This window comes from Taudactylus pleione, unplaced genomic scaffold, assembly GCF_031769625.1.
Source record: "Taudactylus pleione unplaced genomic scaffold, aTauple2 ptg000770l, whole genome shotgun sequence".
Lineage (NCBI taxonomy): Eukaryota > Metazoa > Chordata > Amphibia > Anura > Myobatrachidae > Taudactylus > Taudactylus pleione.
This window is the reverse complement of record NW_028285172.1, coordinates 5,084-77,172: the sequence shown is the minus strand read 5'-3', so window position 1 is coordinate 77,172 and position 72,089 is coordinate 5,084. Positions and strand designations below refer to the sequence as shown.

Genomic DNA, 72,089 nt, shown 5'->3' with positions numbered 1-72,089 from the left:
GTTATTTGGTAGCTAAGGTTTAATACATAAGTCAGTCATGTTTAATATTATACTGATCTGCACTCTTTCACACCGATGATACCGGAATGCTGTTGAAAATCACAACATGCATTCTCAACTTATGGACCGAAGAGATTTAAAGCAGCAAAATGTATTTCTGTGAATGTTTGCATGAGGCAGGAAACCAGAGACCACCAGTTGTTAGACACAGTCCAGCCTCTATTTGAATCAACCTGTTAGATGCCTTGTAACAGATGCATCCTCCTTGAGGACCAATGGTATTAGCAACAAACTTCTCTATTGTGTTGTCTGTTTCTGTGAGAGTATAAACGTGTGTGTTGTGACCCCAATCTGGAGTCTTCTTGCTGAATGCTGATAGACGGGGGTTTCTTGCTGATGCCGGTATCTGGTCCAGAGCGCTGTGTATGTATAACTGTACTTGGGTCTGTATAATTCTTTGTGCTAAACTGTACTTTGATCATAGCGTGTAACTGACTGTACTTTTACTTGAATAATACTTTGTTCTTTGAAAACACATGTTCTAGGTCTAAGGTTTTTATTTACTGTCCAAGATTGACGCTTATTTGCGTACGCAGTCAGAGGTTTATAGGCAGGCTTTAGAAGGTATAGGTAGGAGCGTATAGAGGTTCAAATTCAGTATAGTTAAGGTATATACTGTATATCCCCCCTATAACTGACTGGACAGCCATAGGGAGGTATATATGGAATATTGCCCCAATACCTGACTGGCAGCTGTACCAGGGACCATTGGAGATCGGTGTAGAACAAATAGTGACCAGAGTAAGTAAAGAAGGACTCGGATGATGTAGAGGAGTAATGTATAAAGTGTTTCCTTATCACTGACCTCCTGTGTCCAATGTTCCTCGACTGACTTCTTCAACCAAGACAAAGTGACGCGTTTCTCTCCCTGCAGTAATAATACTGGTCCTACGCACACCGTGCTGTAAGTACCCCTCGCTATACTAGTAGGAATCCATGTACTATACATACACAGGAACCATAAAGCCTTTATTTGTAGACGGTGCAGGATTTAGGTGCGGAGATCCTCCGGCTCAATGGTAACGCTGCTATTGGTCACTCTGACCCCATACCAGCCAGCCCAGAACTGTGTGTCTTTTCCTCCATGTTGAAAATAAATATAGCGCACTCCTGGGCCGTAGTTCCGAAAGGTGTGCGTCATCTGAGGAAAGAAAGGGAACAGATACAGTTACACAAGTGTCAGAACTATAGCTGATAGGATAAGGGGTCTGTTCATCATGCGCTGCAGAGCGGCAGTGCTAAATTAGTATCCTACGTGCTGCAGAGCGGCAGTGCTAAATTAGTATCCTACGTGCTGCAGAGCGGCAGTGCTAAATTAGTATCCTACGTGCTGCAGTGCTAAATTAGTATCCTACGTGCTGCAGAGCGGCAGAGCTAAATTAGTATCCTAAGTGCTGCAGAGCGGCAGTGCTAAATTAGTATCCTACGTGCTGCGAGATGAGGCAGAGGATATTAAAATATCAAAGCAATTGTACATTGTTCCAGCACGAGGTGAAGTAATCTGAGAACCAGCTGTCCCTGCGATCCCTATCACCGCTACTTCTGTAACTGGGGATACCTGACGGGTGCTGTCCCCGCGATTCCCATCATCGCTACATCGGTTGATACGTTACATTGCTGGGTGTAACAGTGCGAATGTGTAAACTGAGCTAACGCACGTAATGCAGAGACACTAGATGGGCTGTGGAGGGATCTGAGCCCAGAAGGAAGGAGATGGGTCAGGGAACGGTCACCATATGACCATAGCGTCAGTTCCTACAGTCATATTCCTGAAACGTTGTATTTTTGGAGCGTGATGGATTTAGGTTTGTGTATTACTGTACAAGGATGGCGTGCCGCGTCAGGACTGAGAGCTAAGCTAAGGGGGTATCTGTGTTACCACCTGCGTGATCTTTATAATGAATAGACTCATTACTTTTATTGATTTGTACATCACCAGCTGCGGCTTGTACCAGATAGACCTTTATAAACGTATTTTCCACTGAGATCTTTTATCAGTCTGTGATTTCTGTGCTCCTGTATTTGCGCGTTGAACACAGTTTGGTTTCCTCAAAGAGTAACAGAAATAAATGTAGTTACCTGGGATTTAGAGACGCATTGCTGAGAAACGCTGCACCAGCCGGTACCCCTACGGAATAAGTATCATTACCGGCCCGACCCATACCCAGTATTCCCGTCCACTTCCTCAGGGATTCTGGGGAGCAGGTCAGACACCTCCGGGATAATTATTTATGCATGTACAGGGTACAGATACTTGTATGTATACAATGTGCTCAGACCTCTGACGCCACCTTCCCCAAAAGTCGCAGCAGTTTAAGAGCTGCGGCCAGGTGGGAAGGGGAGAGCCCTGTTCCAATTTGTTTATCTATCATTTTTTCTGGGATTATTTCATTTTAGATCCTCTTTCTTTTTTACCAAGAAACTCATCAAATCAATGCAAACGATATATTGGACCTTATTCTGAGGTTCCGCGCAGGTCGGTATGCGGTTGTCTCTAGTGAGTTCTCGCAATGTTATCTTGGCGTCTTGTGATGCCGGCTGCACTAAAGAACGGAAGTGTGGCGTGCAGTGCGTACGCAGTAAGGTGTAAGTACAGTCCAATTAGCGATCCGGCCACAAGTGACTTCTCGTGGAGCCAGTGATTATAGAAAGTTATGTATATCTGTGAAAAGTTAGATTTTATGTAGGAATAAGGATTTATTGACATATTTTGTGCTTTCCTTCATTCTCCCATAGGAGCTGTGTGTATTTCTCTAATAGTAAATGGTAAATATGTTCTGCCAACATAAGATTCTCTGCTTACTCCAGAGCTTTGTAAATAGGCCCCTTCATGGGTAATTGTTTGGCGAGTTTCCCCACCTTTTGCCAGCGGCCGTCGCTCCATTGCTTTATCACCACTTTCTCCGGCCTGAACTCTTTTAAGGTTTTCTTCTTTTCTGACTGCAGCTGGACCAGCACCTCATACCGACAGCCGCAATCTGTCCGAGCCGCAAACCTGGGCAGAAACGCGGAGAGAACAGACTACATTAATGTCTGCGCCTCCATAGTGTCCTTCCCGCGTGACACAGCGTCCGCTCACCAGTCTCTGACCACAATGTCTGGTTGTACAAGATCCATGAAGTGCTGTCTATATCCCGCTTTCCTCAGGTCAATGAGCTGGGACTTTATGCAAGTGCTGTAAGATACAGATACAGGTTATTTACCAACTAACTTCATTAACTTATTGTCATATAATTTCCCTGCTCCTCCGATATAAACCTCCCTCCTCTGTACTGTGGGGGATTCTCAGTCTGCGACTTCCTGCTGCCTCCATTCCCCTCCTCACATCATGTCACTGCCCCTGTCACATACAGCCCTGTCCTCACTGACACATCACTCATCTCCTGATATACTCTGTGCTGCTGGGGGACCCTGCTCCTCCCACTATATAACTCTCAGTCTGTGGCTTCCTGCTGCCTCCATTCCCCTCCTCACATCATGTCACTGCCCCTGTCACATACAGCCCTGTCCTCACTGACACATCACTCATCTCCTGATATACTCTGTCCTGCTGGGGACCCTGCTCCTCCCACTATATAACTCTCAGTCTGCGACTTCCTGCTGCCTCCATTCCCCTCCTCCCATCATGTCACTGCCCCTGTCACATGCAGCCCTGTCCTCACTGACACATCACTCATCTCCTGATATACTCTGTGCTGCTGGGGACCCTGCTCCTCCCACTATATAACTCTCAGTCTGTGACTTCCTGCTGCCTCCATTCCCCTCCTCCCATCATGTCACTGCCCCTGTCACATGCAGCCCTGTCCTCACTGACACAAGTGATAAATACAGATGTGTCCTCTGAGCGTATTTTGTGGTAATATTAGCATCTTATTCACACAAAACAACTGGAAGCGTCAAAACTACTTTGCTAGATCGCAGTGATTAATAGGACGTGCGACTGAGCCCGACACTGTATACCAAGTGCTCAGTGACGTGCAGTGAGGTACATGGCTGGGGAGGCACTGGCTAGTATAAGAGTTACAGATACATATATGTGCCCGGGGATACATGTGGGCATTATATAAAGGTGCTGTACAGTATATAGTGCTGGGAATTAGGTGAGGTTAGATCAGGGAGGTGCAGGAAGAGGTACACGGGGGAGGCAGCGCCTCACCTCCCATACACTTATTACTCCAGAGTTGTGACTATACAAATGATTAGAATAATACAAAGAGGAGATTTATATTATTTTCTTTAATATTTCCTTAGATTTGTTATAGTAAATACTCTGGAGTATATGACAGGAGAGGCTCTGCCTCACCTCACCGCTACACTGCCGCGGCTTTTTCTCACGCTACGTCCTGTTCTGCTTTATCTGCGACTTTGAACGTGTGTAAAACTAATTCCCGTGCCAGTAATGTCGCACCCCAGCGTCTCTAAGAGGCTGCACGTGCTGGAGTGACACGGGGGGTACGGCGTATACGCGCCAGGTGTACAAGAACCCATCTGTAGCTGCCACACGCCTTTCAGGAGAGGATTTCCTGCACATTGTCCTACTCCCCCCAGCTCAGGACCCTGCACACACGGGGACTATCAGGTGCTCAGAACACAGCCCAACTCACCCCAACATTTATTTATGTTTTATATTCAAAAAATAAAAAACAACTAAATAACAAGAGATATGGTAAGAACTTCCCTTTGTTATCTCTGTTTCTACGAAGTCCATAGGGGGTCCACAGGGTTGACCTTGGGGTATAGGTTGGGAACCAAATCCGGGCACCACGCAGTTAAAGCTTTTAGCTCCCAGGATGCACTTGGGTCCACTCTCCCTATAACCCCGCCCCCCAGCCAGAGGCACCTCAGTTTGTAAGTAGCCAAAGGCCAGAGGAGGAGAGAAAAAGAGAGAGAAAACTGGAACACTCTAGAACCATACTCACAGAAATGGGAGACGGAAAACCGGTGACCAGCCACACAGCCAATATGAAGCAAGGTGCGTCAGGGCGGGCGCCCTGTGGACCCTATGGACTTTGTAGAAACAGAGATAACAAAGGTAAGTTCTTACCATATCTCTTGTTTTCTACTTCAGGGTCCATAGGGGGTCCACAGGGTTGACCTTGGGGATGTCCCAAAGCAGTTCAACCAAGGGTGGGGACGCTCCTGTGCTGAGAGGAGAATCCTTCGCCAAAAAGGAAGCATCCTGAGAGGCAAAGGAAACCAATGCCTAGAACCTTAAAAAGGTATGGACAGAAGACCACGTGGACACCTAGTAAAGCAAAACAGCCGAGGCGCCACAACGAGCCGCCCACAAGGGTTACATGGCCCGAGAAAAAACAAGCCTCAACGACAGAAATGCCCACCCATGGGTAGGCCCCTGAGGAAGACATACGAGGCCATCCAGCCAACATTTCATTATAGGCCGGCCATCGTTTCCTGTGAAAACCAGAAACCGCAGATCACCAATAAGGAGTCCGATTACCATAAGGAACTTGAACGGATTACATAAAGCCAAAGAGGCCGGACCACAGTCAATGAGGCCACACCAGCCGAGAGGACTGGGAACTGAATGGCCGTACCATAAGTTCCAGAATAATATGGAACCTAAAAACCACTTTAAGAAGAAACACAGGGCGAGAGCAACTCACACCCTGACATAATGCCCTCCAGAAGAGGGAGCCACATGAGAACGCTCCCAATTCAGACACTCTCCTGGTTGATTTAAACACCCTGAGAGAGAGAGCTTAAACAATAGACCATGTAATGGCTATCACAACTAGCGGTTCCATTGACTGTCCCCGGAGGGAACAAAGAACCACTACTAACTCCCCAGGAGTCCCTAGGGAGGACAAATGGAGGCATAATCCAGAAAACACTCCAAAGGATGAACTGGATACCAGAGCGGAGCAATTCCATATCTTAGCCATACCGACAGTGTAGAGATCCGCACTGTCAGGAAGGCCAGGCCAAGAGTGAAACCCAAGCCAGCCGGAAGGAATGCCAGAATATCTGGAAATCCTGGACACCGGAGGATCGTATCGACAGGTACGATACCATAAGAATTATGTATGCCACAGTCCGTGGCAGATCCCAGCAAAGTCTGGCCTATCTGCTCTAAACATCTCAATGAAGACAGAGCCAGGGAAGCCCTAGAACCACGGTAGGGGCGCAGTCAAAGACAAACGATCCAGGTCCAGGGAAAAACAAGGACCCTGAGACAACAGGTCCAGATAGTGAAGCAGTAGGAACGGAGCATCGATGAGGAGACTCCGAAAATCTTAGTACCAGTGATGTCTGGGATGAACTGGAGCCCCCAGAAGGAAAGCCCCTCCGTCTCGAATTAAACTTCCGAAGACCTCGAGGAAGAAGGGAGACCGGAGGACACAGGTACACAAAGTGGAAGGACCACTTCACTGACAAAGAGTCACTGAAGGTAGCTTCAGTACTCCTAGAGCTGGACTGTAACACCGGTAATGTGTGATCGAGTCAGAAGGCAATGAGGATCAATCCCCTCAGGGAGGCCCCCTCTGCTCACCAGGAGTTGAAACCTCTCTTGGAGAAGAGACTAGACCCCGGGATGCACGTCGTGACGGCTGAGGAAGCCCGCTTCCCAATGGAGAGCTCCGGGAATAAACACTGCAGAGTTAGTCCAAGGGTCTTCTCCTGGCCATGTCAGAATGGATGACATTCCTGACATTGCCACCCAACTACCAGTGTTGCCTAGATGGAAGCCACTGTTGTGACACTGTCAGACTGAACCTATTCAGGTTTACCGTGACATATGGGTTAGGCCAGAGTGAAGGTCCAAGACAGCCTAAAGTATCAACAAGTTAAGTGGCAGGGCAGAAGCGACAGACGTCCAACTGCCCCGAAACGAATGCGGACCAGACACTGTCTGTAGCAAAGAACACCCTGGACGAGATGGCCATAGCCACCCGGACAGAGACCAACTCGCCTCCGGAGAAAGTATCATCGTTCGAACAGCGATCCGATGGAAAAAACTCGATCCATCTGGAGGGGAGTCAATTATGGCAAGGCCTGGAATGGAACTGAGCACATTCCACCCTACAAAAAAGGTAGACACTCTGGTAGACCGCGCATCACAAAGAGTAATGACATATGTCGACTGCATAGATATCCGCACACTCCAAGCTGAAGAGTGGAGATCTTGTCTTACGCCAGAAAAATTCTCAGATTCTGAGAATCCAGCAGTGCTCCCAGATTAAGAAAACCCTGTGAGGGATGCAGGGAGGACTTTTGCTCCGTTGACTAATTATCTGTGCCGAGAAGAAGCCACGGTTATCCTGACCTGACGGTAAGGTACCTTGGTGATCCTGCTAAAAGCAGGAGACCGTCCAGAGAAAGGAGCATTCGGATACACTGAACAGGTGAACTGTCAGAAAATCCAAAAAGCTGGTAAACCCCGGTGGAGTTGAGGACAGCCCCAAAAGGCAGAGCCCGAAACTTACAAGTGTTGCTGTGGCACAGCAAACCTGAACCCATGCTGATGAGAGGGCTCTGTATGTACCCGTAGGTACGTATCCTGAATACTCAGATACACCATAAAATCCCCAGGTTCCAAACATCGGATGATGGAGCATGGACGATTCCACCTGAGTCAAGGCACCGTTGGAATCTGATTCAGGGATTTGAGACAGAGTATAGGCAAAGGAGGACCAGTCGGTCACTGCCCCAGAAAGAAAGTAGAACAACCAGTCCCTCACTGAGATAGTGAGGTTGGCCGAAATAGCTCTGCTTACCACAAAGACTGTATAGCTTTCTGGGATTGTAAGGCCCTGATCGGGTCTGAAGAAGGGCCTGTGTAACAATGCCTGTGAGGAGGCCGCCTGAGCAATGGGAGGCCGTTGAGAATCAGTACCTCACTCTGGAATTCCCCAGATGTAGACCTGTCCCGTCAGGCTGAAGGTATATCCTCAGGTGTAGAAACAGGGTCAACCGGAAGTCCAGGACTGCTCGGTACTGGATATGGTGGCCCCCATGGAGGCTGACAGCCTAGGAAAAAAACAGGCCTTTAGGCTGACCCTGAGGACAAAAAGACTTAGAGTTAGTCCGAATGTAGTGGGAGTAGCTAAAGACGGTATCTCCCCATTAGTGATACTGCCAATGATGCAACGATCTTGTCAAGGTCAGGACCAAACAAGATCTTCCCCATGGAAGGAGTCTGCACCTCTGCTTTCCCATAACGCAGCCATAGGGTATTGCGGCGGATACAGTCGCCGCCGAAACCCTGAAAGTTAGAAGACCGGCATCCCATGAGGTAATCCCACATATGACCACTGCATATTTTATGTGAGCGGCAAAAGATATTTGAACCCCAGACGTATTGGAGGGGAAAAACGTCACAAAAGCATCACCATGCGATGGCCATGGTAGGACGGGCAACAGGCCCTGAAAACGAGTACATCGATTTCAGGCAAAGTTACCACCTACGGATCCGTAAAATTCGTCCAGGCCGGGATGGGAGGCGTATTAATGCCTGTAACCCGACGATTAACATACAAATCCATCCCAGAAGGGGATTTCCATTACTTGTGAGGACCCCCAGGGAATGGGAAACAGGAGGCCTTTGTGACTCCTCATATCTGGCGACAGCCAGACTCTCGCTATGAGATCCACCCGCTGGGCAGAAAACGGGAGATGTATGATACAGGTGCAGAATCGACATTCTCTATATCCAGAATGAACCTGGCCACCAGCCCCAAAGCAGAGATAATAATACTTGAAATCGGCTCCCCCCATGTGAGAGGGAAAGAGCCGAATACACCATCCAGTTCACGGCAGAGCCACTGGTCAGTAACCACAGGGCGTATATCACGCCAATTAGTATTTCGTATAAAACGACATCCACCAGGGTGGCCGTTGTGGTAATCCCTGCAAGGGGAATGACAGACCGATGTGGTATCGGAGGTAATTCATGTACTGTGAAAAACCCTGGCGGGGAACGATAGTCTGTTGCACAGGGGTAAATTGCAAGAAATTGCGAGATACCCAGAGTTCAAAGGGCAGTATGGTGAAGTAACTCCAAGCGAGTAACGACAATGGGGCCCGCCCGGCGATCCTCAAAGGAGAGGATCCTGAGAAATAAACCGCCCTTTAAGGGGGTCGTGCAAGGGGCCCCGCACCAGATGGTGCCGCATACATAAACCTTTCTGAATTAAAATCCTCCGCACTACTACCTGCAGGCCATGACTTGCAGGATAGCAATAATGGGTGCAGTATCGTGTGCAATCTCCTGGTCAGATATATCTGACTATCTTGACGGAAATATTAAGCAGCGCCATACCAGTCCTGACTGACGCTAAGATTAGCTGCAGGGACCCATTATCAGCGTATGCAACTCACAGTTCCATCTAAAATATGGCAACGTGCAGCACGCAACAGTATGTGACAAACCTCACAGATATTAACAAATATATATATGTGAGGTCTCAGAACCACCCCAGGTACACCTGTATTAGGGCAGATAAAGAAAAGGGATAGATATACACTGACAGGTGAGAGAAAAAGCAGACAGTCAGCACTAGCATAAGTCACATACAATGCAGACATATATATACATACATAAGCATGACATATAATATACTGCACAATGTCGCTACATTCAACTGCCCAGATTCAGTGTCTGGGAAGGCTATAGCGCTGTGTACACTCACCCAAAATGGCCAGGTACGCAGGGGGACTGGGCTCACTGACATCCTAAGAGTTCTGCAGCACCACAGAGAGAAAATGGCCGCTGGAGACCTCAGAAGAAGCGTGGCCCGCGGAGGAAGCAGCTCAGCGACGCCAGACTGTAGTATTGAAAGGCGCGCTGAGCTGAGGGGAGGAGCCGCTAGACAGGGAAGGCTTCCTCCCCTGGCTAGCAATTAACCCCCTGGGATGCCGGCTGCCGCTATAATCCCTGGTGGGCTGTGGACACGCGGGGTATGCCTCCAAGGAGGGGGAGCCCGCCGCCACCGCTAGCGCCTCCGGTCTGTCCCCAGAGACTGGAGGCATAAGGCTGCATGTACACGCGGGTCACCGCAAGCGGTGACCACGCAACTTACCTGTCCCCGTCGATCCGGCAGCAGCCCAGGGATTCCTCCAGAGCCCGGCTAGTACAGACTCTGGGGTCCCGCTGCGATCCCCAGATCTGTACTGGCGTCGCAGCGCCGGCGGGGTGTAGGAGCGGCAGCTTAGACGTCCATTGGACAGTCTGATGCTGCCGCTCTGAAGAGTAGTAAAAAATAATAAAAAACTCTTTTAAAATAAATTTTAAACTTAGGGGCTGCTAAGCAGCCCCCCTGCAGTAACGGTGACCCGACTCCGGCCGGGCACCAACTTAAACTGAGGTGCCTCTGGCTTGAGGGGCGGGGTTATAGGGAGAGTGGACCCAAGTGCATCCTGGGAGCTAAAAGCTTTAACTGCGTGGTGCCCGGATTTAGTTTCCAACCTATACCCCAAGGTCAACCCTGTGGACCCTGAAGTAGAAAAATATATATATACACACACTGTATATACTGTATATAGGTGGTGACTCACTGGTATGATGTAACAAAGTATTTGGTAACGGTCTCATGGTCACAGTGCAATACAGAATCATCCGGGAGCTCCTCCACTGCCCATTGGTCACCTCCATTAGTCCCTATCAGCCAGGACTGGAAACCCTCTGAGGACAGACAGATACAGCCAGAAGTCAGAGCGTAGAATCAGCGTTATAGACAGAAGTCAGAGCGTAGAGTCAGCGTTATAGACAGATACAGACAGAAGTCAGAGCGTAGAATCAGCGTTATAGACAGAAGTCAGAGCGTAGAATCAGCGTTATAGACAGAAGTCAGAGCGTAGAATCAGCGTTATAGACAGATACAGACAGAAGTCAGAGCGTAGAGTCAGCGTTATAGACAGAAGTCAGAGCGTAGAATCAGCGTTATAGACAGAAGTCAGAGCGTAGAGTCAGCGTTATAGACAGATACAGACAGAAGTCAGAGCGTAGAGTCAGCGTTATAGACAGAAGTCAGAGCGTAGAATCAGCGTTATAGACAGAAGTCAGAGCGTAGAATCAGCATTATAGACAGATACAGACAGAAGTCAGAGCGTAGAATCAGCGTTATAGACAGAAGTCAGAGCGTAGAATCAGCGTTATAGACAGAAGTCAGAGCGTAGAATCAGCATTATAGACAGATACAGACAGAAGTCAGAGCGTAGAATCAGCGTTATAGACAGAAGTCAGAGCGTAGAATCAGCGTTATAGACAGAAGTCAGAGCGTAGAATCAGCGTTATAGACAGAAGTCAGAGCGTAGAATCAGCGTTATAGACAGAAGTCAGAGCGTAGAATCAGCGTTATAGACAGAAGTCAGAGCGTAGAATCAGCGTTATAGACAGAAGTCAGAGCGTAGAATCAACGTTATAGACAGATACAGACAGAAGTCAGAGCGTAGAGTCAGCGTTATAGACAGAAGTCAGAGCGTAGAATCAGCATTATAGACAGAAGTCAGAGCGTAGAATCAGCGTTATAGACAGATACAGACAGAAGTCAGAGCGTAGAGTCAGCGTTATAGACAGAAGTCAGAGCGTAGAATCAGCGTTATAGACAGAAGTCAGAGCGTAGAGTCAGCGTTATAGACAGATACAGACAGAAGTCAGAGCGTAGAGTCAGCGTTATAGACAGAAGTCAGAGCGTAGAATCAGCGTTATAGACAGAAGTCAGAGCGTAGAATCAGCATTATAGACAGATACAGACAGAAGTCAGAGCGTAGAATCAGCGTTATAGACAGAAGTCAGAGCGTAGAATCAGCGTTATAGACAGAAGTCAGAGCGTAGAATCAGCATTATAGACAGATACAGACAGAAGTCAGAGCGTAGAATCAGCGTTATAGACAGAAGTCAGAGCGTAGAATCAGCGTTATAGACAGAAGTCAGAGCGTAGAATCAGCGTTATAGACAGAAGTCAGAGCGTAGAATCAGCGTTATAGACAGAAGTCAGAGCGTAGAATCAGCGTTATAGACAGAAGTCAGAGCGTAGAATCAGCGTTATAGACAGAAGTCAGAGCGTAGAATCAACGTTATAGACAGATACAGACAGAAGTCAGAGCGTAGAATCAGCGTTATAGACAGAAGTCAGAGCGTAGAATCAGCGTTATAGACAGAAGTCAGAGCGTAGAGTCAGCGTTATAGACAGATACAGACAGAAGTCAGAGCGTAGAGTCAGCGTTATAGACAGAAGTCAGAGCGTAGAATCAGCATTATAGACAGAAGTCAGAGCGTAGAATCAGCGTTATAGACAGATACAGACAGAAGTCAGAGCGTAGAGTCAGCGTTATAGACAGAAGTCAGAGCGTAGAATCAGCGTTATAGACAGAAGTCAGAGCGTAGAGTCAGCGTTATAGACAGATACAGACAGAAGTCAGAGCGTAGAGTCAGCGTTATAGACAGAAGTCAGAGCGTAGAATCAGCGTTATAGACAGAAGTCAGAGCGTAGAATCAGCGTTATAGACAGAAGTCAGAGCGTAGAATCAGCGTTATAGACAGAAGTCAGAGCGTAGAATCAGCGTTATAGACAGAAGTCAGAGCGTAGAATCAGCGTTATAGACAGATACAGACAGAAGTCAGAGCGTAGAATCAGCGTTATAGACAGAAGTCAGAGCGTAGAATCAGCGTTATAGACAGAAGTCAGAGCGTAGAATCAGCGTTATAGACAGAAGTCAGAGCGTAGAATCAGCGTTATAGACAGAAGTCAGAGCGTAGAATCAGCGTTATAGACAGAAGTCAGAGCGTAGAATCAGCGTTATAGACAGAAGTCAGAGCGTAGAATCAGCGTTATAGACAGAAGTCAGAGCGTAGAATCAGCGTTATAGACAGAAGTCAGAGCGTAGAATCAGCGTTATAGACAGAAGTCAGAGCGTAGAATCAGCGTTATAGACAGAAGTCAGAGCGTAGAATCAGCGTTATAGACAGAAGTCAGAGCGTAGAATCAGCGTTATAGACAGAAGTCAGAGCGTAGAATCAGCGTTATAGACAGAAGTCAGAGCGTAGAATCAGCGTTATAGACAGATACAGACAGAAGTCAGAGCGTAGAGTCAGCGTTATAGACAGATACAGACAGAAGTCAGAGCGTAGAATCAGCGTTATAGACAGAAGTCAGAGCGTAGAATCAGCGTTATAGACAGAAGTCAGAGCGTAGAATCAGCGTTATAGACAGAAGTCAGAGCGTAGAATCAGCGTTATAGACAGAAGTCAGAGCGTAGAGTCAGCGTTATAGACAGATACAGACAGAAGTCAGAGCGTAGAATCAGCGTTATAGACAGATACAGACAGAAGTCAGAGCGTAGAATCAGCGTTATAGACAGAAGTCAGAGCGTAGAATCAGCGTTATAGACAGAAGTCAGAGCGTAGAGTCAGCGTTATAGACAGATACAGACAGAAGTCAGAGCGTAGAGTCAGCGTTATAGACAGAAGTCAGAGCGTAGAATCAGCGTTATAGACAGAAGTCAGAGCGTAGAATCAGCGTTATAGACAGATACAGACAGAAGTCAGAGCGTAGAATCAGCGTTATAGACAGAAGTCAGAGCGTAGAATCAGCGTTATAGACAGATACAGACAGAAGTCAGAGCGTAGAGTCAGCGTTATAGACAGATACAGACAGAAGTCAGAGCGTAGAATCAGCGTTATAGACAGAAGTCAGAGCGTAGAATCAGCGTTATAGACAGAAGTCAGAGCGTAGAATCAGCGTTATAGACAGAAGTCAGAGCGTAGAATCAGCGTTATAGACAGAAGTCAGAGCGTAGAATCAGCGTTATAGACAGAAGTCAGAGCGTAGAATCAGCGTTATAGACAGAAGTCAGAGCGTAGAATCAGCGTTATAGACAGAAGTCAGAGCGTAGAATCAGCGTTATAGACAGAAGTCAGAGCGTAGAATCAGCGTTATAGACAGAAGTCAGAGCGTAGAATCAGCGTTATAGACAGAAGTCAGAGCGTAGAATCAGCGTTATAGACAGAAGTCAGAGCGTAGAATCAGCGTTATAGACAGAAGTCAGAGCGTAGAATCAGCGTTATAGACAGATACAGACAGAAGTCAGAGCGTAGAGTCAGCGTTATAGACAGATACAGACAGAAGTCAGAGCGTAGAATCAGCGTTATAGACAGAAGTCAGAGCGTAGAATCAGCGTTATAGACAGAAGTCAGAGCGTAGAGTCAGCGTTATAGACAGAAGTCAGAGCGTAGAGTCAGCGTTATAGACAGATACAGACAGAAGTCAGAGCGTAGAATCAGCGTTATAGACAGATACAGACAGAAGTCAGAGCGTAGAATCAGCGTTATAGACAGAAGTCAGAGCGTAGAATCAGCGTTATAGACAGAAGTCAGAGCGTAGAATCAGCGTTATAGACAGAAGTCAGAGCGTAGAGTCAGCGTTATAGACAGATACAGACAGAAGTCAGAGCGTAGAGTCAGCGTTATAGACAGAAGTCAGAGCGTAGAATCAGCGTTATAGACAGAAGTCAGAGCGTAGAATCAGCGTTATAGACAGATACAGACAGAAGTCAGAGCGTAGAATCAGCGTTATAGACAGAAGTCAGAGCGTAGAGTCAGCGTTATAGACAGAAGTCAGAGCGTAGAGTCAGCGTTATAGACAGATACAGACAGAAGTCAGAGCGTAGAATCAGCGTTATAGACAGAAGTCAGAGCGTAGAATCAGCGTTATAGACAGAAGTCAGAGCGTAGAGTCAGCGTTATAGACAGATACAGACAGAAGTCAGAGCGTAGAATCAGCGTTATAGACAGATACAGACAGAAGTCAGAGCGTAGAGTCAGCGTTATAGACAGAAGTCAGAGCGTAGAGTCAGCGTTATAGACAGATACAGACAGAAGTCAGAGCGTAGAATCAGCGTTATAGACAGAAGTCAGAGCGTAGAGTCAGCGTTATAGACAGATACAGACAGAAGTCAGAGCGTAGAATCAGCGTTATAGACAGATACAGACAGAAGTCAGAGCGTAGAATCAGCGTTATAGACAGATACACTCTCATATTATTATACAGTAATAATATATTATTATTATACAGATAGTGGGGAGAGGAACAGACAGAAGTCAGAGCGTAGAATGAGCGTTATAGGCAGATACTCTGTGTTACTGTATAATAATATGAGAGTGTAACTGCAGATAGTGGGGAGAGGAACAGACAGAAGTCAGAGCGTAGAGTCTCTGTTATAGGCAGATCCACTCTCATATTATTATACAGTAACACAGAGTAACTGCAGATAGTGGGGAGAGGAGCAGCAGACTCTGTGCTGGGGACTCTTCTAGTTATAAAACAAGAGATATGGTAAGAACTTCCCTTTGTTATCTCTGTTTATACGAAGTCCATAGGGTCCACAGGGTTGACCTTGGGGTATAGGTTGGGAACCAAATCCGGGCACCACGCAGTTAAAGCTTTTAGCTCCCAGGATGCACTTGGGTCCACTCTCCCTATAACCCCGCCCCCCAGCCAGAGGCACCTCAGTTTGTAAGTAGCCAAAGGCCAGAGGAGGAGAGAAAAAGAGAGAGAAAACTGGAACACTCTAGAACCATACTCACAGAAATGGGAGACGGAAAACCGGTGACCAGCCACACAGCCAATATGAAGCAAGGTGCGTCAGGGCGGGCGCCCTGTGGACCCTATGGACTTTGTAGAAACAGAGATAACAAAGGTAAGTTCTTACCATATCTCTTGTTTTCTACTTCAGGGTCCATAGGGGGTCCACAGGGTTGACCTTGGGGATGTCCCAAAGCAGTTCAACCAAGGGTGGGGACGCTCCTGTGCTGAGAGGAGAATCCTTCGCCAAAAAGGAAGCATCCTGAGAGGCAAAGGAAACCAATGCCTAGAACCTTAAAAAGGTATGGACAGAAGACCACGTGGACACCTAGTAAAGCAAAACAGCCGAGGCGCCACAACGAGCCGCCCACAAGGGTTACATGGCCCGAGAAAAAACAAGCCTCAACGACAGAAATGCCCACCCATGGGTAGGCCCCTGAGGAAGACATACGAGGCCATCCAGCCAACATTTCATTATAGGCCGGCCATCGTTTCCTGTTAAAACCAGAAATCTCAGACCACCAATAAGGAGTCCGATTTCCGTAAGGAACCTGAACGGATCACATAAATCCACAGAGGCCGGACTACAATCAATGAGGCCACACCAGTCGAGAGGACTGGGGACTGAATGGCCGTACCATAAGTTCCAGAATAATATGGAACCTAAAAATCAGTAAGAAGAAACACAGGGTGAGAGCAACTCACACCCTGACATGATGCCCTCCAGAAGAGGGAGCCACATGAGAACGCTCCCAATTCCGACAGTCTGAGAGAAAGAGAGAGCGCCAAAGCAATAGACCATGTAATGGCTATCACAACCAGCGGTTCCATGGACTGCCCCCGGAGGGAACGAAGAACCACTACTAACTCCCAAGGAGTCCTTAGGGAGGACAAATGGAGGCATAATCCAGAAAACACTCCAAAGGATGAACTGGATACCAGAGTGGAGCAATTCCATATCTTAATCATACCGACAGTGTAGAGATCCGCACTGTCAGGAAGGCCAGGCCAAGAGTGAAACCCAAGCCAGCCGGAAGGAATGCCAGAATATCAGGAAATCCTGGACACCGGAGGATTGTATCGACAGGTACAATACCATAAAAATTATGGCTGCCACAGTTTGTGGTAGGTCCCAGCAAAAGCTGATCCATGTGCTCTAATCATTCCAACGACGACAAAGCCAGGGAAGCCGTAAGACCACTATAGGGACGCAGTCAAAGACAAACGACCCAGGTCCAAGGCAAAACCAAGGACCCTGAGATAACAGGTCCGGGCAGTGAAGCATCAGGAATGTAGTATCTATGGAGAGACTCCGAAAATCCAAGTACCCCAGACATCTGGGGCAATCAGGAGCCACCAGCAGGAAAGCATCTCCGTCACGATTGAAACACTTCCCTCGAGGAAGAAGGGAGACCGGAGAACACAGGTACTCAAATAGGAAGGACCACTTCACCGACAAAGAGTCACTGAAGGTTGCTTCAGAATCCCCAGAGTTGGAGTGTAACACCATAGTGTGATAAAGTCAGAAGGCCATGAGGGTCACCTCAGGGGGTCCCCCCTGCTCACCAGGAGATGAAACCTCTCTTGGGGAAGAGACTAGTCCCCGGGATGCACGTCGTGACGGCTGAGGACTTGAAATGAACGCTGCCGAGATGGTCGGGAGGAGACCCTCGGACTATGTCCGAATGTGTGACATACCTGTCATTGCCACCCAACAAACAGTGTTGCTAAAAAAGGAAGCCACTGCCCTGACCCTGTTGGACTGAACTTTTTCAGGTTCACCAGGAAACAAGAGTTATGCCAGAGTGAAGGCCCAAGACAGGCTAAAGTTCCAACAAGTTAATTGACAGGGTGGAATCGACAGACGTCCAACTGCACTGAAATGGATGCGAACCAGACACTGTCCTTAGCAAAGAATACCCTGGACGAGATGACCATAGCCACCCGGAAAGGGACTGACTTGCCTCCGGAGAGAGCATCATCGTTGGAACAAGTTTTTTTCTGTCGGATCACTGTTCAATCTGGAGATAAGCCAATTATGGAAAGGCCTGGAATGGAACTGAGCCCATTCCACCCTTCCAAAGGCAGACACTGAATAGTGGACCATGCATCCCAGAGTGTAAAGACATATGTCGACTGCGTAGACATCCATGTACTCCTAATGGAAGAGTGGAGATGCCGTCTTACGCCAGAAGAATTCTCAGATTCTGATAATCCAGCAGGGCTCATAGGTGAAGAATACCCAGAGAGGGATGCAGGGAGGACTTTTTCCCCGTTGATTAAACGTCTGCACCCTGAAGAAGCCACGGTCATCCTGACCTGGCTGTAAAGTACCCCGGCGATCCTGCTAAGAGCAGGAGGCTGTCCAGGTACAGGAGCATTGGGATATACTGAACAGGAGAACTGTCAGAAAATCCAAAACGCTGGTAAACCCCTGTGGGGCTGAGGACAGTCCCAACAGGCAGAGCCCGAAAAATTGTAAGTGCTGTGATACAGCAAACCTCAGTCCATACTGAGGCAAGGTCTCTGTAAGTACCCGTAGGCACGCGTCCTGTATATCCAGTGATACCATCAAGTCCCCAGGTTCCAAACATAGTATGATGGAGCATAGGGATTGCCTCCTGAGCCCAGGTAGCTTTAGGAACTGAGACAGAGAATAGGCCAAAGAGGACCATTCAGCCACCGCACCAGAAAGAAAGCAGAACAACCAGTCCCTCGCTGAGAAAGTGGGGATGGCCTAATGAGCTCCGCTTACCGCAACAACTGTATAGCTTTCTGGATTTGTTTGGCCCTGATCGGGTCTGAATAAGGGCCTGCGTACCATCATCTGGAAAGAGGCCGCCTGAGCAAAGAGAGGGCGTACCCTCCCACCCACCTAGCCGCGGCAACTTGACACTAGTACCGGGCGAACTGAGAAAATCGCCATCTCCCAGTGGTAGGCCTGTCTCGTCAGGCTGAAGATATATCCGAAGGCTCAGAAGCAGGATCGGCTGGCAGTCCAGGCCTGCTCGGTACTGGATATGTCGGCCCTCGTAGAGGCCGACAGTCTATGAAGAAACAGACCTTTAGGCTGACCCAGAGGACAAAAAGACTTAACATACAGTCTGAGGCCCTGTAGTGGGCATAGCTGAAGGCGGTAAACTTGTCCAATGTTACTACAATCCTGTCAAGGTCAGGACTGAACAAGATCTACCCTATAGATGGTATCTGCACCTCTGCATTCCCAGAGCGCAGCCATAGGGTTTTACGGAGGATACCGTCGCAGCCGGAACTCTGAAAGTTAGGAGACTGATATCCAATATAGGCATGTCCACCTATGACAACTGCATATATTACGTGAGCGACCAAATACATTTGAACTCCAGACGTGTTGGAGGGGAAAAACATTACAAATGCATCAGCTCAGTATGCAATAGTATTAACCAACCATGCTATCGCCATGGTAGGATGGGTAACAACCCCTGAAAGCGAGTATACTGATTTCAGGCAGAGTTACCACCTATGGATCAGAAGAATCCGACCACGCAGGAATGGGAGGCGTCAACGTCTGTAATCAGACGAGTAACACGCCCATCCACCCCAGGAGGGACTCGTGATGACCCTCAGGGAAATTGGGACAGGAGGCCAAACACTTTGCAATACCTCGTATCTGGCAACAGCCAGAGTCCCGCTATGCGATCCACCCGCTAGTCAGCAACAGAGAACCCGAAGGCACGTAATACTGAGGATGTATGATACAGGTGCAGGTCAACATTCACTCTAACCAGAATGGACCTGCTACCAGCCCCAAAGCAGGGATAATAATACCTGAAATAGGCTTCCCCCCCGTCCAACTGGGAAGTAACCACAGGGCGTTAACCACGCCACTTTACGTGTCGTAGAAAACGACATCCACCCAGGGTGGTTGTGGTAATCCCTTTAAGGGGAATGACAGACTATGGTGGCACCAGGGGGAATTCATATACTGCGAAAAAACCCTGCAGGGAGCGGTAGTCTGTGTCACAGGGGAAGAGTGCAAGAACTGTGAGATACCCTGAGATGAAAAGGGCAGTATGGTGAAGTAACCCCAAGTGAGGTACAACAATGGGGCCCGCCCGGCGATCCGCAATTGAGAGGATCCAGAGAAAACAAACCGCCCAAGGGGGTCGTGAAAGGGGCCGGCACCAGATGACGCCACACACAGAACCCTTCATGAAACAAATCCTCCGCACTAATACCTGCAGCACATGGCTTGCAGGATAGTAAAAAATGGGTGCAGTATAACGCTCCATCTCCTGGTCAGATATATCTGACCAAGCTTGGCGGAAATATCAAGCAGCGCTATACTGGTCCTGACTGATGCCAAAATTAGCCGCAGGGACCCATTTTCAGCGTATGCAACACACAGTTCCATCTAAAATGTGGCAACGTGCAGCACGCAACAGTATGTGACAAACCTCACAAATATTAACGAGTATATAAATGTGAGGTCTCAGAACCACCCTAAGTACAGATGTATTAGGGCAGATAAGGAAAAGGGATAGATATACACTGACAGGTGAGAGAATAAAGTACAGACAGTCAGCACTAGCATAAGTCACATACAATGCAGATATATACATATATACATAAGCATGACATATAATATACTGCATTATGTCACTGCATTCAACTTACCCAGATTCAGTGTCTGGGAAGGCTACAGCGCTGTGTACACTGACCTGATGGTGAGGTACGCAGGGGGACTGGGCTCACTGCCATCTCCAGAGATTTCTGCTGCACCACAGAGAAATGGCCGCTGGAGACCTCAGAAGAAGCGTGGCCCGCGGAGGAAGCAGCTCAGCGACGCCAGACTATACATACTGAAAGGCGCGCTGAGCTGAGGGGAGGAGCCGCTGTAACAGGGAAAGCTTCCTCCCCTGGCCGGCTATTAACCCCTGGGACGCCGGCTCCCTACACCGAACACTAAGTCCCTGGTGGTCTAGAGGACACACGGGGTATGGGGGGGCCCGCCGCCACTGCCGGCGCCTCCGGTCTGTCCCCAGAGACCGGAGGCACAGGACTGCATTCAAATGCACCCCGTGGATCCGGCAGCAGTCCTGGGCGCCCGCAGAGTCCGGCTAGTACAGACTCTGGTGTCCCGCTGAGATCCCCAGATCTGTACTGGCGTTTCAGCGCCGGCGGGGTGACGGAGCGGCAGCTTAGACGTCCTATGGACAGTCCGACGCTGCTGCTCTAAAAGTCCAAAGTAAAAATAAAAAACTCTGTTCTTACAAAAAAATATAAAGCTTAGGGGCTGCTAATCAGCTCCCCACTGCACTCAACGGTGACCCGATTCCGGCCGGGCACCAACTTAAACTGAGGTGCCTCTGGCTTGAGGGGTGGGGTTATAGGGAGAGTGGACCCAAGTGCATCCTGGGAGCTAAAAGCTTTAACTGCATGGTGCTAGGATTTGGTTCCCAACCTATACCCCAAGGTCAACCCTGTGGACCCCTATGGACCCTGAAGTAGAAATATGAATAGATTGAGGGGCCCCATTTATCATCGGTCACATAAACCATACAAGCGTGATATTAGCGCCCATTATCACATTGCGGTGTGCGATCACAGCACCGGTATACAGGATATAGCACGTGCAGGGGCTTCGGAAGGATCCCATCTGTGACATGTGCTGGGAGCGTCCCTCCAATCCTGTGCCGAGGATTCTGCGTATGCGCGATGTACAGACCATGTTTGTGCAGCGCCCATTGCGGGGAGGTTAGTTCTGTAATGTGTAACCCATAGGTTACAGCACAACAACGCTGTATCAGATAGCGTGAGCTGCGGGGGCCGAGCTCCGGGATGCTTCCCATACCAGAACTATGGCAGCGCACCCCTAGAGAACTTATGGGGGCTGCTGTCGGAGATGGAAGGACCGCAGCAGGTATCACAGATTTCCCTCCATAATACATCTGGGGGATACAAAATATTTGCAGATATCTTACGAAAATGTGTTTTCTGACAACTTGCCACAAATATTTAATGATAAATGGGCCCTTAGAATATAACGTTTAATAATGTTACATATGAAAAAATAATATACGTATCAATTATATACAGTGCGATACACAATAGCGCACACAGGGGGGGTTTATGGGTACTCAGAAACCCCACTGACAAACTGGAGTGCAGACAGCATGTTCTTAAGCCCTGCTACCTCGCAGCAAATTGCCGCGATTCGCGGGTCAATATGGAGGAAGCATTTTGGCCCCGCCCCCCTCCAGATTGACCAGCGAATCGCAGAATTTTGCTGTGAGGGGGAGGGGCCTAATTAAATGGTGCCAGCCTGCTCGTTCCTGTACTGATCTGCTGCAAGGTAAGTTTGTTTGTAATATACGTGTGTGTATATGTGTATATATATATATATACATACATACATACATACATACATAGGCCAGGTTTTAGTGACATTCATGCTTGAGCACAGATGGTTGAATAAATAAAAACATGGAGGTACTAATTAAGACATCTGTGCTCATGCATGACTACCTTGAAACATGGGGGGAGATGTATCATCGGCAAAAATGCGGTAAAACCCCCGAAAATGCAGTTTTCGGGGGTTTTACCGCATTCCCTGTATATATTAAGCAGCAGAATGCGCTGTGTTCTGCTGCTTCGCGTCGCTAGGTAACGCCACCTTCAGGTGGCGTTACCCAATAGAAGCCTATGGGCTTCTTAGCGCGACGCTCGGGGCTGGGAGGGATCCGAACGGATCCCTCCCATGAGCCCCCGCGGCCCGCATCCTTCTGCGCGTGCGCAGAAGGACTTCTGGGTGTTAAATCAGGAAGTCCCTCTGCCCGGCAGCATCGCAAAGGACAGCTCTCATCGAGAGAGCTGTTATTTGCGATATTCTAGGTACATACCACGGTAATTAACCGCGGAATGTACGCGAAGTCGGGGGGGATGTACCGCATCGGCGATGTCGCCGATTATACATCTCCCCCCTGGACTGTTAGTGTGCCTCGGGGGTTCCATGATGGCGGAGATATACAGCTGAGGAAAGAAAGAGAACAGATACATGAAAAAGGAAATTCTCTCACAATATAACTCACTGTACTCTCTCCTGTACCTAGTGACCGTTATACGCCGGCTTCTCCCCGCTACGTGTGACTGCGCTCCGCCCTCATTGTACCCTCTCCTGTACCTAGTGACCGTTATACGCCGGCTTCTCCCCGCTACGTGTGACTGCGCTCCGCCCTCATTGTACCCTCTCCTGTACCTAGTGACCGTTATACGCCGGCTTCTCCCCGCTACGTGTGACTGCGCTCCGCCCTCATTGTACCCTCTCCTGTACCTAGTGACCGTTATACGCCGGCTTCTCCCCGCTACGTGTGACTGCGCTCCGCCCTCATTGTACCCTCTCCTGTACCTAGTGACCGTTATACGCCGGCTTCTCCCCGCTACGTATGACTGCGCTCCGCCCTCATTGTACTCTCTCCTGTACCTAGTGACCGTTATACGCCGGCTTCTCCCCGCTACGTGTGACTGCGCTCCGCCGTCATTGTACCCTCTCCTGTACCTAGTGACCGTTATACGCGGCTTCTCCCCGCTACGTGTGACTGCGCTCCGCCCTCATTGTACTCTCTCCTGTACCTAGTGACCGTTATACGCCGGCTTCTCCCCGCTACGTGTGACTGCGCTCCGCCATCATTGTACTCTCTCCTGTACCTAGTGACCGTTATACGCCGGCTTCTCCCCGCTACGTGTGAGTCGGGGTACTCTGCTGTCCTTTATATTTATTCTGGGTGGGGGCTGCACATGATGTAAAAACAAGAGAGACCTGTATGAGCGTCACCTCAGGTGTGTAATTGTGAGTTGGGGGACGCTGTCCCCATCATCTGTGTGATAACATTTACATTGAATTCCTATACTATACTGTACTTCTCCTTTATATTAATGGACTTTTGGGATACAAAACTACATATTTTTATCTTTTATTCCACGTTCTATGGACTCAGCAACTAAATGAAGCACAAGAGTGACTACAAACATCACCTATACCTTTATAAAAAGGAACGTATTGTATACAGTTTCCATGTATTCCTATTTTATTTATAGCGCATCGTTTTGTGTTCATATCATTTTTAAGTTACATCTCCTGATATACTCTGTGCTGCTGGAGACCCTGCTCCTCCCCATATAGCTTTCAGCACTAGAATGTGGCTTCCTGCTGCCTCCATTCCCCTCATGTCACTGTCCGCAGTCCTGCACTTACAGGAGAAATAGGAGCGCACAGAACACTGCAGAACATTTCACCCATTTACTAAAAATACTCTGTGCTGCTGTGGGCTTTGCAATCTGATTGGTTACTGATTATTCTATTTCTTTCCAGCTGCAAAATGTGTGATTTCCCTGACAAGCAGAAGCTGCACACAGGAAAGTGCAGAACATATTGCACGTGAGCTTAAGGTGACATTAGAAAGAAAATAGTAAATTAATAGAAAACATAAGAAAGGAAGATTCTTACCCGAGGCTGATGGATTTTTAAGCAAATTATGTTTCAAGCTGGATATGTAGTAAAAGTGTTTCCAGTCTCTGGGGTGTGTTACGCAGCTCTTTGTGATATACCCCATTCGCTGACACTTTATTTTCCATAGTGTTGGAGAGTCTATAATATCTCTCCACAGGGTACAGACCAGTCTGCAGCGATGGATCAGATCAGGAGCAGCGACATACGTCAGGATCTTCAGTAACACGTCCTCTGGGAGATAAATAGTTTCAAACGGATGCCAGGAGTCACTAGAAGGAACAGTAAGAGGCAGAAAGCATTAGATGTCTGATCCAAGGAGTCACTAGATGTAAGAGGCAGAAAACAAGAGATATGGTAAGAACTTACCTTTGTTATCTCTGTTTCTACGAAGTCCATAGGGTCCACAGGGTTGACCTTGGGGTATAGGTTGGGAACCAAATCCGGGCACCACGCAGTTAAAGCTTTTAGCTCCCAGGATGCACTTGGGTCCACTCTCCCTATAACCCCACCCCCAGCCAGAGGCACCTCAGTTTGTAAGTAGCCAAAGGCCGGAGGAGGAGAAAAAAAGAGAGAAAACTGGAACACTCGATAACCATACTCACAGAAATGGGAGACGGAAAACCGGTGACCAGTCACACAGCCCATTTGAAGCCAGGTGCGTCAGGGCGGGCGCCCTGTGGACCCTATGGACTTCGTAGAAACAGAGATAACAAAGGTAAGTTCTTACCATATCTCTTGTTTTCTACTTCAGGGTCCATAGGGGGTCCACAGGGTTGACCTTGGGGATGTCCCAAAGCAGTTCAACCAAGGGAGGGGACGCTCCTGTGCTGAGAGGAGAATCCGCCGCCAAAAAGGAAGCATCCTGAGAGGCAAAGGAAAACAATGCCTAGAACCTTAAAAAGGTGTAGACAGAAGACCAGGTGGCCACCTAGCAAGGCAAACCAGCCAAGGTGCCACCGCGAGCCACCCACGAGGGTTACATGGCCCGAGAAAAAAAAACAAGCAGCAACAACAGAAAGGCCTACCCATGGGTAGGCCCCTGAAGAAGACATACGAGGCCGTCCAGCCAACATATGGCCATAGGCCGGCCATCCTTTCCTGTTAAAACCAGAAATCTCAGACCACCAATAAGGAGTCCGATTTCCGTCAGGAACTTGAATGGATCACATAAATCCACAGAGGCCGGACCACAGTCAATGAGGCCACACCAGCCGAGAGGACTGGGGACTGAATGGCCGCACCATAAGTTCCAGAATAATATGGAACCTGAAAATCACTAAGAAGAAACACAGGGTGAGAGCAACTCACACCCTAACAAGATGCCCTCCAGAAGAGGGAGCCACATGAGAACGCTCCCAATTCCGACACTCACCTGGTTGATATAAACTCCCTGATAGAAAGAGAGAAAGCCAAAGCAATAGACCATGTAATGGCTATTACAACCAGCGGTTCCATTAACTTTCCCCGGAGTTAACGAAGAACCACTACTAACTCCCAAGGAGACCCTAGGGAGGACAAATGGAGGCATAATCCAGAGAACACTCCAAAGGATGAACTGGATATCAGAGCGGAGCAATTCCATAACCTAATCATACTGACAGTGTAGAGATCTGCACTGTCAGGAAGGCCAGGCCGAGGGAGAAACCCAAGCCAGCCGGAAGGAATGCCAGAAAATCTGGAAATCCTGGACACCAGAGGATCGTATTGATAGGTATAATACCATAAGAATTATGGCTGCCACAGATTGTGGTAGGTCCCAGCAAAAGCTGATCCATGTGCTCCAATCATTCCAACGATGACAAAGCCATGGAAGCCGTAAGACCACTATAGGGACGTAGTCAAAGACAAACGACCCAGGTCCAAGGCAAACCCCAGGACCCTGAGACAACAGGTCTGGGTAGCGAAGCATCAGGAATGGAGTATCGATGGAGAGACTCCGAAAAACCAAGTACCCCTGACATCTGGGGCAATCAGGAGCCACCAGCAGGAAAGCATCTCTGTCTCTATTGAAACACTTCCCTCGAGGAAGAATGGAGACTGGAGAACACAGGTACGCAAATTGAAAGAACCCCTTCACCGACAAAGAGTCACTGAAGGTTGCTTCAGAATCCCCAGAGTTGGACTGTAACACCATAGTGTGATAGAGTCAGAAGGCCATGAGTGTCACCTCAGGAGGGCCCCCCCCCCCTGCTCACCAGGAGATGAAACCTCTCTTGGGGAAGAGACTAGTCCCCGGGATGCACGTCGTAACGGCTGAGGACTCCCGCTTCCCAATGGAGAGCACCCGAAATGAACACTGTCGAGATGGTCGGGAGGAGACCCTCAGACAATTCCCGAATGTATGACATACCTGACATTGCCACCCAACGAACAGTATTGCTAAAAAGGAAGCCACTGTTCTGACCCTGTCGGACTGAACTTTTTCAGGTTCACCTGGAAACAAGGGCTATGCCAGAGTGAAGCCCAAGACAGGCTAAAGTTCCAACAAGTTAATTGACAGGGTGGAATCGACAGACATCCAATTGCACTGAAATGGATGCGAACCAGACACTGTCCTTAGCAAAGAATACCCTGGACGAGATGGCCATAGTCACCCGAAAAGGGACCGACTTGCCTCCGGGGAGAGCATCATCGTTTGAACAGTGATCCGACAGAAAAAACTCGTTCCATCTGTAGATAAGCCAATTATGGAAAGGCCTGGAATGGAACTGAGCCCATTCCACCCTTCCAAAGGCAGACACTGAATAGTGGACCATGCATCCCAGAGTGTAAAGACATATGGCGACTGCGCAGACATCCATGTACTCCTAATGGAAGAGTGGAGATGCCGTCTTAAGCCAGAAGAATTCTCAGATTTTGAGAATCCAGCAGGGCTCCTAGGTGAAGAATACCCAGAGAGGGATGCAGGGAGGACTTTTTTCCCCTTGATTAAACGTCTGCACCCTGAAGAACCCACAGTCAACCAGACCCGGCTGTAAAGTACCCCGGTGATCCTGCTAAGAGCAGGAGGCCATCCAGGTACAGGAGCATTGGGATATACTGAACAGAAGAACTGTCAGAAAATCCCAAATGCTGGTAAACCCCTGTGGGACTGAGATCAGTCCCAACAGGCAGAGCCCGAAAAATCGTAAGTGCTGTGATACAGCAAACCTCAGTCCATGCTGAGGTAAGGTCTCTGTAAGTACCCGTAGGCACGCGTCCTGTATATCCAGTGATACCATAAAGTCCCCGGGTTCCAAACATAGTATGATGGAGCATAGGGATTGCTTCCTGAACCCAGGTAGCTTTAGGAACTGGTTCGGGGAATTGAGACAGAGAATAGGCCAAAGAGGACCATTCAGCCACCGCACCAGAAAGAAAGCAGAACAACCAGTCCCTCGCTGAGAAAGTGGGGATGGCCCAATTAGCTCCGCTTACCGCAACAACTGTATAGCTTTCTGGATTTGTAAGGCCCTGTTCCGAATAAGGGCCTGCGTACCATCACATGGAAATAGGCCGCCTGAGCAAAGAGAGGGCGTACCCTCCTACCCACGTAGCCGCGGCAACTAGACACTAGTACCGGGCAAACTGAGAAATCGCCATCTCCCAGTGGTAGGCCTGTCTCGTCAGGCTGACGATATATCCGTTGGTTCAGAAGCAGGATCGGCTGGCAGTCCAGGCCTGCTCGGAACTGGATATGTCAGCCCTTGTAAAGGCCGACAGTCTATGAAAAAACAGACCTTTAGGCTGACCCAGAGGACAAAAAGACTTAATAGTCTGAGGCCCCGTAGTGAGCATAGCTGACGGCGGGAAATTTGTACTGCCACTGTCAAGGTCAGATATACCCTATAGATGGTATCTGCACCTCTGCATTCCCAGAGCGCAGCCATAGGGTATTACGGAGGATACCGTCGCAGCCGGAACTCTGAAAGTTTGGAGCTGGTATCCAATATAGGCATGTCCACCTATGACAACTGCATATATTACGTGAGCGACCAAATACACTTGAACCCCAGACGTGTTGGAGGGGAAAAACATTACAAATACATCAGCTCAGTATGCAATAGTATTACCCATCCTACCATGGCTATAGCATGGTTGGTTAACAACCCCTGAAAGCGAGTATACTGATTTCAGGCAGAGTTACCACCTACGGATCAGAAGAATCCGACCACGCAGGAATGGGATGCGTAGTAACGTCTGTAATCCGACGAGTAACACGCCCATCCACCCCAGGAGGGGCTCATGATGACCCTCAGGGAATTTGGGACAGGAGACCAAACACTGTTGTAATACCTCATATCTGGCAACAGCCAGAGTCCCGCCCTGCGATCCACCCGCTAGTCAGCAACAGGGACCCAGAATGCACGTAATACTGAGGGTGTATGATACAGGTGCAGGTCAACATTCACTCTAACCAGAATGGACCTGCTACCAGCCCGAAAGCAGGGATAATAATACTTGAGATAGGCTTCCCCCCCGTGTAAGAGGGAAAGAGCCCAAAACAGTATCCAGTTCACGGTAGAGCCAAGTGGGAAGTAACCACAGGGCGTCAACCACGCCAATTTGCGTTTCATAGAAAAACGACTTCCACCCAGGGTGGCTGTTGTGGTAATCCCTGCAAGGGGCATGACAGACTATTGTGGCACCAGGGGGAATTCATATACTCGAAAAAACCCCTGTAGGGAGCGGTAGTCTGTGTCACAGGGGAAGAGTGCAAGAAACTGCGAGATACCCTGAGATGAAAAGGGCAGTATGGTGAAGTAACCCCAAGTGAGGTACAACAATGGGGCCCGCCCGGCGATCCGCAATTAAGAGGATCCCGAGAAAACAAACAGCCCAAGGGGGTCGTGAAAGGGACCGGCACCCGATGACGCCACATACAGAACCCTTTAAGAGTTAAATCCTCCGCACTAACACCTGCAGCACATGGCTTGCAGGATAGTAAAAATGGGTGCAGTATAACGCTCTATCTCCTGGTCAGACATATCTGACCAAGCCTTGTGATCAAGCAGCGCTATACTGGTCTTGACTGAAACTAAAAATTAGCTGCAGGGACCCATTTTCAGCGTATGCAACACACAGTTCCACTCAAAATATGGCAACGTGCAGCACGCAACAGTATGTGACAAACCTCACAAATATTAACAAGTATATAAATGTGAGGTCTCAGAACCACCCCAAGTACAGCTGTATCAGGGCAGATAAGGAAAGGGATAGATATACACTGACAGGTGAGAGAATAAAGTACAGTCAGCACTAGCATAAGTCACATACAATGCAGATATATACATAAACATGTCATATAATATACTGCACTATTACACTGCATGCAACTTACCCAGATTCAGTGTCTGGGAAGGCTACAGCGCTGTGTACACTGACCTAATGGTGAGGTACGCAGGGGGACTGGACTCACTGCCATCTCCAGAGATTTCTGCTGCACCACAGAGAAAATGGCCGCTGGAGACCTCAGAAGAAGCGTGGCCCGCGGAGGAAGCAGCTCAGCGACGCCAGACTATGGATACTGAAAGGCGCGCTGAGCTGAGGGGAGGAGCCGCTGTAACAGGGAAGGCTGTCTCCCCTGGCCGGCTATTAACCCCCGGGACGCCGGCTCCCTGCACCGAACACTAAGTCCCTGGTGGTCTAGTGGACACACGGGGTATGGGGGGCCCGCCGCCACTGCCGGCGCCTCCGGTCTGTCCCCAGAGACCGGAGGCACAGGACTGCATTTCAAATGCGCGGATCACCGCAAGCGGTGACCCGCGCCTTACCTGCTCCCCGTGAATCCGGCAGCAGTCCTGGGCGCCCGCAGAGTCCGGCTAGTACAGACTCTGGGGTCCCGCTGAGATCCCCAGATCTGTACTGGCGTCTCAGCGCCAGCGGGGTGACGGAGCGGCAGCTTAGACGTCCTATGGACAGTCTGACGCTGCCGCTCTGAAGAATCCAAAGGAAAAATAAAAAACTCTGTCCTTTAGAAAAAAATAAAGCTTAGGGGCTGCTAATCAGCTCCCCACTGCACTAAACGGTGACCCGACTCCGGCCGGGCACAACTTAAACTGAGGTGCCTCTGGCTGGGGGTGGGGTTATAGGGAGAGTGGACCCAAGTGCATCCTGGGAGCTAAAAGCTTTAACTGCGTGGTGCCCGGATTTGGTTCCCAACCTATACCCCAAGGTCAACCCTGTGGACCCCCTATGGACCCTGAAGTAGAAAGCGTTCGATGTCTGATCCCAGGAGTCACTAGATGTAAAAGGCAGAAAGCGTTCGATGTCTGATCCCAGGAGTCACTAGATGTAACAGTAAGAGGCAGAAAGCGTTCAATGTCTGATCCCAGGAGTCACTAGATGTAAGAGGCAGAAAGCGTTAGATGCATAAGACGCTGCTGCAGTATTAGGGCGTTCCTGCGATGTATTATGCCCTTGCATCGTGCAGTATTAGGGCGTTCCTGCGAAGTCTCGTGCCGTTGCATCGTGCAGTATTAGGGCGTTCCTGCGAAGTCTCGTGCCGTTGCATCGTGCAGTATTAGGGCGTTCCTGCGATGTATCGTGCCGTTGCATCGTGCAGTATTAGGGCGTTCCTGCATCAACCTGAAGAGAGAGCCCCAGACATCAGGTACATTGTACTTTTCTCAGTGAGGAATTATCACGGGTTCCAGATCACAGTCTGGAATAACATACAGCATGAAGGGAGAGGTAGGTGGCTAAATAGGGAAGCGCACCCGCCCCCCCATACCAACCAGAAACAAAGAGCTTACACTCAGATAAACCCCTTCCTCATGTATATCCACAGCCACATTTCTGACTCAAACCGGTTGAACCCTAGAGCCCCACTGGCATCTTGTCTGGGTGAGGGTGACCTAAATACAGGTGGCTTTCATGTGAGGGGGGCTGCTAGGGGTGGGGATGGGTGACCCCACATCAGTCTGTCAGATCGCCAGGTCTGCATTACTGCAGCAGAATAATAGTGAGATTACTTTGCCGTATGAGAGAAGCCAGCGCATTGCGCAGTGGAGCTGGGGACGCCGCGGGGTAAGTAGGTGCTGCAGCATGGGGATTTCTGCAGTGACTAGTAATACGTACATCATTGCTCCAGAATGGATCCAAAATCTCAATATATGGGGCATGATAATGATTGGCGCTCTGTGCCCATCCCCAGGACCAGTCACCCAGCTGGATCTAATCACTGGCCTCTATACTCTGTGTACCACCAGTACCCACCCCCGGGTGTCACAGCCACGGAACAGTGCTGCCAACCTGCCAGCTACCTATACACGGATTATTACTATTAGGGGTGAGCGGGTTCGGATTTCTGAAATCCGAACCCCCCCGAGCCCCCCGATCCGAGGCCGATCCGAGTCAGGCTCGACTTTTCCCGCCTGACTCGGATCTGAAATCGAGGCAAAACGTCATCATCACGCCTTCCGGGTCTCGCGGGTTTTGGGTCCTATATAAGGTACCCGCGTCGGTGCCATTTTTTCACTCGGCTGTGGACAGTGAAGAGGGAGGGTGGGAGTTAGGGCTGGCTGGGCTGTGTAGTGTAGTGTAGTGCAGAGTAGTGTTGTGCTGTGCTGTGCTGCGCTGTGCTGCTGTTGTCCGTAGGGGCTGTGTCCACTACTTCAAAGTCCATAGGGGCTGGCTGGACTGTGTTGTGCAGTCAGTTCTCCATAGGGGCTGTGTCCACTCCAAAGTCCTGTGCAGTGTCCCAGTCCTAAAGGGGTGCTGTAGTGTTGTCCAGGGGGTGCTCTGTCCGTCAGGGGTGCTCCCCCCAAGTGCTAAAAAAAAAAATATTTCTTCTGTGTTTGTGAATTGTGTGCGCAGTAGCCGCACGTGCATCAACAAAGTAGTGCCAAGCGTGCGCCTGTGTCCCATAAGTAAAGGGCTGGCTGGCTCATTTCTTAAAGGGTGCTGTAACCCACAAAGTGCACTAGTCTCCAACAAAAATAAAAAATTATTTTCTGTGTTTGTGTGCGCCTTAGCCGCACGTATATATCAATATAATATAAATGGAGGACCAAACTTTCTCCGATAAAAATAAAAAATAGGGAAAGATCAAGAACCACTTCCTCCTAGTGCTGAAGCTGCTGCCACTAGCCATGACAAAGACGATAACATGCCATCAACGTCGTCTGCCAAGGCCGATGCCCAATGTCATAGTAGAGGGCACATACAATCCCAAATGACAAAGTTCAGGAAAATGACCTTGAAAAAAACATTTAAATCATCTGAAGAGAAACGTAAACTTGCCAATATGCCATTTACGACACGGAGTGGCAAGGAACGGCTAAGGTCGATCCCTAGTATGTTCATGACTAGTGGTTCAGCTTCACATGACGATGGAAGCCCTCCTCCCGCTAAAAAAATCAAAAGAGTTAAGCTGGCAAAAGCACAGCGAAGAACTGTGCTTTCTAAGAAGATATCACAAATCCCCAAGGAGAGTCCAAGTGTGGTGGTGGTTGCGATGCCTGACCTTCCCAGCACTGGACGGGAAGAGGTGGCTCTTTCCACCATTTGCACGCCCCCTGCAAGTGCTGAAAGGAGCACCCACAGTCCACTTGCTGATATGCAAATTGAAGATGTCACTGTTGAAGTACAACAGGATGAGGATACTGGTGTAGCTGGCGCTGAGGAGGAAGTTGGCGAGGAGGATTCTGATGGTGATGTGGTTTGTTTAAATCAGGCTCCGGGGGAGACAGTTGTTGTCCGTGGGATGAAAAAGCCCATCACGGTCATGCCTGGGCAGAAGACCAAACATTCCACCTCTTTGGTCTGGCAATATTTCTATCCAAATCCGGACAACAACTGTCTTGCCATATGTACCATATGTAAAGGTGAAATAAGTAGGGGTAGGGACGTTAACCACCTAGGAACATCCTCCCTTATACGGCACCTGCAGCGCGTTCATAAAAAGTTACTGTCAAGTTCAGAAACTTTGGCTAAGACTGTAAGCAGTCCAGGGACACCTAAATCCCGTCCTGTTTTATCCAAGGAATCTGTGGATGAGGAGGATGAGGACGACATCTTGCCTCCGTAGAGCCAGTTTGTGCAGGGACAGATTAATTGCCAGCTTGTTTTGTGGGGGCCCAAATGGACCAATCATTTCAGCCACAGTTGTGTGGCAGACCCTGGCGCTGAAATGATTGGTTTGTTAAAGTGTGCATGTCCTGTTTATACAACATAAGGGTGGGTGGGAGGGCCCAAGGACAATTCCATCTTGCACCTCTTTTTTTTCTTTGCATTATGTACTGTTTGGGGCCTAGTTTTTCAATGCCATCCTGTCTGCCACTGCAGTGTCACTCCTAGATGGGCCACGTGTTTGTGCCGCCCACTCGTGTCGCTTAGCATAGTCATCCATCTACCTCGGTGCAATCTTTTGGACATAAAAACACTATTGTGAGGTGTGAGGTGTTCAGAATAGACTGGAAATGAGTGGAAATTAAGGTTATTGAGGTTAATAATAGCATAGGAGCAGAAAAACCTACAAATTCTGTGATTTTAGCTGTTTTTATGCTTTTTTTAAAAAAAATACAGATCCAAAACACAAAACCCAGAACCCAAAACACGAAGAAAGATCCAGATCCAAAACCAAAACACGAAAAGTGGCCGGTGCACACCCCTAATTACTATGGAGGCGGCACAACAACCACAGGTCTGGACATGCTGGGACTTACAGTTCCACAACTGCTGCCCTATTCCAGTGATGTCATCAGCTGTGACATCACGGCTCAGGGGTGTGACATCATGGCACAGACTCACCTGTGCTGCTTACTCTGCTGTGTCCCCATGTCCTCAGTCACCCGGCCTCCAGGCTGGATCTCCCCTCAGCTCCTGCATGTAAGAGATTAAGGATTAATGCTGTGGTCAGAGACAGCAGCAGTTACACAGCGCTCAGTGCACCTGCAGCACCTACAGGAGCCAGCGTGCAGGTCCCAGAGAGGAGAAGGGCTCTGCCACAGTCAGCAGCACACAGCACCCAGAGAGGAGAAGGGCTCTGCCACAGTCAGCAGCACACAGCACCCAGAGAGAAGGGCTCTGCCACAGCAGCACCCAGCACACAGCACCCTGAGAGGAGAAGGGCTCTGCCACAGTCAGCAGCACACAGCACCCTGAGAGGAGAAGGGCTCTGCCACAGTCAGCAGCACACAGCACCCAGAGAGGAGAAGGGCTCTGCCACAGCAGCACCCAGCACAGCAGCACCCAGAGAGGAGGGCTCTGCCACAGCAGCACCCAGCACAGCAGCACCCAGAGAGGAGAAGGGCTCTGCCACAGTCAGCAGCACACAGCACCCTGAGAGGAGAAGGGCTCTGCCACAGTCAGCAGCACACAGCACCCTGAGAGGAGAAGGGCTCTGCCACAGTCAGCAGCACACAGCACCCTGAGAGGAGAAGGGCTCTGCCACAGTCAGCAGCACACAGCACCCAGAGAGAAGGGCTCTGCCACAGTCAGCAGCACACACCACCCTGAGAGGAGAAGGGCTCTGCCACAGTCAGCAGCACACAGCACCCTGAGAGGAGAAGGGCTCTGCCACAGTCAGCAGCACACAGCACCCAGAGAGAAGGGCTCTGCCACAGTCAGCAGCACACACCACCCTGAGAGGAGAAGGGCTCTGCCACAGTCAGCAGCACACAGCACCCAGAGAGGAGAAGGGCTCTGCCACAGTCAGCAGCACACAGCACCCAGAGAGGAGAAGGGCTCTGCCACAGTCAGCAGCACACAGCACCCAGAGAGAAGGGCTCTGCCACAGCAGCACCCAGCACACAGCACCCTGAGAGGAGAAGGGCTCTGCCACAGTCAGCAGCACACAGCACCCTGAGAGGAGAAGGGCTCTGCCACAGTCAGCAGCACACAGCACCCAGAGAGGAGAAGGGCTCTGCCACAGCAGCACCCAGCACAGCAGCACCCAGAGAGGAGGGCTCTGCCACAGCAGCACCCAGCACAGCAGCACCCAGAGAGGAGAAGGGCTCTGCCACAGTCAGCAGCACACAGCACCCTGAGAGGAGAAGGGCTCTGCCACAGTCAGCAGCACACAGCACCCTGAGAGGAGAAGGGCTCTGCCACAGTCAGCAGCACACAGCACCCTGAGAGGAGAAGGGCTCTGCCACAGTCAGCAGCACACAGCACCCAGAGAGAAGGGCTCTGCCACAGTCAGCAGCACACACCACCCTGAGAGGAGAAGGGCTCTGCCACAGTCAGCAGCACACAGCACCCTGAGAGGAGAAGGGCTCTGCCACAGTCAGCAGCACACAGCACCCAGAGAGAAGGGCTCTGCCACAGTCAGCAGCACACACCACCCTGAGAGGAGAAGGGCTCTGCCACAGTCAGCAGCACACAGCACCCAGAGAGGAGAAGGGCTCTGCCACAGTCAGCAGCACACAGCACCCAGAGAGGAGAAGGGCTCTGCCACAGTCAGCAGCACACAGCACCCTGAGAGGAGAAGGGCTCTGCCACAGCAGCACTCAGCACAGCAGCACCCAGAGAGAAGGGCTCTGCCACAGTCAGCAGCACACACCACCCAGAGAGGAGAAGGGCTCTGCCACAGTCAGCAGCACACAGCACCCAGAGAGGAGAAGGGCTCTGCCACAGTCAGCAGCACACACCACCCAGAGAGAAGAAGGGCTCTGCCACAGTCAGCAGCACACAGCACCCAGAGAGGAGAAGGGCTCTGCCACAGTCAGCAGCACACAGCACCCAGAGAGGAGAAGGGCTCTGCCACAGTCAGCAGCACACAGCACCCAGAGAGGAGAAGGGCTCTGCCACAGTCAGCAGCACACAGCACCCAGAGAGGAGAAGGGCTCTGCCACAGTCAGCAGCACACAGCACCCAGAGAGGAGAAGGGCTCTGCCACAGTCAGCAGCACACAGCACCCTGAGAGAAGGGCTCTGCCACAGTCAGCAGCACACACCACCCAGAGAGGAGAAGGGCTCTGCCACAGTCAGCAGCACACAGCACCCAGAGAGAAGAAGGGCACTGCCACAGTCAGCAGCACACACCACCCAGAGAGGAGAAGGGCTCTGCCACAGTCAGCAGCACACAGCACCCAGAGAGGAGAAGGGCTCTGCCACAGTCAGCAGCACACAGCACCCAGAGAGGAGAAGGGCTCTGCCACAGTCAGCAGCACACAGCACCCAGAGAGAAGGGCTCTGCCACAGTCAGCAGCACACAGCACCCAGAGAGGAGAAGGGCTCTGCCACAGTCAGCAGCACACAGCACCCTGAGAGGAGAAGGGCTCTGCCACAGTCAGCAGCACACACCACCCAGAGAGGAGAAGGGCTCTGCCACAGTCAGCAGCACACACCACCCAGAGAGGAGAAGGGCTCTGCCACAGTCAGCAGCACACACCACCCAGAGAGGAGAAGGGCTCTGCCACAGTCAGCAGCACACAGCACCCAGAGAGGAGAAGGGCTCTGCCACAGCAGCACCCAGCACACAGCACCCTGAGAGGAGAAGGGCTCTGCCACAGTCAGCAGCACACAGCACCCAGAGAGGAGAAGGGCTCTGCCACAGTCAGCAGCACACAGCACCCAGAGAGGAGAAGGGCTCTGCCACAGTCAGCAGCACACAGCACCCAGAGAGGAGAAGGGCTCTGCCACAGTCAGCAGCACACAGCACCCTGAGAGGAGAAGGGCTCTGCCACAGTCAGCAGCACACACCACCCAGAGAGGAGAAGGGCTCTGCCACAGTCAGCAGCACACACCACCCAGAGAGGAGAAGGGCTCTGCCACAGTCAGCAGCACACACCACCCAGAGAGGAGAAGGGCTCTGCCACAGTCAGCAGCACACAGCACCCAGAGAGGAGAAGGGCTCTGCCACAGCAGCACCCAGCACACAGCACCCTGAGAGGAGAAGGGCTCTGCCACAGTCAGCAGCACACAGCACCCAGAGAGGAGAAGGGCTCTGCCACAGTCAGCAGCACACAGCACCCTGAGAGGAGAAGGGCTCTGCCACAGCAGCACTCAGCACAGCAGCACCCAGAGAGAAGGGCTCTGCCACAGTCAGCAGCACACACCACCCAGAGAGGAGAAGGGCTCTGCCACAGTCAGCAGCACACACCACCCAGAGAGGAGAAGGGCTCTGCCACAGTCAGCAGCACACACCACCCAGAGAGGAGAAGGGCTCTGCCACAGTCAGCAGCACACACCACCCAGAGAGGAGAAGGGCTCTGCCACAGTCAGCAGCACACAGCACCCAGAGAGGAGAAGGGCTCTGCCACAGCAGCACCCAGCACACAGCACCCTGAGAGGAGAAGGGCTCTGCCACAGTCAGCAGCACACAGCACCCAGAGAGGAGAAGGGCTCTGCCACAGTCAGCAGCACACAGCACCCAGAGAGGAGAAGGGCTCTGCCACAGTCAGCAGCACACAGCACCCAGAGAGGAGAAGGGCTCTGCCACAGTCAGCAGCACACAGCACCCAGAGAGGAGAAGGGCTCTGCCACAGTCAGCAGCACACAGCACCCTGAGAGAAGGGCTCTGCCACAGTCAGCAGCACACAGCACCCTGAGAGGAGAAGGGCTCTGCCACAGTCAGCAGCACACACCACCCAGAGAGGAGAAGGGCTCTGCCACAGTCAGCAGCACACAGCACCCAGAGAGGAGAAGGGCTCTGCCACAGTCAGCAGCACACAGCACCCTGAGAGGAGAAGGGCTCTGCCACAGTCAGCAGCACACAGCACCCTGAGAGGAGAAGGGCTCTGCCACAGTCAGCAGCACACAGCACCCTGAGAGGAGAAGGGCTCTGCCACAGTCAGCAGCACACAGCACCCAGAGAGGAGAAGGGCTCTGCCACAGCAGCACCCAGCACACAGCACCCTGAGAGGAGAAGGGCTCTGCCACAGTCAGCAGCACACAGCACCCAGAGAGGAGAAGGGCTCTGCCACAGTCAGCAGCACACAGCACCCAGAGAGGAGAAGGGCTCTGCCACAGTCAGCAGCACACAGCACCCAGAGAGGAGAAGGGCTCTGCCACAGTCAGCAGCACACAGCACCCAGAGAGGAGAAGGGCTCTGCCACAGTCAGCAGCACACAGCACCCAGAGAGGAGAAGGGCTCTGCCACAGTCAGCAGCACACAGCACCCTGAGAGGAGAAGGGCTCTGCCACAGTCAGCAGCACACAGCACCCTGAGAGGAGAAGGGCTCTGCCACAGTCAGCAGCACACACCACCCAGAGAGGAGAAGGGCTCTGCCACAGTCAGCAGCACACAGCACCCAGAGAGGAGAAGGGCTCTGCCACAGTCAGCAGCACACAGCACCCAGAGAGGAGAAGGGCTCTGCCACAGTCAGCAGCACACAGCACCCTGAGAGAAGGGCTCTGCCACAGTCAGCAGCACACAGCACCCTGAGAGGAGAAGGGCTCTGCCACAGTCAGCAGCACACACCACCCAGAGAGGAGAAGGGCTCTGCCACAGTCAGCAGCACACAGCACCCAGAGAGGAGAAGGGCTCTGCCACAGTCAGCAGCACACAGCACCCAGAGAGGAGAAGGGCTCTGCCACAGTCAGCAGCACACAGCACCCTGAGAGAAGGGCTCTGCCACAGTCAGCAGCACACAGCACCCTGAGAGGAGAAGGGCTCTGCCACAGTCAGCAGCACACAGCACCCAGAGAGGAGAAGGGCTCTGCCACAGTCAGCAGCACACACCACAGCCTTTCCGGGAAGAAGAGGAGTATTATGTGCAGCACCACCCACCTGCTGCTGAGTATGGAGGAAGTGAGCTATGAGCACTGCTCCCCCTGGTGGCCCAAAAGCTGACAAGGAACATGCAGATCATTAAAGAGAAGTTTAGAAGCTGCACAGGGCAGCAGCAGAGCCCAGAGCAGAGCAGCAGCAGCAGCAGAGCCCAGAGCAGAGCAGCAGCAGAGCCCAGAGCAGAGCAGCAGCAGAGCCTGGCACATCTGTGCAGCATCAGCCACTTGCCAGCCATTAGTGATGATATTATCCCAGCGGCCAGACTCAGAGGGGAAGGTGCAGGATTTTAGCAGAGGACTCCAGCAAGTAAATGACCCTCCCTGCGAGCAAGTCCCCCCTACCACTAACTCCCAGTCCAGGGGGGCAAGGGGCAACAAGCACAGCCCAGACCCACTGGGGGAAGCTGGGGTTACATCACCTCTCTCTAAGGGTGGGTACACACTGGGCGATTAAAGTGGACGACTGAACGATAACGATATCGTTCAGTCGTCCACTTTATCGTCCATTTTTAACCCCAAAACGATGAACGATAACGACGACGCGCGTTCCCGTGGGCCGTTCGTCATCATCGTTCATCGGGCTGACATGCAGGCCAATCTGACGATCTCAAGAGGTTGTGGCATGTTGGGGAATGGGGGAGAGAGCCCGGCGCTGAACGATATTGTTAATGATATCGTTCAGCGGCTGTGCTCAATGTCATGAACGACACTGACCACAGCCTGCCGGGGACAACACTACACGATATCGCTCAGGGAGCATATCGTCTAGTGTGTACGCACCATTAAAGAGCCTGTGTCAGCTCATGGGCCCACACAGCAGGGGGCAATAATCAGCCTATGATACAAAATAAATATCAGCCCACCCCCCTCCTCCCAAAGAGCACATAGCTGCATGCATCTACCCCCGGCAGGCCTCACCCCTCAGGACCAGGACTCACTGCCCAGATGGAGTGGCAGGACCATGACGGTCAGTGATGCAATCACAATAAGAGGGGCTCGTACAGGCAGAGGTGCAACAATCTGCACAGCAGAGCATAATCAGCAGGTACCAGGGTCAGCATCATACTGTACCAGCGCATGTGTCTTGTAAAATGACAGTGATAAGCTGATTGGTTGGCACTTTATCTCCCCCCAGGACTTAGCGCTAAGGGGTCTATGTGCAAACGTCACACCGGATGGGCCGTTTAGTAATCTCCCTGTCAGAATTGGTCATTTCACCACTCGGACTGGTCCTGAAGGCAACTGCAGGAAAGCTCAGAAGAGGCATCGCTCAATGGATGGGTATCAGTGGCTGTGATAATGGTCCTGAGGCATGGCTGTGATGATGGTCCTGAGGCACGGCTGTGATAATGGTCCTGAGGCACGGCTGTGATCATGGTCCTGAGGCACGGCTGTGATCATGGTCCTGAGGCACGGCTGTGATCATGGTCCTGAGGCACGGCTGTGATCATGGTCCTGAGGCACGGCTGTGATCATGGTCCTGAGGCACGGCTGTGATCATGGTCCTGAGGCACGGCTGTGATCATGGTCCTGAGGCACGGCTGTGATCATGGTCCTGAGGCACGGCTGTGATCATGGTCCTGAGGCACGGCTGTGATGATGGTCCTGAGGCACGGCTGTGATGATGGTCCTGAGGCACGGCTGTGATGATGGTCCTGAGGCACGGCTGTGATGATGGTCCTGAGGCACGGCATGGGAGCCCTTACTGTGACACTGGCCATTGAGTCGGCCTTTAGGCTGTTGTACCGGCACCCGGTCACTCCAGGCTCAGCAGATATTTTTCCATCGACCAGCACCTGCCCATGGGCTGCACAATACCGTGCGCGTTTCTGAGACTTTCAGTTCCATCTTGCAGCGGTGTAGGGAGGTGGGCACCGGACTAGTGGCCATCGTACATTATCTTGACGATTTCTTGCTAACAGGTCCAGCGCAGTGTGCGGTCATTTGTTCATGAGCTGGAGGTTGGTGTCCCCACTGCGCAGGAAAGACGCAAGTCCCCGAGTCAGTAACACCCTAGGGTGGCATAGAATAGCTTGTGTGCATGCGCTCCCTTAATAAGGAGGAAGAGCCAGACGGGGAGGTGATCTTTCTGCGCGAGAACATACAAAACACAACACACTGGCTCAGGTTCTACATATTCAATTATTTCGCCTGTCAGGTGATCCCCAGATTTTTTTTTTCTTTAAAACAAAAGTATTTGATTGGAATAGACCAATAAACAAATAAAACCCAAATACAGATACAAGGCACCTATAGTGCGCCACAGCAGGCATACAGACAGCGTCACTTTAACCGCATTCGCAAGGAACAAGGGAAGAATTGCGAGTTCAGCTTGCATTTCAATAGCGTAATAATTGTCCTAAGGAAACATTTCCTAACCATGTGCTGCAGCTATTGGCAGCCGGTGTTACAGGCTTCAGGACATACTTACAGGGAGAATGGGGGGTACACAAGGGTCTTACCAGGAATAATAGTGTACTAATTGTCCTAAGGCAACATCTCCTAACCATGTGCTGCAGCTATTGGCAGGCGCAGCCGGTGTTACAGGCTTCAGGACATACTTACAGGGAGAATGGGGGGTACACAAGGGTTTTACCAGGAATAATAGTGTACTAATTGTCCTAAGGCAACATCTCCTAACCATGTTCTGCAGCTATTGGCAGCCGGTGTTACAGGCTTCAGGACATACTTACAGGGAGAATGGGGGGTAGACAGGGGTTTTACCAGGAATAATAGTGTACTAATTGTCCTAAGGCAACATCTCCTAACCATGTTCTGCAGCTATTGGTAGCCGGTGTTACAGGCTTCAGGACACACTTACAGGGAGAATGGGGGGTACACAAGGGTCTTACCAGGAATAATAGTGTACTAATTGTCCTAAGGCAACATCTCCTAACCATGTTCTGCAGCTATTGGCAGCCGGTGTTACAGGCTTCAGGACATACTTACAGGGAGAATGGGGGGGTAGACAGGGAGATTTTTAGGGCCTAACATGCCCCTCTGATTTTTGGCAGACCGATCTAAGCAGGCAGTTGGAGCGGCCGATTCAGGCCATAGTAAACAGGCTTAGAAGGGAATTGGCACCCAGGGCCAGACAGTGGTATCCAGGTCAGAGCAGCAGGTAATGAAGGAGGCATATGACGCGTTTCATCACTCTCACCTGTCACTGGGAACATGAGTGTTCTCTCTCTATCCAGCTGTAGATCAACTCTTCTCGGTCATCCACTACAAGTCAATTACGAGCAATCACTGACCACCCTGCTTTTCACCGCAAGACGCAGTCACCTAATGCTGCATGTCCAGACGCTTCCACAAAGTACACGGGGCCTTCCTGCGCTGCTTACACTCACCCCCAGCCTGAATGATCAGATTACAGGCAGACAATATTTGGGTTTATTCCTCCATGGAATTTAAAAGGAGTATATGAGACTCCGGAATATATTTCTCCACTGAAGTGATACCATTGCCATCGCAGGCAGACCGAATGAGAAAATATATTGGTGAAGGATACCATATCAATGCACAATAAACGGAATTCAAAGCAGCCCCCACAACACCAATAAGGAAAGAAACACCACCTTCCAAAATCAATGCAATAAAGGTAAAAGTACCTCAGGGGATTGGTGCAAATGGATAATCCAATAATAATTACCCAAATAACCGGGAACATGTATTATAAATATGACATTTTTATTACATCCAAATAACAAAGATAACACATACCTTCACATAATTTTAATAAATAAAATGGACAAATTAGGAGGTGATCCTATGGCTTCTCACCATAAATGGGTGCTGCGGTGGGCTAATGCCAACAGAGCAACAGGGTCCCGGGCTAGGTAGCTCGACAACACCGGTGAAAGTGTGCGAATCCGAACGGCTGTAGATCAAAGACTCCAACAGGTGTAAGTGACAAGCAGAGCATGCAACGCATTTCGGGTTCCAGTAAACCCTTCCACGGACAGTGCCTGTAATCACCCACTGCCCAGAGCCAGGAACTAGCACAGTGCCTGTAATCACCCACTGCCCAGAGCCAGGAACTAGCACAGTGCCTGTAATCACCCACTGCCCAGAGCCAGGAACTAGCACAGTGCCTGTAATCACCCACTGCCCAGAGCCAGGAACTAGCACAGTGCCTGTAATCACCCACTGCCCAGAGCAAGGAACTAGCACAGTGCCTGTAATCACCCACTGCCCAGAGCCAGGAACTAGCACAGTGCCTGTAATCACCCACTGCCCAGAGCCAGGAACTAGCACAGTGCCTGTAATCACCCACTGCCCAGAGCCAGGAACTAGCACAGTGCCTGTAATCACCCACTGCCCAGAGCCAGGAACTAGCACAGTGCCTGTAATCACCCACTGCCCAGAGCCAGGAACTAGCACAGTGCCTGTAATCATCACCCACTGCCCAGAGCCAGGAACTAGCACAGTGCCTGTTATCACCCACTGCCCAGAGCCAGGAACTAGCACAGGGTCTGTAATCACTCACTGCCCAGAGCCAGGAACTAGCACAGTGCCTGTAATCACCCACTGCCCAGAGCCAGGAACTAGCACAGTGCCTGTAATCACCCACTGCCCAGAGCCAGGAACTAGCACAGTGCCTGTAATCATCACCCACTGCCCAGAGCCAGGAACTAGCACAGTGCCTGTAATCACCCACTGCCCAGAGCCAGGAACTAGCACAGTGCCTGTAATCACCCACTGCCCAGAGCCAGGAACTAGCACAGTGCCTGTAATCACCCACTGCCCAGAGCCAGGAACTAGCACAGTGCCTGTAATCACCCACTGCCCAGAGCCAGGAACTAGCACAGTGCCTGTAATCACCCACTGCCCAGAGCCAGGAACTAGCACAGTGCCTGTTATCACCCACTGCCCAGAGCCAGGAACTAGCACAGGGTCTGTAATCACGCACTGCCCAGAGCCAGGAACTAGCACAGTGCCTGTAATCACCCACTGCCCAGAGCCAGGAACTAGCACAGTGCCTGTAATCACCCACTGCCCAGAGCCAGGAACTAGCACAGTGCCTGTAATCACCCACTGCCCAGAGCCAGGAACTAGCACAGTGCCTGTAATCACCCACTGCCCAGAGCAAGGAACTAGCACAGTGCCTGTAATCACCCACTGCCCAGAGCCAGGAACTAGCACAGTGCCTGTAATCACCCACTGCCCAGAGCCAGGAACTAGCACAGTGCCTGTAATCACCCACTGCCCAGAGCAAGGAACTAGCACAGTGCCTGTAATCACCCACTGCCCAGAGCCAGGAACTAGCACAGTGCCTGTAATCACCCACTGCCCAGAGCCAGGAACTAGCACAGTGCCTGTAATCACCCACTGCCCAGAGCCAGGAACTAGCACAGTGCCTGTAATCACCCACTGCCCAGAGCCAGGAACTAGCACAGGGTCTGTAATCACTCACTGCCCAGAGCCGGGAACTAGCACAGTGCCTGTTATCACCCACTGCCCAGAGCCGGGAACTAGCACAGTGTCTGTAATCACTCACTGCCCAGAGCCAGGAACTAGCACAGTGCCTGTAATCACCCACTGCCCAGAGCCAGGAACTAGCACAGTGCCTGTAATCATCACCCACTGCCCAGAGCCAGGAACTAGCACAGTGCCTGTAATCATCACCCACTGCCCAGAGCCAGGAACTAGCACAGTGCCTGTAATCATCACCCACTGCCCAGAGCCAGGAACTAGCACAGTGTCTGTAATCACTCACTGCCCAGAGCCAGGAACTAGCACAGTGCCTGTAATCACCCACTGCCCAGAGCCAGGAACTAGCACAGTGTCTGTAATCACCAAACTACCAGGAGTATATTTACAAAAGGTAGACTTTAATCGATTGATTAACATCGATGTTGTGTTTCTGGGGTTAAAACCCGCATTTACTAATATTTAAAAAAAAAAGCTAAAATTATCTGGGGTGTCACTCTGATGCTTCTAGCACACCCAGATGATGCATCAAACTGCTGTGATACAGAGAAGTGTGCTAGAAGCACCAGAGCAGAGAGCGAGACCCCAGGCAGGAAAGAGGAACTTTACGGGCTGTGACAGGTGCAAGTGCTAGAATTAAAACTACAATGCAATATACACATTTAATACACCACAATAAACACAAACATTCCCAATGTCCCGCCTTATACAGGAGGGAATCGGTATGATTTACCGCCGGACCCATGCCCGGCGGTTGGAATCCCGACAGCGGCATCCCGGGAGAGGAGGAAATCCCTATTGTCCTTAGGTTAGTCAATACTTACCTATTTCTACCCCCTAACCCTCCCTTAGGGGTGCCTAACCCTAACCTTCCCCCTTAGTGCCTAAACCTAACCCCCCCTTCCCCGCTGCCTAAACCTAAATCCCCCGGGGGTGCCTAACCCTAACCCTCCCTTCCCTTAGGCTAACCCTAACCTCCTGGGGGGGGGTGCATAACCCTCCCCCCCGCGGCTGTCCGCGCTCAGTGTCCCTTCCCTAGATTTAGACGCCTATCATTTAACCCTCGCCAAGATTTAGCAGTCGGGAAGCCGGCTGTCGGGATTAGGTCAGACCTACAGGAGAGGTGTCCAGTATTCTGTGGTTAGAGAATGATCCTTCGTGTGCAGAGGGACTTATGTTGGTGCTTTTTTTACCAAATCTTTAAATGAAATAAAATGATGCGCTTACAGATGTGGTATATCATTCTATTAATAAGTACGTCTGTAGAAGTGGCCGGTGTATTACATAGGTACAGTAAGAGATGTATGTACAATAACAGGAGTGCGGCACAGTGGTGAGAGAGAAAGCAGCGTCCCTCAGACTCAGGCCATGACACGTCGGTGTCTGTGATGTCACTTCCTGCGAGTCTCAGCATAATCCAATCCTACCAGTAACAATGATTCTTTCCTGCGAGTTACCAATGCTAGGACAGACATCACGCCATCTCATTATGCACAAAGCAGAAGGAATACGCCTCATATTACGCTAGTACGATACGCCGATCACAGGTAGAAGCAATGTCCTTCCATACATATATTTCCTCCATTGCAGTCTGTGCCGCGGAGATACTTCCGGCCTGGCCTCAGGGCGCCTCCTGGAATTCCGGATGTGATGATGAGGAGTTCAGGACAAAGGTCTCAGATGCTCTTCTGGGCTCGTTCTTCTACATAAAGTTGCATCTAAATGAAGAGAGAGACACTATTGTATTCTGCTATTAAGGTGGCCACTTACTGACATGACCATTGGTGCCTACGGGAGCGTATTCCGTGCATCCGGAAAGTATTCACAGCGCTTCACTTTTTCCACATTTTGTTATGTTACAGTCTTATTCCAAAATGGAATAAATTCATTTTTGTCCTCAAAATTCTACACACAATACCCCATAATGACAACATGTAAAAAGTTTAACATTTTTTTGCAAATTTAATTAAAAAATAAAAAACTAAGAAATCACATGTACATAAGTAATCACAGCCTTTGCTCAACACTTTGTTGATGCCCCTTTGGCAGCAATTACAGCCTCAGGTCTTTTTGAATATGAGGCCACAAGCTTGGCACACCTATCTTTGGGCAGTTTCGCCCATTCCTCTTTGCAGCACCTCTCAAGCTCCATCAGGTTGGATGGGAAGCGTCGGTGCACAGCCATTTTCAGATATCTCCAGAGATGTTCAATCAGATTCAAGTCTGGGCTCTGGCTGGGCCACTCCAGGACATTCAGAGAGTTGTCCTGAAGCCACTGGGGCGACTGGATGAGCCGTCGCCTCAGTCTGAGGTCAAGAGCGCTCTGGAGCAGGTTTTGATCCAGGATGTCTCTGTACATTGCTGCATTTATCTTTCCCTCTATCCTGACTAGTCTCCCAGTTCCTGCCACTGAAAAACATCCCCACAACATGATGCTGCCACCACCGTGCTTCACTGTAGGGATGGTATTGGCTTGGTGATGAGCGGTGCCTGGTTTCCTCCATACATAACGCCTGGCATTCACGTCAAAGAGTTCAATCTTTGTCTCATCATGGTCTGAGAGTCCTTCAGGTGCATTTTGGCAAACTCCAGGCGGGTTGCCATGTGCTTTTTATTAAAGAGTGGCTTCTATCTGGCCACTCTACCATACAGGCCTGATTGGTGGATTGCTGCAGAGATGGTTGTGCTTCTGGAAGGTTCTCCTCTCTCCACAGAGGAATGGCTGTAGCTCTGACAGAGTGACCATCGGGTTCTTGGTCACCTCCCTGACTAAGACCCTTCTACTCCGATCGCTCAGTTTAGACCAACTCTAGGAAGAGTCCTGGGGGTTCCGAACTTCTTCCATTTACGGATGATGGAGGCCACTGTGCTCATTGGGACCTTCAAAGCAGCAGATATTTTTCTGTACCCTTCCCCAGATTTGTGCCTCGAGACAATCCTGTCTCGGAGGTCTACAGACAATTCCTTGGACTTCATGCTTGGTTTGTGCTCTGACATGCACTGTCAAGTGTGGGACCTTAAATAGACAGGTGTATGCCATTCAAAATCATGTCCAGTCACCTGAATTTACCACTGGTGGACTCCAATTAAGCTGTAGGAACATCTCAAGGATGATCAGTGGAAACAGGATGCACCTGAGCTCAATTTTGAGCTTCATGGCAAATGCCGTGAATACTTATGTACATGTGATTTCTTAGGTTTTTTGTTTTTTTTTTAAATTAAATTTGCAAAGACCTCAAAAAAAATTTTTTTTAATGCGCTCGGACTGGGTCGATAGCCCCCCACAGAGCATGCGCACTCATGCGCATGCGTGAGACCCGCTACGACCGACAGCGCCGGTCGTAGCGGGTCTCTTTCCAAAGGGGGCGAGCTGTCGATGTTGATTGACAGCTCGCCCAGTTTGGAAGGCGGGCCGGGGGGGTGGCAGCCCAAACGGAGGCGTTCCCATGGGAACGCCTACCGTTTGGGGGAGGCCCCACTGACATCACTAGTGATGTCAGTGGAGAGCTTCTGGCTCAGACAGAGCCAGAAGCTCTCAGGGGCTTATGACAAGTGAGACCCTACCCTAGGGTCTCGTCGTAAGCCCCGATGGTCGCGATGGTCTCTGACCATCGCGACCATCACCCGAGCGGTCGTTAGAGCTGTGGGTGTTCCCACAGCCTAACGACCGCAACAGAGGCAGGCGGTCAGGATGCAAGTGGCCGCCCAGTTTCTGAGCGACCGCTTGCATCCTCCGACCGCCTCTAAATGAGGCACATTGTGTGTAGAATTTTGAGGACAACAATGAATTTATTCCATTCTGAAATAAGACTTTAACATAACAAAATGTGGAAACAGTGAAGCGCTGTGAATACTTTCCGGATGCACTGTATATAGACAGTAGGGGGGTCTCACCTGTCTCCCGGGGGGTGTTATTATGGGATGCACTGTATATAGACAGTAGGGGGGTCTCACCTGTCTCCCGGGGGGTGTTATTATGGGATGCACTGTATATAGACAGTAGGGGGGTCTCACCTGTCTCCCGGGGGGTGTTATTATGGGATGCACTGTATATAGACAGTAGGGGGGTCTCACCTGTCTCCCGGGGGGTGTTATTATGGGATGCACTGTATATAGACAGTAGGGGGGTCTCACCTGTCTCCCGGGGGGTGTTATTATGGGATGCACTGTATATCACTAGGAGCAGCAGATACGGAGTAACCCAGGGGCTGTGTAATCTGTGGCCTGCAGTCAGTAAGGGAATCCCCCCATCATTACCATGTGCTGAGCTGGGTCAGGTGACTCTGCGCACGGGGCGGGGCACTTCCAGGCCATTATTGGATGCTATAGAAGCCACACTTAGTGCACATTCCTTCTAGCACATAATGTGGTCTAGAGAAGGTTTATAAACAGAATCCCACACAAAACAAAAAAAAGATTTTACATTTAATAATAAGATGTAAATAAACATCTTTGGGACATTTTAATTATGTTATTAACAAACAGTAACAACCAAAACGCAGCCTTCAATGTTACATGGGGAATTAAACAAGCGACCTGTGGCTCCTACTCGTCTCCTTCTCTCACTTTTTGGATTTACAGTATACGTGGTTCCAGACCGCTCACCTTTAGGATATCCGAGGTCATTGTCTTCAGTGGTATAAGGCGAGGTTCCTGCATGTGTACGTCCTGCTCATCTGCCAGGATCCAGGGAAAATCCTGCAGAGACGAGGACAGGTAAGAAGACTGCGGTATTAGGTATCACCCTTACAGAGAAGCACGGGAAGGAATATGTAAGTAAGAGTCCTGCAGAGACGAGGACAGGTAAGCAGGCTGCGGTATTAGGTATCACCATTACAGAGAAGCACGGGAAGGAATATGTAAGTAAGGGTCCTGCAGAGTCGAGGACAGGTAAGCAGGCTGCGGTATTAGGTATCACCATTACAGAGAAGCACGGGAAGGAATATGTAAGTAAGGGTCCTGCAGAGACGAGGACAGGTAAGCAGGCTGCAGTATTAGTGATCACCATTACAGAGAAGCACGGGAAGGAATATGTAAGTAAGGGTCCTGCAGAGACGAGGACGGGTAAGCAGGCTGCGGTATTAGGTATCACCATTACAGAGAAGCACGGGAAGGAATATGTAAGTAAGGGTCCTGCAGAGACGAGGACAGGTAAGCAGGCTGCGGTATTATCACCATTACAGAGAAGCACGGGAAGGAATATGTAAGTAAGGGTCCTGCAGAGACGAGGACAGGTAAGCAGGCTGCGGTATTAGGTATCACCCTTACAGAGAAGCACGGGAAGGAATATGTAAGTAAGGGTCTTGCAGAGACGAGGACAGGTAAGCAGGCTGCGGTATTAGTTATCACCATTACAGAGAAGCACGGGAAGGAATATGTAAGTAAGGGTCCTGCAGAGACGAGGACAGGTAAGCAGGCTGCGGTATTAGATATCACCATTACAGAGAAGCACGGGAAGGAATATGTAAGTAAGGGTCCTGCAGAGACGAGGACAGGTAAGCAGGCTGCGGTATTATCACCATTACAGAGAAGCACGGGAAGGAATATGTAAGTAAGGGTCCTGCAGAGAGGACAGGTAAGCAGGCTGCGGTATTAGATATCACCATTACAGAGAAGCACGGGAAGGAATATGTAAGTAAGGGTCCTGCAGAGAGGACAGGTAAGCAGGCTGCGGTATTAGTGATCACCATTACAGAGAAGCACGGGAAGGAATATGTAAGTAAGGGTCCTGCAGAGATGAGGACAGGTAAGCAGGCTGCGGTATTAGGTATCACCATTACAGAGAAGCACGGGAAGGAATATGTAAGTAAGGGTCCTGCAGAGAGGACAGGTAAGCAGGCTGCGGTATTATCACCATTACAGAGAAGCACGGGAAGGAATATGTAAGTAAGGGTCCTGCAGAGACGAGGACAGGTAAGCAGGCTGCGGTATTAGTGATCACCATTACAGAGAAGCACGGGAAGGAATATGTAAGTAAGGGTCCTGCAGAGAGGACAGGTAAGCAGGCTGCGGTATTAGGTATCACCATTACAGAGAAGCACGGGAAGGAATATGTAAGTAAGGGTCCTGCAGAGAGGACAGGTAAGCAGACTGCGGTATTAGGTATCACCATTACAGAGAAGCACGGGAAGGAATATGTAAGTAAGGGTCCTGCAGAGAGGACAGGTAAGCAGACTGCGGTATTAGGTATCACCCTTACAGAGAAGCACGGGAAGGAATATGTAAGTAAGGGTCCTGCAGAGACGAGGACAGGTAAGCAGGCTGCGGTATTAGGTATCACCATTACAGAGAAGCACGGGAAGGAATATGTAAGTAAGGGTCCTGCAGAGAGGACAGGTAAGCAGGCTGAGGTATTAGGCATCACCCTTACTTACATATTCCTTCCCGTGCTTCTCTGTAAGGGTCCAGCAGAGAGGACAGGTAAGCAGACTGCGGTATTAGTGATCACCATTACAGAGAAGCACGGGAAGGAATATGTAAGTAAGGGTCCTGCAGAGACGAGGACAGGTAAGCAGACTGCGGTATTAGTGATCACCATTACAGAGAAGCACGGGAAGGAATATGTAAGTAAGGGTCCTGCAGAGACGAGGACAGGTAAGCAGGCTGCGGTATTAGGTATCACCATTACAGAGAAGCACGGGAAGGAATATGTAAGTAAGGGTCCTGCAGAGACGAGGACAGGTAAGCAGGCTGCGGTATTAGTGATCACCATTACAGAGAAGCACGGGAAGGAATATGTAAGTAAGGGTCCTGCAGAGACGAGGACAGGTAAGCAGGCTGCGGTATTAGGTATCACCATTACAGAGAAGCACGGGAAGGAATATGTAAGTAAGGGTCCTGCAGAGACGAGGACAGGTAAGCAGGCTGCGGTATTAGTTATCACCATTACAGAGAAGCACGGGAAGGAATATGTAAGTAAGGGTCCTGCAGAGACGAGGACAGGTAAGCAGACTGCGGTATTAGTGATCACCATTACAGAGAAGCACGGGAAGGAATATGTAAGTAAGGGTCCTGCAGAGACGAGGACAGGTAAGCAGACTGCGGTATTAGTTATCACCATTACAGAGAAGCACGGGAAGGAATATGTAAGTAAGGGTCCTGCAGAGAGGACAGGTAAGCAGGCTGCGGTATTAGTGATCACCATTACAGAGAAGCACGGGAAGGAATATGTAAGTAAGGGTCCTGCAGAGACGAGGACAGGTAAGCAGGCTGCGGTATTAGTGATCACCATTACAGAGAAGCACGGGAAGGAATATGTAAGTAAGGGTCCTGCAGAGACGAGGACAGGTAAGCAGGCTGAGGTATTAGTGATCACCATTACAGAGAAGCACGGGAAGGAATATGTAAGTAAGGGTCCTGCAGAGACGATGACAGGTAAGCAGGCTGCGGTATTATCACCATTACAGAGAAGCACGGGAAGGAATATGTAAGTAAGGGTCCTGCAGAGACGAGGACAGGTAAGCAGGCTGCGGTATTAGTGATCACCATTACAGAGAAGCACGGGAAGGAATATGTAAGTAAGGGTCCTGCAGAGACGAGGACAGGTAAGCAGGCTGCGGTATTAGGTATCACCATTACAGAGAAGCACGGGAAGGAATATGTAAGTAAGGGTCCTGCAGAGACGAGGACAGGTAAGCAGGCTGCGGTATTAGTTATCACCATTACAGAGAAGCACGGGAAGGAATATGTAAGTAAGGGTCCTGCAGAGACGAGGACAGGTAAGCAGACTGCGGTATTAGTGATCACCATTACAGAGAAGCACGGGAAGGAATATGTAAGTAAGGGTCCTGCAGAGACGAGGACAGGTAAGCAGACTGCGGTATTATCACCATTACAGAGAAGCACGGGAAGGAATATGTAAGTAAGGGTCCTGCAGAGAGGACAGGTAAGCAGGCTGCGGTATTAGTGATCACCATTACAGAGAAGCACGGGAAGGAATATGTAAGTAAGGGTCCTGCAGAGACGAGGACAGGTAAGCAGGCTGCGGTATTAGTGATCACCATTACAGAGAAGCACGGGAAGGAATATGTAAGTAAGGGTCCTGCAGAGACGAGGACAGGTAAGCAGGCTGAGGTATTAGTGATCACCATTACAGAGAAGCACGGGAAGGAATATGTAAGTAAGAGTCCTGCAGAGACGAGGACAGGTAAGCAGGCTGCGGTATTAGGTATCACCATTACAGAGAAGCACGGGAAGGAATATGTAAGTAAGGGTCCTGCAGAGAGGACAGGTAAGCAGGCTGCGGTATTAGTGATCACCATTACAGAGAAGCACGGGAAGGAATATGTAAGTAAGGGTCCTGCAGAGACGAGGACAGGTAAGCAGACTGCGGTATTATGACATGACAACGCCATCATTATCGTTCAATTGATCATTAATCGTTCACAAATAGGGCATTAAAATGTTGAAAACAACCAGTGATGTGCATTCCCGCTGGTCGTTTTCGCCATCAATCATCGTCTGAACATGCCGGTCAGTCTGCCGATAACGACAGATTGGCCATGTTCAGGGATGAGGGAGGGTGACTGCACTGAATGACATATCGCTCAGTGTAAGCCCTGCAGGGGATGGGGAACGACGGTACAATTACAATGTTGGACACGCACCTGCAGATATGGTCCTTACAATTCAATGGTGACTGATCACGCAACAGCTAATTCCATAATTCTATTAGCAAATCTTGTTAAGACACAATGGATGTAGCTCCTGTATGTACACCCTTATATCACTAGGAGAGGCAGCAACAGATCGACTACATGTGACAGGGACAGTGCCATGATGTGAGGAGGGAAATGGAGGCAGCAGGAAGTCACAGACTGAGAGTTATATAGTGGGAGGAGCAGGGTCCCCAGCAGCACAGAGTATATCAGGAGATGAGTGATGTATTAGTGAGGACAGGGCTGCATGTGACAGGGGTAGTGATATGATGTGAGGAGGGGAATGGAGGCAGCAGGAAGTCACAGACTGAGAGTTATATAGTGGGAGGAGCAGGGTCCCCAGCAGCACAGAGTATATCAGGAGATGAGTGATGTGTTAGTGAGGACAGGGCTGCATGTGACAGGGGCAGTGACATGATGGGAGGAGGGGAATGGAGGCAGCAGGAAGTCACAGACTGAGAGTTATATAGTGGGAGGAGCAGGGTCCCCAGCAGCACAGAGTATATCAGGAGATGAGTGATGTGTTAGTGAGGACAGGGCTGCATGTGACAGGGGCAGTGACATGATGTGAGGAGGGGAATGGAGGCAGCAGGCAGGGTCCCCCAGCAGCACAGAGTATATCAGGAGATGAGTGATGTGTTAGTGAGGACAGGGCTGCATGTGACAGGGGCAGTGACATGATGTGAGGAGGGGAATGGAGGCAGCAGGAAGCCGCAGACTGAGCGTTATATAGTGGGAGGAGAAGGGTCCCCAGCAGCACAGAGTATATCAGGAGATGAGTGATGTGTCAGTGAGGACAGGGCTGCATGTGACAGGGGCAGTGACATGATGTGAGGAGGGGAATGGAGGCAGCAGGAAGCCGCAGACTGAGCGTTATATAGTGGGAGGAGAAGGGTCCCCAGCAGCACAGAGTATATCAGGAGATGAGTGATGTGTCAGTGAGGACAGGGCTGCATGTGACAGGGGCAGTGACATGATGTGAGGAAGGGAATGGAGGCAGCAGGCAGGGTCCCCCAGCAGCACAGAGTATATCAGGAGATGAGTGATGGAGTGATGTGTTAGTGAGGACAGGGCTGTATGTGACAGGGGCAGTGACATGATGTGAGGAGGGGAATGGAGGCAACAAGACTTCAGTATAATGAATCATGATCAATAAACACTGCTGTGACTTTAGCACATGTTAGTATGTTAGTCACATATATTGCTGTTCAATATGCAAAAAAAAAAAGCATTTAAATGAACTGAACACAATAAAACCAATCACAGAACATGGAGGGGCTCATTGGGAAGTGCTCTGTAATTTACCTTTATAACTTGAATCTTTTCCATATTCCTTGTAGCTGCCTCTCTCGTATGGACTAGTAAAGTAAATGTGCAACCTGCAATACATACGAGTATAAATGTAGTGTATTACCTGTATCATTATAATGGTATAAATATAGTGTATTACATGTATAGTTATAATGATATAAATATAGTGTATTACATGTATAGTTTTAATGGTATAAATGTAGTGTATTACCTGTATAGTTAGAATGGTATAGTGTATTACATGTATAGTTAGAATGGTATAATATGAGATATGGTAAGAACTTACCCTTGTTATCTCTATTTCCATAGGATTCCACAGGATACCTTGGGGTATAGGTGTGACGTCAGTCGCTGGGCACCATAGAGTTAAGCTTTTCAGCCTCCCAGGATGCACTAGGGTCCCCCTCCTATACCCCGCCCCCGAGCCAAGGCACCTCAGTTAGTTATCAAGCCATAGGCCGGAGGAGGAGAAAAGAGAGAGAAAAAAGATCTGGACACACACAAGAATCACATTCTCACCAGAGGGAGACGGAAAACCGGTGACCAGAGCAAAGCCCATCTGCAGCACAGGTGCGACAGGGCGGGAGTCCTGTGGAACCCTATGGACTTCGTAGAAATAGAGATAAAAAGGGTAAGTTCTTACCATATCTCATATTTTCTACTTCAGGGTCCATAGGGTATCCACAGGATACCTTGGGGATGTCCCAAAGCAGTATCCTTTAAGGGTGGGGACGCTCCTGTGCAGAAAGGAGAATCCGCCGCCCGAAGGAAGCATCCTGAGAGGCGAAGGTGTCAAACCTGTAATACCTCACGAAGGTATGGACAGAGGACCACGTAGCAGCCTTGCAGATCTGGACTGCAGAGGCACCACGTCGAGCTGCCCACAAAGGACCCACAGACCTAGTGGAATGAGCCTTCAGAGAAGGAGGGACCGTTAGGCCTTCATGAAGATAAGCTTCAGAAATAGCCATACGGATCCAGGCTGCCAAAGTTTGCTTTGAAGCAGGCCAACCCTTTTTACGGAAGCCATAGAGGACAAACAAAGCGTCCGACTTCCTAAACGAAGAAGTGCGGTCAACATAAGTCCTTAAGGCCTGCACAACATCCAAAGAGGCCTCACCCACGGAAAGACCCGGTGAGTTAAAGGCCGGAACAACGATTTCCTCGTTAACATGAAACTGTGAAACAACTTTGGGAAGAAACTCGGGCCGAGTGCGGAGCACTGCCCTGTTCCCATGAAAAACCAAGAAAGGGGGTCTACAAGAAAGAGCCCCTAACTCAGAAACACGTCTGGCCGAAGCAATGGCCAGAAGGAAAACAGTCTTAGCTGTTAGCCATTTAAGATCCACTGAGCCCAGTGGTTCAAACGGCGGTCCTTGGAGAGCCCTCAGGACCACAGCCAAATCCCAAGGCGCCACAGGTGGAACAAAGGGCGGCTGAATGCGGAGAACACCTTGCATAAAGGTCCGCACATCCGGGATTGTAGCAATCCTACGGTGAAACCAGACAGATAGGGCCGAAACCTGTACCTTCAAAGAAGCAAGGCGAAGCCCATGATCTAGTCCCGCTTGCAGGAAGGCGAGAATCCGAGACAGACGAAACTCCCGCGGTGCATAACCTCTCGGTCGACACCACTGGAAGAACGAATGCCACACGCGATGGCATATCCTCGCGGAAGACGGTTTCTGAGCTCGTAACATGGTACGCACCACAGAGCTGGAAAACCCCCGGGACCTCAGCATGGCCGTCTCAACAGCCACGCCGTCAAAGACAGCCGAGTCAGGTCCGGGTGAAGGCAAGGACCCTGAGACAGAAGGTCCGGTCGTAGCGGCAACCGCAGAGGACTGTCCACGGACAGACCCTGAAGGTCTGAGAACCAGTGCCGTCTGGGCCACGCGGGAGCTATCAACAGGAGCGTCCCTCCTTCCTGTTTGAATTTCCGGATTACCCGTGGAAGAAGGGAGACCGGAGGAAACAGGTATGCGAACCGGAACGTCGACCGGACGGACAGAGCATCCACCAGAGACGCCCCTTCGTCTCTTGTGCGAGACCCGTACACCGGCAACTTGTTGTTGTGCCGGGACGCCATGAGGTCGATCTCTGGAAGACCCCACCTGTCCACCAGCAGTTGAAAAACGTCCGGGTACAGGGACCATTCCCCCGGATGAACGTCCTGGCGACTTAGAAAGTCCGCCTCCCAATTTAGCACTCCCGGGATGAAGACCGCTGATATGGCCGGAAAATTGCGCTCCGCCCAAACCAGGATCCGAGAAACCTCTACGAGAGCCGACCGACTGCGAGTTCCTCCTTGCCTGTTTATGTAGGCCACGGTGGTAGCGTTGTCCGACTGGACCTGCACCGGGTGACCCTGGAGAAACCGATGTGCCTGCTGGAGAGCATTGAAGACCGCACGGAGTTCCAAGATATTTATTGGAAGCTCCGCTTCTGTCGGCGTCCACCTGCCCTGGAACAAGTGTGGACCCGAAACTGCTCCCCAGCCCCGAAGACTGGCGTCCGTTGTCAACAGGACCCAATTTTAACCCAGAACGGACGTCCCTTGTTGAGGTGGGTCGTCTGTAACCACCACGCAAGGGACAGGCGAACCTCCGGGGTGATCACAATCGTCTGGGACTTCAGAGACTGAGGCAGCCCGTTCCACTTGGACAGGATCAGGTGCTGCAGAGGTCTGGAGTGAAACTGGGCGTATTCCACCATGTCGAACACCGACACCATGGAGCCCAGTAACCTCATCGCCGAGTGTAGGGACACCCGGCGGCTGTGCAGACAACTGCGCACCCTTGACTGTAAAGCAGAGATCTTGTCCTCCGTCACGAAGATCCTTTGCTTTCCCGAGTCCAATAAGGCTCCAAGATGCAGAATCATCCGAGACGGGATTAGAGTGGACTTCTGCCAGTTGATTAGCCAGCCGTGCCGTTGCAGCAGTGCAATGGTCAGGTCCAAGTGGCGTAACAGGAGCTCTGGAGATCCTGCCACCAATAACAGGTCGTCCAAGTACGGCAACATGCGGACTCCTTGCAGCCGCAGAGAAGCCGCCATGACCGCCATCACCTTGGTGAAAACACGTGGTGCTGTCGCCAGGCCAAAAGGCAACGCCCGAAACTGGAAGTGGTCGCTGCAGATTGCAAACCTGAGGAACTGTTGATGGCGCAAAAAAATAGGGACATGCAGGTAAGCGTCCTGTATGTCCAATGACACCATGTAGTCCCCAGGTTCCAGCGCCAGAATGATGGACTGTAGGGTCTCCATCCGAAACTTCGGGACCCGCAAAGACTTGTTGAGTGCTTTGAGGTTGAGAATCGGACGATACGACCCATTGGGTTTCTGTACCAAAAATAGATTTGAATAGAAACCCTGGCCCCTCTGGGAGAATGGAACAGGCACTATAACTCCAGCCTGGAGCATAGTGTGCAATACCTTCCGCAGCTCCGTAGCCTTGTTCCGGTCTGATGGTAGACCCGAGGTGAAGAATCGAGCCGGGGGTCTGTGCCGGAAGGAGAGGGCGTATCCGTGGGAAACCACCTCCAGAACCCAAGTGTCTATCGTAGTGGCCGACCAACACTGCGCGAAGTGCAGCAGGCGGCCTCCCACCCTGGGATCCCCCAAAGGGAGGCCTGGACCGTCAGGCCGCAGGCTTGTCATCTGGCTTGGGGGCCGGACGTCTGGTACTCCTTGCCTGCTTCCGGGGCTTGGTAGATTTCTTAGGACCAGCCTGTAGAGGAAACGACTGTGGTTTGGGCCTGCCCTGGGCCCTAGATGACCGAAAGGACGATGGTCCAGAACCAGAAGGAGCAGCGGCCGACGGGAGACAAGCCGATTTGGCTGCCGCCAGCGTGGCCACAATCTTATCCAGATCCGGACCGAACGGAACTTCTCCGGTAAACGGCAACGCCTCCAGACCCTTTTTGGAATCTGCGTCCGCCTTCCAGGATCGCAGCCACAAGGTGCGACGAGCAGCCACCGCTGCTGAAGAAATTCTAGACACCAGAGTACTAATGTCTAGGGCCGCCTCGTTGATATAAGTGGCCGAATCACGGAGATTACCAATCAACTCCGCCTGTTCGGCCGGACAGTCGGAATCAAAAGAAGCCTCTAATGAATCTGCCCAGCGCTCCATCGCTCTGGCAACCCAGCAAATGGCCATAGCCGGTCGTGCTGCCCCCCCCGCAAGGGAATAAGTGGACTTCAGGCAGATCTCCACCTTGCGGTCCGTAGCATCCTTAAGGGAGGACATAGATGGCATCGGCAATGTGGCACTACGGACAAGACGGGTCACGTGAGAATCCACCTGTGGAGGGGATTCCCACTTTGCAAAATAATTATCCGCGAACGGATAAGCCACCACCAGGCGTCTCTGCGGCTGGTATCTTTTGCCAGGCTGTTTCCACGCCTCCTCTAAATGGTCCACCAACTGACCCGAAAGAGGAAAAACTGTGGCATCGCCCTTCACATCTTTGAAAAAGGCATACTTAGATTTAGCCGCTGGGGGAACTTCGTCCTCAATCACCAAGGCTGTGCGGACCGCCCGAATAAGTCCAGGAATATATACTTTGGACTTAGCATCAGCGTCCTTAGTATGGAGAGGTTCCTGATCGTAAGGATCCAGAATCTCCCCATCATCAGACGTCCCCTCGTCATCCTCATAAGGAGCCGACAGAGACGCCACCGGCCGTTTATGCGGCCGCATCACAGACTCCCCTTGCAACACATCCGACAAGTGCTGTACAGAACTCGTCAGGGAGTTAACCCACGCTGGCTCCTGAGAAACCGGGAGCGGGGAAATAGGGAGACTGTCGGGTACCACCAATTGTCGTGGGAACCCCTGCATGGGTGACGACACCACAGACTGCTGGGACAAACCCATCGGAGTAAACGCGGGCTGCGGAGCTAACAGGCCCACTAAGGCTGTAAGCCCATCAGCGAAACAAGCCCAGGGCGGCTCCTGTACCGGTGCTGTAACCGTAAGAGGCCGCGCCATGGACAGACACTGCCGGCAAAGGCCCTCCGCGCTACCCTCCCCCTCCGCTAACGGTACTTTACACGTAGTACACTGTAGGCGGAGGGGAAAATCACTTTCGGACATGATGGCACCACGTATGTGACCTCTCTCACCAATTATAACTTAAATAGGCGAGAGACCACCCTGCAGCACCGCACCGCAAGGGCTTAGCAGAAAGAACAGGGACAGAATAAAGCTGACAGTTTAGAAGAAAAGTTACAGGCAGCAGCGCTAGCACAGTCACATACAATGCAAAGAAAATCAATTCCTGCACTAACATCGCTGATCACTCAACTACGCAGACACAGGGCCTGGTAGGACACAGCGCTGCATACACAGACCTGACCACAGCGGAGGAGAGGTATGCGGGGGGACCCAGACCACGATGCTTCCGTCCAGCGCTTCCAGCAGCGTTCACCATGCGTTCTGGAGAAGATGGCCGCCGAGGAGCAGAGAGAAGGCGGGCCTGGGGGAGGAGCGCTGCCACAGGACCAGACGGCAGCGTGCAGAGGGCTGTGTGCAGCGGGGGAGGCGCCGGCTGTGAGACAGGAAAGGCGCGCTCCCCTGGCATGCATTTAACCCCTGGGACGCCGCAGCGCTACCGCTCTGCTGCGGTCCGCTGTCCCAGGGGATAGTGGAAAGCGCAGGTTGGTCGCCTGGCTCCACGCTGCAGCCAGTCCCCAGGGAGCCCCCTGCCTGGGGACTTAGGACCATGTGACCAGCGGGGACCCACCGCGGGACCCCGATGCCTACCTTTGTCCCCCTTGGATCCGGCCATGGTCCGGAACATCTGGGGTCACCGCTAGCGGTGACCCCAGATGCTTACCAGCATCCCCGGATCGGTACCGGCGTTCTGGTATCGGTGGGGGTGTAGGGAAGACAGCATGGACGTCAGGACTGACTGTCCATGCTGTACATCCAGATGAGCAGCCACAGCTGCATGAAGAAAAGCTTCAGGGGCTCTTCTAGCCCCCACTCCAACAGGTGCACCCGACTCCGGCCGGGCACCAAACGAAACTGAGGTGCCTTGGCTCGGGGGCGGGGTATAGGAGGGGGACTCTAGTGCATCCTGGGAGGCTGAAAGCTTAACTCTATGGTGCCCGATGACTGACGTCACACCTATGCCCCAAGGTATCCTGTGGATACCCTATGGACCCTGAAGTAGAAAGTGTATTACATGTATAGTTATGATGGTATAAATATAGTGTATTACATGTATAATTATAACGGTATAGTGTATTACATGTATAGTTATAATGGTATAAATATAGTGTATTACATGTATAATTATAACGGTATAGTGTATTACATGTATAGTTATAATGGTATAAATATAGTGTATTACATGTATAGTTATAATGGTATATAGTGTATTACCTGTATAGTTAGAATGGTATAGTGTATTACATGTATAGTTATAATGGTATAAATATAGTGTATTACATGTATAATTATAACGGTATAGTGTATTACATGTATAGTTATAATGGTATAAATATAGTGTATTACATGTATAGTTATAATGGTACAGTGTATTACATGTATAGTTATAATGGTATAAATATAGTGTATTACATGTATAGTTATAATGGTATAAATATAGTGTAGTACATGTATAGTTATAATAGTATAGTGTATTACATGTATAGTTATAATGGTATAAATATAGTGTATTACATGTATAGTTATAATGGTATAAATGTAGTGTATTACATGTATAGTTATAATGGTATAAATATAGTGTATTACATGTATAGTTATAATGGTATAGTGTATTACATGTATAGTTATAATGGTATAAATATAGTGTATTACATGTATAATTATAACGGTATAGTGTATTACATGTATAGTTATAATGGTATAAATATAGTGTATTACATGTATAGTTATAATGGTATATAGTGTATTACCTGTATAGTTATAATGGTATAGTGTATTACATGTATAGTTATAATGGTATAAATATAGTGTATTACATGTATAATTATAACGGTATAGTGTATTACATGTATAGTTATAATGGTATAAATATAGTGTATTACATGTATAGTTATAATGGTATAAATGTAGTGTATTACATGTATAGTTATAATGGTATAAATGTAGTGTATTACATGTATAGTTATAATGGTATAAATGTAGTGTATTACATGTATAGTTATAATGGTATAGTGTATTACATGTATAGTTATAATGGTATAAATGTAGTGTATTACATGTATAGTTATAATGGTATAAATATAGTGTATTACATGTATAGTTATAATGGTATATAGTGTATTACCTGTATAGTTAGAATGGTATAGTGTATTACATGTATAGTTATAATGGTATAAATATAGTGTATTACATGTATAATTATAACGGTATAGTGTATTACATGTATAGTTATAATGGTATAAATATAGTGTATTACATGTATAGTTATAATGGTATAAATATAGTGTATTACATGTATAGTTATAATGGTATAGTGTATTACATGTATAGTTATAATGGTATAAATGTAGTGTATTACATGTATAGTTATAATGGTATAAATGTAGTGTATTACATGTATAGTTATAATGGTATAAATATAGTGTATTACATGTATAGTTATAATGGTATAAATATAGTGTATTACATGTATAGTTATAATGGTATAAATGTAGTGTATTACATGTATAGTTATAATGGTATAAATGTAGTGTATTACATGTATAGTTATAATGGTATAAATGTAGTGTATTACATGTATAGTTATAATGGTATAAATGTAGTGTATTACATGTATAGTTATAATGGTATAGTGTATTACATGTATAGTTATAATGGTATAAATGTAGTGTATTACATGTATAGTTATAATGGTATAAATGTAGTGTATTACATGTATAGTTATAATGGTATAAATGTAGTGTATTACATGTATAGTTATAATGGTATAAATGTAGTGTATCTTACATGTAGAGTTATAATGGTATAAATATAGTGTATTACATGTATAGTTATAATGGTATAGTGTATTACATGTATAGTTATAATGGTATAAATGTAGTGTATTACATGTATAGTTATAATGGTATAAATGTAGTGTATTACATGTATAGTTATAATGGTATAAATGTAGTGTATTACATGTATAGTTATAATGGTATAAATGTAGTGTATTACATGTATAGTTATAATGGTATAAATGTAGTGTATTACATGTATAGTTATAATGGTATAAATATAGTGTATTACATGTATAGTTATAATGGTATAGTGTATTACATGTATAGTTATAATGGTATAAATATAGTGTATTACATGTATAGTTATAATGGTATAAATATAGTGTATTACATGTATAGTTATAATGGTATAGTGTATTACATGTATAGTTATAATGGTATAAATATAGTGTATTACATGTATAGTTATAATGGTATAAATAGTGTATTACATGTATAGTTATAATGGTATAAATGTAGTGTATTACATGTATAGTTATAATGGTATAGTGTATTACATGTACAGTTATAATGGTATAAATGTAGTGTATTACATGTATAGTTATAATGGTATAAATATAGTGTATTACATGTATAGTTATAATGGTATAGTGTATTACATGTATAGTTATAATGGTATAAATATAGTGTATTACATGTATAATTATAACGGTATAGTGTATTACATGTATAGTTATAACGGTATAAATATAGTGTATTACATGTATAGTTATAATGGTATAAATGTAGTGTATTACATGTATAGTTATAATGGTATAAATATAGTGTATTACATGTATAATTATAATGGTATAGTGTATTACATGTATAGTTATAATGGTATAAATATAGTGTATTACATGTATAGTTATAATGGTATAGTGTATTACATGTATAGTTATAATGGTATAAATATAGTGTATTACATGTATAATTATAACGGTATAGTGTATTACATGTATAGTTATAATGGTATAAATATAGTGTATTACATGTATAATTATAACGGTATAGTGTATTACATGTATAGTTATAATGGTATAAATATAGTGTATTACATGTATAGTTATAATGGTATAAATGTAGTGTATTACATGTATAGTTATAATGGTATAGTGTATTACATGTATAGTTATAATGGTATAAATATAGTGTATTACATGTATAGTTATAATGGTATAAATATAGTGTATTACATGTATAATTATAACGGTATAGTGTATTACATGTATAGTTATAATGGTATAAATATAGTGTATTACATGTATAGTTATAATGGTATAAATATAGTGTATTACATGTATAGTTATAATGGTATAGTGTATTACATGTATAGTTATAATGGTATAAATATAGTGTATTACCTGTATAGTTAGAATGGTATAGTGTATTACATGTATAGTTATAATGGTATAAATATAGTGTATTACATGTATAATTATAACGGTATAGTGTATTACATGTATAGTTATAATGGTATAAATATAGTGTATTACATGTATAGTTATAATGGTATAAATATAGTGTATTACATGTATAGTTATAATGGTATAGTGTATTACATGTATAGTTATAATGGTATAAATGTAGTGTATTACATGTATAGTTATAATGGTATAAATATAGTGTATTACATGTATAGTTATAATGGTATAAATGTAGTGTATTACATGTATAGTTATAATGGTATAGTGTATTACATGTATAGTTATAATGGTATAAATGTAGTGTATTACATGTATAGTTATAATGGTATAAATGTAGTGTATTACATGTATAGTTATAATGGTATAAATGTAGTGTATTACATGTATAGTTATAATGGTATAAATGTAGTGTATTACATGTATAGTTATAATGGTATAAATATAGTGTATTACATGTATAGTTATAATGGTATAAATGTAGTGTATCTTACATGTATAGTTATAATGGTATAAATATAGTGTATTACATGTATAGTTATAATGGTATAGTGTATTACATGTATAGTTATAATGGTATAAATGTAGTGTATTACATGTATAGTTATAATGGTATACATGTAGTGTATTACATGTATAGTTATAATGGTATAAATGTAGTGTATTACATGCATAGTTATAATGGTATAAATATAGTGTATTACATGTATAGTTATAATGGTATAAATGTAGTGTATTACATGTATAGTTATAATGGTATAGTGTATTACATGTATAGTTATAATGGTACAGTGTATTACATGTATAGTTATAATGGTATAAATATAGTGTATTACATGTATAGTTATAATGGTATAAATATAGTGTAGTACATGTATAGTTATAATGGTATAGTGTATTACATGTATAGTTATAATGGTATAAATATAGTGTATTACATGTATAGTTATAATGGTATAAATATAGTGTATTACATGTATAGTTATAATGGTATAAATGTAGTGTATTACATGTATAGTTATAATGGTATAAATATAGTGTATTACATGTATAGTTATAATGGTATAAATGTAGTGTATTACATGTATAGTTATAATGGTATAGTGTATTACATGTATAGTTATAATGGTATAAATATAGTGTATTACATGTATAGTTATAATGGTATAAATATAGTGTATTACATGTATAATTATAACGGTATAAATATAGAGTATTACATGTATAGTTATAATGGTATAAATATAGTGTATTACATGTATAGTTATAATGGTATAGTGTATTACATGTATAGTTATAATGGTATAAATATAGTGTATTACCTGTATAGTTAGAATGGTATAGTGTATTACATGTATAGTTATAATGGTATAAATATAGTGTATTACATGTATAATTATAACGGTATAGTGTATTACATGTATAGTTATAATGGTATAAATATAGTGTATTACATGTATAGTTATAATGGTATAAATATAGTGTATTACATGTATAGTTATAATGGTATAGTGTATTACATGTATAGTTATAATGGTATAAATGTAGTGTATTACATGTATAGTTATAATGGTATAACAAGAGATATGGTAAGAACTTACCTTTGTTATCTCTGTTTCTACGAAGTCCATAGGGTCCACAGGGTGACCTTGGGGTATAGCTGGATCCTCGGGCACCACGGAGTTAAAGCTTTTAGCTGCTCCCAGGATGCACTTGGGTCCAACCTCCCCTATACCCCGCCCCCGAGCCACAGGCACCTCAGTTGGTAAGCAGCCCAGGCCGGAGGAGGAGACGAAACAGAGAGAAGGAAGACTGGAACACACAAGAACCATACTCACAGAAATGGGAGACGGAAAACCGGTGACCAGTCACAGAGCCCATATGAAGCCAGGTGCGTCAGGGCGGGTGCCCTGTGGACCCTATGGACTTCGTAGAAACAGAGATAACAAAGGTAAGTTCTTACCATATCTCTTGTTTTCTACTTCAGGGTCCATAGGGGTCCACAGGGTGACCTTGGGGATGTCCCAAAGCAGTCCAACTAAGGGCGGGGACGCTCCTGTGCTGATAGGAGAACCCGGCGCCCAAAGGATGCATCCTGAGAGGCAAAGGTGTCAAACGCATAGAACCTCAAAAAGGTCTGAATGGAAGACCAGGTGGCCGCCTTACAGAGCTGAACAGCAGAGGCGCCACGGCTAGCAGCCCAAGAAGGGCCCACGGACCGAGTGGAATGAGCCTTAACAGAGGCTGGAACAGGTAAACCCTCCTGCATATAAGCCTCAATAATAACAGAACGAAGCCAGCGGGCTAGAGTCTGTTTGTTGGCAGGCCAACCCCTCTTGTGAAAACCAAAGAGTATAAACAAAGAATCCGACTTCCTCACAGAACTAGTCCGGTCCACATAAACCTGGAGTGCCCGGACAACGTCTAAGGAAGTCTCCCCAGCCGAAAAGATCAGGTGACTGAAAGGCTGGTACAACAATTTCCTGATTAATGTGGAACCTGGAAACCACCTTAGGCAGGAAATCAGGACGAGTGCGAAGCACCGCTCTGTCCTGATGAAAAATCAGAAAAGGGGGACGACAAGAAAGCGCCCCCAAATCTGAAACCCTCCTGGCAGAAGCAATTGCCAAGAGGAAAACAGTTTTAAAAGTTAGCCACTTGAGCTCCACTGACTCCAAGGGCTCAAAAGGAGGACCCTGTAAGGCCCTAAGAACCACCGCCAAATCCCACGGGGCCACAGGTGGCACAAAGGGAGGCTGGATTCTCAAAACACCCTGGAAAAAGGTGTGTACGTCTGGCATAGCAGCGATCCTGCGCTGGAACCACACCGACAGACCAGACACGTGTACCTTCAGTGAAGAAAGACGTAATCCTAAGTCCAAACCGGACTGAAGGAAAGCCAGAATACGCGAAACTCGGAACACCTGGGGATCATAGTTTCTGGCCTCGCACCACTGAAAGTAAGTGTGCCACACTCTGTGATAGATCCTTGCGGAAGCAGGCTTGCGCGCCCTCAGCATGGTGGTAATAACGGAGCTAGAAAAGCCCCGAGACCTCAGGACGGCTGTCTCAAGAGCCACGCCGTCAAAGATAGTCGACCCAGATCCGAGTGAAGACAGGGCCCCTGAGACAACAGGTCCCGCCGTTGAGGTAGGAGGTACGGAGCGTCGATGGACAGGCTCCGCAGATCGGAGTACCACGGCCTTCTGGGCCACGCTGGGGCCACCAGGATCAGTGTGCCTCCGTCCTGTTTGAACTTGCGCAGGACCCGAGGCAGCAGAGATTTCGGAGGGAACAAGTAAGCCAGTTGAAACAGCCATTTCACCGACAGCGCGTCTATCAGACTTGCGCCTGCGTCCCTTGTCCTTGACCCGTACACAGGCAGCTTGTGATTGTAACGGGACACCATCAGGTCCAGTTCTGGCAGCCCCCACTTGTCCACGAGTAGTTGGAATACCTCTGGATGAAGCGACCATTCCCCGGGATGCACATCGTAACGGCTGAGGAAGTCTGCCTCCCAATTGAGGACTCCTGGGATGAAAACTGCCGAGAGAGCTGGAAGATAGCGCTCCGCCCAAGCCAGGACGCGGGACACCTCCGACATCGCAGCTCGACTGCGAGTCCCTCCCTGGTGATTGATGTACGCCACCGTGGTGGCGTTGTCTGACTGCACCTGAACGGCCCTTCCGTGAAGAGCGGTGCCGGACGACTGCAGGGCTCTGTATACTGCCCGCAGTTCCAGGATGTTGATGGGAAGAATCGCTTCCTCCGCCGACCAACGACCCTGAAGTGACAAGGAGCCTGTCACCGCCCCCCAACCCCGGAGACTGGCATCTGTCGTGAGCAGAACCCATTCCGGGATCCAAAAGGGGCGCCCCTCCAGGAGATGCGCTGTCTGCAGCCACCAGGCTAGGGACAGACGCACCTCCGAGGACAACACCAGCATCTGAGAGCGGATCCTGTGTGGCAATCCGTTCCATTCTGAAAGAATCAGCCCCTGCAGGGGCCTGGAATGGAACTGGGCAAACTCCACCATGTCGAATGCCGACACCATGGACCCCAAAACTCTCATCGCTGAGTGCACCGACACTCTGCCACTGCTCAGACAACTGTGAATCCGCAGCTGTAAGGAGGAGACCTTCTCTGGAGTCAGAAAAATCCGTTGCTGACGAGAGTCCAGCAGGGCCCCCAAATGAACCATCCGTTGTGATGGGATGAGGGAGGATTTCTTCCAGTTGATCAACCAGACGTGCGCCTGTAGACAAGCGACCGTCAGGTGGAGATGCTGGATCAGTACCTCCGGGGAGCTTGCCAGCAAGAGGAGGTCGTCTAGATACGGTAGCAACCGTATCCCCTGGCTCCGAAGGTGAGCCGCCATGACCGCCATCACCTTGGTAAATACCCTTGGTGCCGTGGAGAGACCAAAGGGTAGAGCCCTGAATTGGTAGTGGTTGTGGAGAATAGCAAACCGCAGAAACCGTTGGTGCGATGTTGCTATAGGCACATGGAGGTAGGCGTCCTGGATATCCAGGGAGACCATATAATCCCCCGGTTCCATCGCCAGTATGATGGAACGCAAAGTTTCCATCCTGAATTTGGGAACCCTGAGAAACCTGTTCAGGGACTTCAAATTGAGGATGGGGCGATGAGAGCCATTGGGTTTCTGCACCAGAAACAGCATAGAGTAATACCCCATCCCACGTTGAGACTGTGGTACGGGTATAATGACCCCCGCCGTCAGCAAGGCCTCTATGGCTTCCTGAACCTGCAAGGCCTTGGTTTTGTCCTGAGAAGGACTTGTGCAAAAAAACTGGCAAGGCGGCCTGTGCCGAAAAGACAGGGCGTACCCCTGGGAGACCACTTCTCGCACCCAGGCATCCGTGGTGGTATTGTGCCAGCACTGGGCGAATTGAAGAAGTCGGCCTCCCACTCTTGGGTCCCCCAGAGGGAGGCCCGTCCCATCACGCAGAAGGCTTATCTTCTGGCTTGGAAGAAGGGCGCCTAGCACTCCAGGCTTGCTTCTTTGGCTTTGAGGCGGTCTTGGGTGCGGACTGCCTCGGGAAGGACTGACCCTTTGCCTTGCCCTGAACCCGAAAGGAACGAAACGCCGAGCTCCGGACCTTAGCAGGTGTAGTAGCTGAAGGGAGGAAGGCTGACCTGGATTTTGCCAGGGTATCTACTATTTTGTCCAGGTCCGGACCAAATAGTAATTCCCCATTAAAAGGTAAGGCCTCCAAGCCTTACTTTGAATCCGCGTCTGCTCTCCAAGACCGCAACCACAAGGATCTACGAGCAGACACTGCTGCCGCCGAAACCCTAGAGGTCAACAGGCTAGCATCCAAAGATGCTTCTCCAATGTAGGAGGCGGCATCTCTCATCTGTCCTAACAACGCCCTCTGGACGTCCGGAGATTCATCCGTAAACGTGTCCTCCAAGGCGTTGGCCCACCCCTCAATGGCCTTGGCCACCCAGGAGATGGCCATGGACGGCCGGGCTACAGCCCCTGAGAGAGAATAAATAGAATTTAGACAAGTCTCCACCTTCCTGTCCGTAGGATCCTTCAGCGAGGATATAGACGGCAATGGCAAAGTAGCACTCCTGATGAGGCGTGTTACATGGGAATCGACTGCAGGCGGAGTTTCCCATTTCTTACAATGCGCTTCCGGGAATGGATAATTGGACGCCAAGCGTTTCTGTGGCAGGAAACGCTTACTGGGCGTCTGCCAGGCCACCGCCATGTGATCAGTCAACTGATCAGACAAGGGGAACGCTGTAGAAGTAACCTTAGCCTTTTTAAAACTAGGATACCTTGACTTGGGAGCGGGTGCCTCATCCTCAATCAGAAGAATAGCCCGCACCGCCTTAACCAGAGCCCGCACATTGATGGAAGACTTAGTGTCTACCTCCTGGACTGAGGCATCTGAGGCTGAGTCATCCTGTACCTCACCATCATCCGAGAACCCCTCAGAATCCGAAAGATGCGCAGCCTGTGCCATGACTGAGCGTTTAGACGCCCTGGAGGGCACGTCACTGCACAACATCGACTGAAAAGCCGAAGATGCTGCCGCCAAATCTTGGACAGTGTGGGAAAGCGCATCCACCCAGGGTGGAGGAGCTGTCACAGGAGCCTGAAACGGCACCACAGCCGGCTGTGCCACAGGGGTGGACTGAATATACATTGGCAACCCCGCATAGGGACCAACAGGCTGAGACCCCGGGGGAGTCTGCAATAATTGTGGGACACCCGGGGAATGGGGGATGGCAGGCTGGGGCAAGGCCCTAGTAGGGGCGGCAGTCGGGACCGACAGACGGTCCGCGATGGACACCAGCACCTGGGAAAACATCGCCCATGGTGGCTCCTGCGAAATGGGAGGTTTAGACGTACCAGGGACCGCCTGGCACCGTCCGCACAGGCCGTCCTGTGACAAATCCTCCCTATCCACTCCTGCAGAACAGCGCCTGCAGGAGAACAATACCGGAGCCCCGGAGTGCTCAATCTCCTCCTCAGACATGACTTAGGAAGAAAACGTGCGCACTCACCAGTGTGCTGAACAGCCGCCCACAATATGGCACCGTGTAGCACACAACTGTATGTGACGGACCTCACAAATACGTGATCTATATAGGTGAGGTCAGTAGAAACGCCCCTCCCCCACACACAGGTAGGGCTTGTAGGAGAAGGAAAGGGATAGTTACAGGCTGACAGTAAGTAGAAAAAAGACAGACAGGCAGCACTAGCAAAAGTCACATACCATGCAGGAAGATATACTCACTGCACCTTTCCACTACAATCAACCTCCCAGATTCAGTGTCTGGGAGGGCTATAGCGCTGTGTACACTGTCCTTCTGCAGGGGAGAGGTACACAGGGGGACCGGTCCGCGTGCTCCCTGAGAGTATCCACGCTGCCACAGAGAAAATGGCCGCTGGAGACCTCAGAGGAGGAGTGGCCGAGTATCTGCAGCTCAGCTCCGAGCTGAAAGGCGCGCTGAGCTGAGGGGAGGAGCCGCTGACAGGGAAGGTTTCCTCCCCTGGCTAGCATATTAACCCCCGGGTTGCCGGCATCCCGCTTGCCGCGATATTAACCCTGGTGGTCTAGTGGTCTGGCGGGGTATGCCTCCGCTGGAGGGGGGGCCCGCCGCCACCGCTAGCGCCACCGGTCTGTCCCCTAGACCGGGGGCATGGGACTGCATTTAAAAGGAACCCGCGCACCGCCGCTAATCAGCGGTGCGCGGCTTACCTGATCTCCCCGGCGTCTTCCGGCAGCAGTCCCGGGGGAAGCCAGAGTCCGGCTAGTACAGACTCTGGCTTCCCCCGCCGCGATCCCCAGTTCAGTGCTGGCGTCGCGGCGCCAGCAGGGAGAAGGAGCGGCAGCGTGGGCGTCTGTACAGACAGCCCAGCGCTGCTGCTCTAGAGAAAAAACTAATAGCAAAAAATAAATAAATTTAACTAAGTTAAATAAAAAAAATTAAAAGCTTTAGGGGGCTGCTCCTGCAGCCCACCCCGCAGGGTGACCCGACTCCGGCCGGGCACCATCTAAAACTGAGGTGCCTGTGGCTCGGGGGCGGGGTATAGGGGAGGTTGGACCCAAGTGCATCCTGGGAGCAGCTAAAAGCTTTAACTCCGTGGTGCCCGAGGATCCAGGATCCAGCTATACCCCAAGGTCACCCTGTGGACCCCTATGGACCCTGAAGTAGAAAAATATAGTGTATTACATGTATAGTTATAATGGTATAAATGTAGTGTATTACATGTATAGTTATAATGGTATAAATGTAGTGTATTACATGTATAGTTATAATGGTATAGTGTATTACATGTATAGTTATAATGGTATAAATATAGTGTATTACCTGTATAGTTAGAATGGTATAGTGTATTACATGTATAGTTATAATGGTATAAATATAGTGTATTACATGTATAATTATAACGGTATAGTGTATTACATGTATAGTTATAATGGTATAAATATAGTGTATTACATGTATAGTTATAATGGTATAAATATAGTGTATTACATGTATAGTTATAATGGTATAGTGTATTACATGTATAGTTATAATGGTATAAATATAGTGTATTACATGTATAGTTATAATGGTATAGTGTATTACATGTATAGTTATAATGGTATAAATGTAGTGTTTTACATGTATAGTTATAATGGTATAAATATAGTGTATTACATGTATAGTTATAATGGTATAAATGTAGTGTATTTTACATGTATAGTTATAATGGTATAAATATAGTGTATTACATGTATAGTTATAATGGTATAGTGTATTACATGTATAGTTATAATGGTATAAATGTAGTGTATTACATGTATAGTTATAATGGTATAAATGTAGTGTATTACATGTATAGTTATAATGGTATAAATGTAGTGTATTACATGCATAGTTATAATGGTATAAATATAGTGTATTACATGTATAGTTGTAATGGTATAGTGTATTACATGTATAGTTATAATGGTATAAATATAGTGTATTACATGTATAGTTATAATGGTATA

General features: G+C 48.9%; 1 protein-coding gene and 1 long non-coding RNA gene across 2 annotated transcripts in view; both read right to left on the bottom strand.

Annotated features, from left to right (window-relative positions):
• The window catches only part of LOC148476831 (F-box only protein 44-like), a 33,983-nt gene extending 41 nt beyond the window's left edge, over positions 1–33,942 (bottom strand). Inside the window, exons 1-6 of the mRNA XM_088457583.1 lie at positions 33,823–33,942; positions 24,088–24,359; positions 10,576–10,702; positions 3,140–3,235; positions 2,920–3,055; positions 1–1,201 (exon numbers count right to left, since the gene is read on the bottom strand). The exon at positions 1–1,201 is cut by the window's left edge and continues 41 nt beyond it. Of these exons, the coding sequence (XP_088313709.1) occupies positions 1,052–1,201; positions 2,920–3,055; positions 3,140–3,235; positions 10,576–10,702; positions 24,088–24,359; positions 33,823–33,851 (810 nt within the window). The 5' untranslated portion in view covers positions 33,852–33,942 and the 3' untranslated portion in view covers positions 1–1,051. The remainder of the gene's footprint in view (positions 1,202–2,919; positions 3,056–3,139; positions 3,236–10,575; positions 10,703–24,087; positions 24,360–33,822) is intronic.
• Positions 33,943–45,407: 11,465 nt separating this feature from the next.
• On the bottom strand, positions 45,408–54,455 carry LOC148476830 (uncharacterized). Its single transcript, XR_015872597.1, has 3 exons — positions 54,140–54,455; positions 48,783–48,875; positions 45,408–45,895 (listed from the first exon to the last, which is right to left on the bottom strand). It is a non-coding gene; the product is annotated as an uncharacterized LOC148476830 (long non-coding RNA).
• Between the last annotated feature and the right edge of the window lie 17,634 nt (positions 54,456–72,089).